Source organism: Salvelinus sp. IW2-2015, linkage group LG8 (assembly GCF_002910315.2).
Source record: "Salvelinus sp. IW2-2015 linkage group LG8, ASM291031v2, whole genome shotgun sequence".
NCBI classification, from domain to species: Eukaryota; Metazoa; Chordata; class Actinopteri; order Salmoniformes; family Salmonidae; genus Salvelinus; species Salvelinus sp. IW2-2015.
In genome coordinates, this window is record NC_036848.1 from 45,159,212 (window position 1) to 45,227,139 (window position 67,928).

The following is a 67,928-nucleotide window of genomic DNA, read 5'->3' on the forward strand; positions in this document are numbered from 1 at the left end:
TTGTAGCAGGTTAGGAGAACTTACGCAGCAGGTTAGGATAATTAACTTAACAGGTTAGGAAACTTAGGTTATGGTTAGGAAAAGGGTTAGGGTTAGCGAAAATAAAATAAAAAAAGGCCATTTTTACCATCAATTTGACAAAAGCTGTATCCCATCTAGACATGACCTGTCCACTGGCACTGAAGCCCTCATACCAAGATAGTAGACTACAACAGCAACCACAATTAGTAAAGTGTGATGGAGGGGCTTGAAAGCACACAGGGCTCTTTTATATCTCCGGTGAGAACAAACTCTCATTCCCATTTATGTTGGATATTTGTCAGGGTACTTTTATGGTGCAATGCTATTTTTCTTGTTGACCTAAATATGAGAAAATATCATTACTTTTTCTATAAAAATATCACTCATATTATTTAATTTGTGTTAAAAGTCTGCATCCATTTTATGATAAGATTGTTTAAGGTAATGTTGGAGCTTTAATATGTTCTATAATAATTAGCTGGTGATACAAAATGCCTATTCCTATTGCAATTTAATATCCAAATGATTACAAACAAAAGATAAAAATAAATAAAAAAACATTCTGTTAAAGATGGGAATACTTCATATTTTGTTAGAGCCAAACAATTGTTAATTTCGGTTCAGAGAAATATTGTATACATTCCATATGCAAACACATGTTTTAGTTTCAGATGCTTGAGCAACAACTAGCTGGTGCTTAGATTGACATAAGTATCAAACCAATGGTGTAAGCAGGAATTGTAAAAACATGGGTAAGAATGAAATTAGCAATTGTATTTCAGACTACATTAAGGTGTGCCAAGGAGAATCCCCAAAAATTTAATAACCAACAAATTACAGCAAATATGTGACATTAGAATTAAAGCCTATGCAGCGTTTACAAAGACACTGGGAAACTTACAGTAAATGTTTCAATATTACTTCTCCATCTTTGAAAAATCAATGTAAGCAACTCACTTTCCCGCACCCTGCCTGGCCAGCGTTGAGCTGACAGTGACAGCAGCACGCATGCGCAGTATATCAACTGTTTCGGTGTCGGTGCTGAAGTTGGGCGGATGGAAGAAAAACACCGCTGATGGAGATTATACGGCAGGATGTATCTTTACTGTGCGATCTAACAAGCATCAACATAAAACACATATAAAGTAACCACTATAGACGACTGACAACCAGAATTAAAAGGGTAAGATGATGGATATTCTTATGTTAAATGTCCCACGAGCTAGCACTAGCCATGCTAGTCTCAGTAGCTAGCTGCCGCCTCTTCGCAGCACAGAACATGAGAACGGTCTGACCGTGGCTAGCTAGTTATACAGAAAGTGGGTGTTATTCGTAGTTTTGTTGATGCGACAATAAGGCACTATCGTATCTTTGTAGTGGTTTTGCATTATCATTTGGTGTTTTGCCATGCGGAATCAGGTTGTCTTTGCAGCTGACGTTACCTGCAATGATTTAGCTAGCTAGCTAGTTCAGATTCTTCGAATCACAGCTGCAATACAGTGAGAGACCATGCAAAACACCCAAGGATGAGCAGCAGGCAACGACCGCTATGTTGCGAATGCTTTAGGAAGTTATGACAAGCATGCATATGCTTTAACATGTATTTAGTTCTAAAATGTACGATTGTACTACAGTTCATTAGCTAACTATTATTTCTTCATGCATTTAATTAAGCAGCGAGTCAGTTTATTTGTTATTAACGAACATGGGGTTGTCACAAGTTACCATAGCCACAAAGTCCACATTTGCTCCTGGTTTATCGTAAAAATTCATTGAAACAAATATTTAATTTTTGTCTTAATTTAAGGTTAGGGATAAGGTTAGAAGTGTGGTTAAGGTTAAAGGGATACTTCGGGATTTTGGCAATGATGCCCTTGTCTACTTCCCCAGAGTCAGATGAAATCGTGGATACAATTTTTGTCTGTGTCCAGTATGAAGGAAGTTAAGAGGTCGTTATGCTAGCAGATAGCCATAGATTTCATCATGCGCTGATTCTTGTTAGTAATTGCGCTAGTACTAGTTAGCAGCTTCATTCAAATCGCATGCAGAGACATAAAAATGGTATCCACAAGTTCTTCTCACTAGGGAGGTAGGTAAGTGCATCATTGGTTAGGGTTGAACCAGAATCTGTACTTACAGGAGGCGAAATTTCGTTCCATAGGAAGTGGGGGCAATTTCACAATGGTGTGTGATTGCAGCCGTAGTTCGGGGCGTTCCTGTATCTGCAGGAACATCCCATTGGTGCACGTGATCTTCATGCTTGTGTTACACTTGATATTATGGATTTCCCCTGATTGTCTCTGCAATTCAAATGTGGTCAAAAGGGAAATATAAATATTTTCTGTGCTTTTCATAGGCGAAAGACATTGTCTACCGGTGTCCTAGCTAGCTACCTACCTGTGTCGCCCCCGCCTCCAGCCTGGTGTGTACCGGAGTCCTAGCTAGCTAACTAGCTACCTGCTCTCACAGTCGTTAACAGAACTGCGGGGGAAAAGTGCCGGACAGGCGGTGGGCGAAGTACATTGTCTACCGGTGTGCTAGCTAGCTACCTATCCTGCCTCCCACCTACTGTGTACTGGAGTCCTCCTAGCTAGCTAGCAAACAAGTTGCACACTGTCCTACGCTCCCACCTTCCAAACACCTGCCCTCGCCATCGTTAACAGAACTGCGGGAAAGCAGTGCCTGACAGGCAAGGGCAAAGGACACTGTCTACCGTTGGTCTAGCTATCGTTAGCTAGCTAGCTACCTATCCCGCCTGCTGTGTACTGGAGTCCTACCTGCCCATGCCGTCGTTCACAGAACTGTGGGAAAACAGTGCCTGACAGGTGGGGGCGAAGTACTCTTGTCTACCGGTGGCCTAGCTAGCTACCGTTGTCGCCCCCTACTCCAGGCTGTATCACATCCGGCAATGATTGGGAGTCCAATTGGCGCACAATTGGCCCAGCGTTGTCCGGGTTTGTCTGGGGTAGGTCATCGTTGTATACAATAATTTGTTCATAACTGACTTGCCTAGTTAAATAAAGGTTAAATAAAAATAAATAAAATCAACATTTTGTCTCATCTGATATTTTAGTTAAAAGACTCAGGTAAAAAAATGAAATGAAATTTAGCAATATATCACATTACATCTTACTAATACATTTTAAGTAATTATGGCAAAAATATTTTGTCTGCTGGTAGATTTTTGTCATCTACCTACCACAGGTAGGACCAAAAAGTTAATTTTAGGCCCTGCTCTGAGCCCTTACCAAAATACAAAACATGGCGGACAATTTCTCTTGCCTCGGATCTGAAACCAATAGTAACCCCCAACTTCAATGACAGTTAACATAAAACAAAAATACGAATTTGACATTCCCGCGCCCCAATGACATTGGCGCAGAGGAGGGCTTGCTAGCTAGCTACAGTCGCTTCGGTTTGATTCATATCAGCCGTTTTCTTATAAAACAGCTCAGCTAGCGAACTACAAATTCGCAACGCTAGCTAGCTATTGTTAGCTAGACTCGGGAGCTCATGGGGCCATAGACATAGGCTTCAGGAGCCAGTGGGTTATATATGATTCCACCATGGGCAACAACAACTGGCTACTAGTTTTCAGCCAAATGTTCAACTCCTAGCTAGTTTATCCAGTAACCACCGCATTTAGAAGGATAGCTACAGACTGAAATGTAGCTGGCTAGCTAGCATGCTGGCTTACACTGGCCATGCAGTAGCCAAATAGCTAGCTAATCGTAGATGCCAAAAGACACAGATATCTAGCCTTGGGAGCTCATGGGCACACAGGCTACATTAGCCAACTGGTTAGACATGATTACACCACGGGCAACAATAACTGGCGACTGGTTTGTTTTCAGATAAATATTTTCAACTCTTCCAACATAGTTTATCCAAAGACCACCGCATTTAGGAGGATAGCTAATTACTGAAATGTAGCTTGCTAGATTTTTACATTTACATTTTTTGTAAGTTACTTGACTTCCAAGAGCAATTAGGGTTAAGTTCCTTGCTCATGGGCAAAGGAAGATGTTTCACCTAGTCTGCTTGGGGATTTGATCCAGGCAATAGCCACTAACTAATCGTATACGCATAACCCAAATGTATCAAAGAATAGTTAAACTTGCTCATATCAAGTGACACATACCAGACCATTTGTGTTAAGGTAAAAAATAATAATTAGTGGGCTCGTTTTTCAGACAATGAAACTAAAATAGATTGGTAGCTAGCTGGTGAGGCTTTCATTTATTTCCCAATTAATCTGGTGATCAAGCTGAAGCTGGGTTTCCCAAGTCGTTCGGTCAGTGCTAACTGCTCATGCCGGGGCACGAGCTAGCTAAACCGACGGCTCTGTAAAGCATCTTTGTGATGTCACACACTCAAGAGGGCTCAACCAATCACCCAATGGGTTATATCTCGAGACTCAAGAAATTGGAGAAGGGTGTAATTGCGGCCCACAATTCAGGGCGTTCCTGCATGTGGGCATTCCTGCATCTGCAGGAACCCTTCTTTATAATTCTATTGGTCAATTTTTAAGCTAAGACTCCAGTACACAGGCGGGAGGCAGGGACACTCCAGTACAGTGGGTGGCAGTAATGCACCATAATGTTGGGTGCCAACCTCCGATAAACCCCACAGAATAATAATAATAATTTTTTATTTAACCTTTATTTAAATAGGCAAGCCAGTTAAGAACAAATTCTTATTTACAATGACGGCCTACCAGAAGGCAAAATACCTCCTGCGGGGACGGGGTAGGCCGTCATTTTAAATAAGAACTTGTTCTTAACTGACTTGACTAGTTAAATAAAGGTTATATATAAAAATAAAAACCCGGTCAAACCCTAACCCGGATGACACTGGGCCAATTGTGTGCCGCCCTATGGGACTCTCAATCACGGCCGGTTGTTATACAGCCTGGTATCGAACCAGGGTCTGTAGTGGCGCCTCTAGCACTGAGATGAAGCGCCTTAGACCGCTGTGCTACTCGGGAGCCCAAAAACAGCTGCCACTTTAAGGACGGGAAGTTACCCTGGTAACGGAGCTACTCAATTCCTGTCATGTGTGTCTGTGTGTGTGAGATTTTGGATCTGAGTAGTAGTAGACAGCATCTCTTCGCTATCATTTGAAGCAGCAAACTCAAACGAACAACAGACCTTGTGAACAAAACAAACCAAGAAACACGAGGACAAAGTCTCACTTTGTAGACTTTTGAGTAAATGTGACTAATTTCAGGAAAATAGGCGTATGTCGCGCGTCACTACTTTACAGAAGAGGCATTTGAACGTAAACAAGTATTTTAAACCTATTGTTTTTGTGTTTATACTTTTTCATAACGACAACGACAAGTTTGATGTCGGACAACAATAGAATGTTCATGATGTCACTGCAACAGCTGTCTACAAACATGTCGGTAGACGTACTATAAACCAGCCTTTAGTCTTGAGATCTGTTGTTGTTTAGGACACTCCTGTACTCAGTCTGTATAGCACATGGCCTCACATGTGAAGAAATGGGTGGGGCTAAGGCTTAAGAGGGTGTGAATGATGCTGAATGGGTGTAGACAAAGAAGAGCTCTCCAGTAGGTGTACCAAAAATATTCAAGAGAAGTGGGGTTACAAGTTTATCAACTTTCAAAGCAGAATTGCTTTCCCATTGTTTGTCAACTGTAGTGTATGATAAACCATCTCTACTTTTATCCAATGTAAAAAAACACAATTTCAAATTTTGCTACAAAAGACCGAATCAGTTACAAATGAGTCAAACCTTTATGCCTGTGCGCAGCACCTCCAAAAATGACTATCAGCACAATGCACAAAGCTCCCTAGTCAGGCAGTTGTTCCTGTGTAAGGTGGGTGGGTTATAGATTCAAATTTCTTTGTGCGATTAGCAGCTATGAAACAAAACAGCAGAAATACTTTGAAAACAGCTAGTGCAGCATTGCTCTGCTATAAATCACAACTTGCACAATGTGCTCATACTTGACTTTTTACTCTATTTTTATTTGTAAATGTGGCTGTAATACTTGCACTGTAGAACCCTGCAAATTGACCACCCGCCTACGTGGCTGGTGAAATAGACATTCTTACCTGCCAATACCTAAATCTACCTGCATTTGGTGGGTGGCGGATGTTCATTTTATGCCCTGGCTCAGAGTGACAAATCACCCAACTGATATTAATGACTGCCTCCGTGTATCCTACAAAAGGAAATTTCACTTACAGGAGACGCTGATATGGCGAATCCCCTTAAGCCATTCTTATTGGGACAGGCAATGTAACATCCATAACGTTTTTATTTTTTAAACATGCCCCTTACATAGGATTGTCAAATTTGACATTACTGTTGATGTTATTTGTTTTGAGGCTGTTCTGCTCAGTGCTCCAGATCGTACAAGTTTGGAAAATGGACAATGAGAGGTTGTTGGCGAAGTCTAGAGATCTGTGATGATGAAAGATCTATAGATTTATGATGTTGTATGATACCGTTGTAATCATTGACCATCAAAACATAGCCTAGATGTAGACATCACCTTTTCCGTTGATATCATGTTTGTTTCAGCAGATAGTAAGGAAAATTAATTGTCTGTTTATGGTGGAATAGAAAAATGTCCAGCAGAAGTTTTTTGCGATGGCTCCATAGCTGAAAATGTTTGGGCCCCAAACTTTGCAATTATTCCAAGTTTCATGCTTTTATAAAAACGTTTTTCACACATCGCCTGGACTAGTAGGCCTAACTGCCAGCCTATCACTCATATGGTAATGTTAGCTCTAATTCAAACTGTGATTTTGACTTTTAGATGTTGCTAGTCATTTGTTTCAATAAAGAATTGCAGAGCACCCCAAAACCTCAGCTCTTGATCTACTCAGAATACATTGCTGAATCGGGATGGGGCAGAGGTAAACATTGTGCTTCTTTGTCATATTTTCAGAGTCTGTCTGAACAAAGCGTTAGGGTTGCGTTGCGTGACCATTAACTCTGAGGTTATACAGAAAATGTTAGATCATTGAAACTCCTACGTCCTCCCCGAAACGTATTCCCGCCCTTGGGCCCGTGTGAATACAGCCTATTTGAAAGAAAATTGGTGACACCATGTTAGCCAAGAGCTAGAGACTGTCCATGGGTTTCTCAAATTAGTAAAAGTCTCAGTGTCCCTCCAGGCTAATAACTGAGGGCCTAATTAGTGGAACTTTAAAACTGTTCTGTATGTGGCTGTGCTTTAATTTAAGCATTAAATGTACTTGTGGGTCGTTCTATATTAATTCAATCACTTTTTGACCACACCCCTTGAGGAGTACCTGAGGAGGTAGTGTAGCATCAGCCAGTTGAAAACCAGCTAATCAATTCCTGTTACTTATGTCACCCCTGAAAACGCCCTACAGTCAGTCATACTTCATGTTGCATGCGCTTTGGTTGTTTGGCCACTTAGGGTACATTTAGGTGAGCCTCGGTTTCAAGGTGAAGCGTTCATCAATTCTTGGCTTAAAGGGATAGTTCGGGGTTCTGGCAATGAGTCAGATGAAATTGTGGATACCATTTTTATGTATCTGCTTCCAGTATGAAGGAAGTTAAAAAGTAGTTTCACGAGCCAATGCTAACTAGCGTTAGCGCAGTGACTGGAAGTTGCGCTAACGCTAGATAGCGACTTCTTTCAAACTGCACGCAGAGACATAAAAATCCACAAGTTCATCTAACTCTGGGGAAGTAGATAAAGGGCRTCATTGTCAAAATCCCAAACTATCCCTTTAGGTGGATGTGTACAGGAATAGCTATTTGAACGTTAAGCCTGTAGGCTAGGCCTAGTAGGCTATATTTTAATTTGGCCATTCTATGGGATGTGCTCTCCATTTTCCAGATTTTAATCAATGTTCATAGTAGCCTAACTAAAGACTGACTTACAGTAACTTTGAATTATTTATGGGTTAGCATATTATTGACATTAGTAAATCATACCAGATGTGAAAAAAAATGTCTGTCCATATTTCTAGATTGAGTTCTTAAGGGTGTGAGGGGTCGCCCCTCTTTAAGCAATGAGCACACCTTCACCATTGGCTAAGCTAAATGGTTGAACTGGCTAACTAAGCGGACCCACACAATGAATGGTTGGAAATGTGGTTGAACACTCAATTAGGCTAGCCACCACAACTTTAAAAAGTTGCTGCTACATCTCACTTATGGAAGATTCTCGTTGTTTAACACTGACTGACTAAGCTACCGTAAATCATTCAATTACAATGGAAGAAGGAGACGTAAGGAGACATTTAGTGATTTGACCATTGGCGACTGGTTTGAATGCTCAAACTTCGCAATAACAAATTGGAAGATCGAAGCTGTCGCTAGCCATAGATAGACCACCACCAACTCGCTGTATAGAAAGGAATGATGTGAATCCTCTGTTGGGGCTGTGGAGAGTTCCTGGGGATGTGAATCCTCTGTTGGGACTGCGGAGAGGTCGTGGGGATGTGAATCCTCTGTTGGGACTGCGGAGAGGTCCTGGGGATGTGAATCCTCTGTTGGGACTGCGGAGAGGTCGTGGGGACGTGAATCTCCTGGTTGGGACTGCGGAGAGGTCGTGGGGATGTGAATCCTCTGTTGGACTGCGGAGTAGTCCTGGGGATTGTAATCGTCTGTTGGGACTGCGGAGAGGTCGTGGGGATGTGAATCCTCTGTTGGGACTGCGGAGGGTCGTGGGGATGTGAATTGTCTGTTGGGACTGCGGAGAGTTCCTGGGGATGTGAATCCTCGTTGGGACTGCGGCGGAGGTCGTGGGGATGTGAATCTTCTGTTGGGATTGCGGAGAGGTCTGGGGATGTGAATCCTCTGGGACTGCGGAGAGGTCTGGGGATGTGAATCCTCTGTTGGGACTGCGGAGAGGTCCTGGGGATATGAATCCTCTGTTGGGACTGCGGAGAGGTCGTGGGGATGTGAATCGTCTGTTGGGACTGCGGAGAGTCGGGGGGATGTGAATCCTCTGTTGGGACTGAGCGGAAGGTCCTGTGGATGTGAATCCTCTGTTGGGACTGCGGAGAGGTCGTGGGATGTGAATCCTCTGTTGGGACTGCGGCTCCAGAGGTCCTGGGGATGTGAATCCTCTGTTGGGACTGGGAGAGGTCCTGGGGATGTGAATCCTCTGTTGGGACTGGCGGAGAGGTCCTGGGGATGTGATCCTCTGTTGGGACTGCGGAGAGGTCCTGGGGATGTGAATCGTCTGTTGGGACGTCGGAGAGGTCGGGGGGATGTGAATCCTCTGTTGGGACTGCGGAGAGTTCCTGGGGATGTGAAATCCTCTGTTGGGACTGCGGAGAGGTCGTGGGGATGTGAATCTTCTGTTGGGATTGCGGAGAGGTCCTGGGGATGTGAATCCTCTGGGACTGCGGAGAGGTCCTGGGGATGTGAATCCTCTGTTGGGACTGCGGAGAGGTCCTGGGGATATGAATCCTCTGTTGGGACTCGGGAGAGGTCGGGGGATGTGAATCGTCTGTTGGGACTGCGGAGAGGTCGGGGGGATGTGAAATCCTCTGTTGGGACTGCGGAGAGGTCCTGGGGATGTGAATCCTCTGTTGGGACTGCGGAGAGGTCGTGGAGATGAATCCTCTGTTGGGACTGCGGTTCAGAGGTCCTGGGATGTGAATCCTCTGTTGGACTGCGGAGAGGTCCTGGGGATGTGAATCCTCTGTTGGGACTGCGGAGAGGTCCTGGGGATGTGAATCCTCTGTTGGGACTGCGGGAGGTCCTGGGGATGTGACTCGTCTGTTGGGACTGCGGAGAGGTCGGGGGGATGTGAATCCTCTGTTGGGACTGCGGAGAGGTCCTGGGGATGTGAATCCTCTGTTGGGACTGCATAGAGGTCGTGGAGATGTGAATCCTCTGTTGGGACTGCGGTCTCAGAGGTCCTGGGGATGTGAATCCTCTGTTGGGACTGCGGAGAGGTCCTGGGGATGTGAATCCCTGTTGGGACTGCGGAGAGGTCGTGGGGATGTGAATTGTCTGTTGGGACGGCGAGAGTTCCTGGGGATGTGAATCCTCTGTTGGGACTGCGGAGAGGTCGTGGGATGTGAATCTTCTGTTGGGATTCGCGAAGAGGTCCTGGGGATGTGAATCCTCTGGGACTGGGAGAGGTCCTGGGTGTGAATCCTCTGTTGGAACTGCGGAGAGGTCCTGGGGATATGAATCCTCTGTTGGGACTGCGGAGAGGTCGTGGGATGTGAATCGTCTGTTGGGACTGCGGAGAGGTCGGGGGGATGTGAATCCTCTGTTGGGACTGCGGAGAGGTCCTTGGGATGTGAATCCCTGTTGGGACTGCGGAGAGGTCGCGGAGATGTGAATCCTCTGTTGGGACTGCGGCTCTCAGAGGTCCTGGGGATGTGAATCTTCGTTGGACTGCGGAGAGGTCCTGGGATGTGAATCCTCTGTTGGGACTGCGGAGAGGTCCTGGGATGTGAATCCTCTGTTGGACTGCGGAGAGGTCTGGGGATGTGATGTCTGTTGGACTGCGGAGAGGTCGGTGGGGATGTGAATCCTTGTTGGGACTGCGGAGAGGTCTGGGGATGTGAATCCTCTGTTGGACTGCGGAGAGGTCGTGGGAGATGTGAATCCTCTGTTGGGACTGCGGCTCTCAGAGGTCCTGGGGAGTTGAATCCTCTGTTGGGACTGCGGAGAGGTCCTGGGATGTGAATCCTCTGTTGGGACTGCGGAGAGGTCCTGGGATGTGAATCCTCTGTTGGGACTGCGGAGAGTTCCTGGGGATGTGAATCCTCTGTTGGGACTGCGGAGAGGTCGTGGGGATGTGAATCTTCTGTTGGCGATTGCGGAGAGGTCCTGGGGATGTGAATCCTCTGGGACTGCGGAGAGGTCTGGGGATGTGAATCCTCTGTTGGGACTGCGGAGAGGTCCTGGGGATATGAATCCTCTGTTGGGACTGGGAGAGGTCGTGGGGATGTGAATCGTCTGTTGGGACTGCGGAGAGGTCGGGGGATGTGAATCCTCTGTTGGGACGGGAGAGTCCTGGGGATGTGAATCCTCTGTTGGGACTGCGGAGAGGTCGTGGAGTTGTGAATCCTCGTTGGGACTGCGGTCTCAGAGGTCCTGGGATGTGAATCCTCTGTTGGGACTGCGGAGAGGTCCGGGGATGTGAATCCTCTGTGGGACTGCGGAGAGGTCCTGGGATGTGAATCCTCTGTTGGGCTGGCGGAGAGGTCCGGGGATGTGAATCGTCTGTTGGGACTGCGGAGAGGTCGGGGGGATGTGAATCCTCTGTTGGGACTGCGGAGAGGTGTGGGATGTGAATCCCTCTGTTGGGACTGCGGAGAGGTCGTGGAGATGTGAATCCTCTGTTGGGACTGCGGCTCTCAGAGGTCCTGGCGGATGTGAATCCTTGTTGGGACTCGCGGAGAGGTCCTGGGGATGTGAATCCTCTGTTGGGACTGCGGAGAGGTCCTGGGGATGTGAATCCTCTGTTGGGACTGCGGAGAGGTCCTGAGGATGTGCAGCAGCTTGTTTCTGTATTGTCATTGTTAGCAGAGCCTTTACTTCGGCTACCATTTAGGGTTTTATCTTCCTTCTTTTTTTTCTTCCTTCTTTTTTTTTTTAAAGGAGTGGGGCAGTCCCACTCTTCACGTAGGTCTATTTTTTGTTTATTGAATATTAAAGAACTAGAGAGGAAGGATAGAGGAGAGGGTTGCTGAAATAGCCAGATTCTAAAGTTTTAAGTTCCTCGGCGTACACATCACAGACAAACTGAAATGGTCCACTCACACAGACAGTGTGGTGAAGACGCCTCTTCAACTGCAGGAGGCTGAAGAAATTTGGCTTGGCACCCAAATCCCTGACAAACTTTTACAGATGCACAATTGAGAGCATCCTGTTGGGTTGTATCACAGCCTGGTACGGCAACTGCATCGCCCTCAACCGCAAGTCTCTCCAGAGGGTGGTGCGGTCTGCACAACGCATCACCAGGGGCAAACTACCTGCCCTCCATGACACCTACAGCACCCGATGTCACAGGAATGACAAAAAAGATCATCAAGGACATCAACCACCTGAGCCACAGCCTGTTCACACCGCTACCATCCAGAAGGCGAGGTCAGTACAGGTGCATCAAAGCTGGGACCGAGAGACTGAAAAACAGCTTCTATCTCAAGGCCATCAGACTGCTAAACAGCAATCACTAACTCAGAGAGGCTGCTGCCTACTTTGAGATCCAATCACTGGCCACTTTAATAAATGGATCACTAGTCACTTCATACAATGCACTCTAAATAATGCCACTTTAATAATGTTTACATGTCTTACATTACTCATATCACGTGTATATACTCTATTTTATACCATGTACTGCACCTTGGCTATGCCGCTCGGCCATCACTCATCCATATACGTACATGTACATACTCTCATTCACCCCTTTTGATTTGTGTGTATTAGGTAGTTGTTGGGGAATTGTTAGATTACTTGTTAGATATTACTGCACTGTCGGAACTAGAAGCACAAGCATTTCGCTACAATCGCATTAACATCTGCTAACCATGTGTATGTGACAAGTAAGATTTGATTTGATTTTAAACCCATGCTGCTGTGGTATAGGCTATGTATTCTGGAGGCAGCGGCCCAGACCACTAAACTTCCCTAGGCTACTAGGCCCTGTTTCCTGACCAAGCTAATTTTGACTTGTGAGTATATGTAATAATGTCTTTATTGTGGACCTCCTGAGCCTCTGACACAGATCTCGGCTAGGCAGGGTAGTGTACAGTGGCCCTCCCCAGGCCATGTTAGAAACCAGATGAGGAAGTGTCTCTGTTTGTAGTTGTCAAGGAGATGACAATCTAGACCTCTGCCGTCATGTGCTTGCAGTAGTTTTGCAGATGTACATACTGTAGGCCCATGCTATAGCTAGTTTAAAAGCCTAAAACTGTAGAACACAAACTCACGTGATATACTGTCCATAACAGTCACTTTTGAAAACTGTTGGGATATATCCTACATTATGCACAGTGGTAAGAAACAGACTTAGATTTTTGGTGGACTTTACTATTTTGTTTTATATAATAGGCTACTCCAAATCACCAAAAAGAGGTGAAAAGTAAGCCTAATTTAGTGGTGTCAAACTACATTCCTGGAGGGCCGTGTGTCTGCTTGTTTTGTTGTTCCCTTTCAATTAGTTTCCAATTAAGACCTAAACAACCTGGTGAGGGAAGTTCCTAATTAATCAATGACCTTAATTATTCAAGTACAGGGGAGGAGCGAAAACCCGTAGACACACGGTCCTCCAGGATGTTTTTTTGACACCCCTGGCCTAATGCTTTAGTGGCACAAGATCAAAGGTTAATATAAACCCACTGTCTGTCTGTACAATATTACAATGCACTGTATTTCTCTTTTTTGTTTTTCAGATGGTATATTGTTGCTCCCCTTGCGATCAACACTGCAAATGATCCACCCACTGAGTCCCTGAACTCTGCTGAGACCCAGGCGGAAACCGTTGTCCTCCTTATCCCTCCTCACTTCCTGGCCCTCCGTCAGGGATGGTGAGAACAACAATACTACCCTGTAGACACACCCTAGTGCTTTACTTCTGAACCCACCCAAGTTCAACCAACCACTTACCTCAACGCCATGATTCACCTGCCTGGTCTGTCTGTGGAAGCAACTGACTAATATTTATGGTAGGTTACTTAGGACAGATTTCCAATACCTTATAGTAGTGAATGTGACTGTTAAGTTTCATAAAGTTTTATCCGTACATCATTGAAAGAAATTCAGTATGTTACGACCGTAAAACTTAAATTAATAGCCCAGGCGTTTATTTGCTTAAATCACTTAACACAGCAGGCGCTTGCTTATTAGAGACAGCCTTCTACAGTGCCTTCAGAAAGTATTCATACCCCTTGACTTACTCCACATTTCGTTGTGTTGCAGCCTGAATTCAAAATTGATTAAATATATTTTTTTTCTTACCCATCTATACACAATACCCCATAATGACAAAGTGAAAATATGTTTTTAGAAATTGTAACAAATTTATTGAATTTCAAAAACAGAAATATGTCATTTACATAAGTATTCACACCCCTGAGTCAATACTTTGTAGAAGCAGCGATTACAGATGTCTTTCTGGGTAAGTCTCAAAGAGCTTTCCATACCTGGATTTTGCAACATTTGCCCATTATTCTTTTAAAAATTCTTCAAGCTCTGTCAAATCATTGCTTGACAACCATTTTCAAAATCTTGCCATAGATTTTCAAGTAGAGTTAAGACAAAACTGTAACTCGGCAGCTCAGGAACATTAACTGGTAGTTAATTCAAAAATCATGTTAAACACTGTTATTGCACACAGAGTGAGTCCATGCAATTTATTATGCGACTTGTTAAGCACATTTTTACTCCTGAACTTATTTAGACTTGCCATATCAAAGGAGTTGAATACTTACTTGACTCAAGACATTTCAGCTTTTAATTTTTTAAATTAATTTGTAAGAATTTCGAAAAACATAATTCTACTTTGACATTATGGGGTGTTGTGTGTAGGCCAGTGACAAAGAAATCTACATTTAATCCATTTTAAATTCAGGCTGTAACACAACAAAATGTGGAAAACGTCTAGGGGTGTGAATACTTTCTGAAGGCACTGTATTTGAGCCAAGTGTCTCTTTCCTTAATGCACACAGCGTTTGCTAATTTGCATAGTTCATTGTTTCTAATTTGCGTAGTTCATTGTTTAATTCCAGCATTCACTTCCAGCATTTTAATACATTTCCTCATTTCCTGCACTCATGTGTTATCATTTACGCACGGTGTCATGTTTCTTTTGTCTTAGTATGTCTCTATAAAAAAATATAAGCAACTTCCTTGACAGAATAATTATTCACCACTTTGACTAGAGGTTGATTGGTAGGTTTCTAGGGGTCTACTCCCGAAGTTGTTAACTGGCAAGCAAAAAAACAGTCATCTAGCATTTCTCAGCTGTTAGCAGCCAATGGCTAGCAGTTTCTTACTGGCGATTAAAAACGGATGATTGCCATAATTCTGTCTAGTCGTTACTGAATTATTTAATGTAACAAATCAAACATTAAACCTTGTAAACAATTCATGGTAATACATGTGAACCTCGTAAACAATTCATTTAGACCATGCGTTTATTTGAAATGTGCGTTCATTTGCTGAAATGTGTACCGTTGCCAGGCTATTTATAGAGACAGGCGGCAATTTCAGACTAGGCGTTTAATACCTTTTTTGCACTATTGGTTAGAGCCTGTAAGTAAGCATTTCACTGTCAGGCACCTGATGTATTCGGCGCACGTGACAAATAAACTTTGATTTGATTGAAGTTTTACAGTATTTGAATTCTCTGAATTCTCTTCAGCTGTACGCATCAGACAGACGTAGACTAATTTATTCTGACAGTCACAGCATAAATGTAGTAGATCTAATTTAAGGGTTTTCTCTCTGGGTGGAGACTGGAGAGTGGCAGGCGGATGAGGATCCTCTTGTGCAGTGGGCCGTAACCCTTGCTCTGCATCACTGGCTGCTGCGTTAGAACGGCTAGGACCATGAGCTGTTAGTATTGAATAAATTAGCCTTACATTTAAAGAGAGTCATATTTGCCATTGAACAAAATGATGTGTGCCTCTGCTGTATTTTGTGCCACAGCAAGATCAAAGGACAGTACATTTCCCAAATGGCTAATATAATAGAATTTCTCCTCACTGTAGTTCGACAATAGAATTAAAATAAGAAATTAATTCTGGCCAAAATGATGGCGATGCAGAATGAAAATTAGGTTCTTTGGCTAAGCCTATATTTGTCTTTCCACATGAAGGGATCCTTTATTTGCATTTCTTTTCAGTGGCTTGGATGTGTCCCCAGCTAGAACAAAGGTGTTTGTCACTGTATTTTGCATCAATGTGCATGTTTTCCACCGGTGGAAGGTGAATAACCGATGGCTGCTCAAGTGGCCAACTCAGGATTTGCATGTTTGGTTTATTGGTCCATATATGATCCCTATCATGGATGTCAAAGTGAAGGCCACAGAGAGAGAGAGAGACAACATTCTCACTGTTCATTGTTAGTGTCCATAAATACGGAGCAAAAGTTGAATGATGACTTTGCAGGTAAGACAATCCTTTATTTAATAGCTTTGGGATTCAAGAGCAAAGTTTAAAAGTAGTGAAATGAAGTAGAATCACAGGAGAGATCAAATGAGAGCAGAGAAGACATTTATTTTTTAAGGTTAGCCAACATGTACCATCTACAGTCCTTGGGGCCCGTGTTCCACACCCAGATTGTGCAGAATGTTCTTTATTAACCTGTCATAATTATTATAATTATATTAATAATTATCTGTTCTTTGGGATTGATTGAAACAAGCATTATTGTACCATTCATTACCAGGATGTTAATAATCGTGGTGATAGTAACCATTCTCTGAAATAAGTACCAGAAAGAATCCAATGTTAGCACATATTTTCAAAATTGCGCCTCTTATTTCCTAGGGATGTTCCCAATAGGCAATTTTTTTGTTTTTTCGGGGGTAGATAGATTGTAGCTCACATCAATGTAATTGTCCTCATCATTTCCAATCCCCCAAATATTTTTGGGTAAAAGAAAAATATATACTGTACCAGTCAAAAGTTTGGACACACCTACTCATTCAAGGGTTTTTCTTTATCTTTACTATTTTCTACATTGTAGAGTAATGGTGAACACATCAAAACAATGAAATAATGCAATCCTGTAGTAACCAACCAAATGTTAAACAAATCAAAATATATTTTAGATTTTAGATTCTTCAAAGTAGCCACCCTTTGCCTTGATGACAGCTTTGCACACTCTTGGCATTCTCTCAACCAGCTTCACCTGGATTGCTTTTCCTCACTCTCCAGTCCAACTCATCCCAAACCATCTCAATTGGGTTGAGGTTAGGTGATTGAGGAGTCCAGGTCATCTGATGCAGCACTCCATCACTGTCCTTCTTGGTCAGATAGCCCTTACACAGCCTGGAGGTGTGTTTTGGATCATTGTCCTTTTGAAAAACAAATGATAGTCCCACTAAGCGCAAACCAGGTGGTATGGCGTATCGCTGCAGAATGCTGTGGTTGCCATGCTGGTTAAGTGTGCCTTAAATTCTAAATAAATCACTGACGGTGTCACCAGCAAAGCACCATCACACACCCTCCTCCATGCTTCACGGTGGGAACCACACATGTGGAGATCATCCGTTCACCTACTCTGCGTATCACAAAGACACGGCGGTTGGAACCAAAAATCTCAAATTCGGACTCATCAGACCAAAGAACAGATTTCCACCGGTTTAATGTCCATTGCTTGTGTTTCTTGGCCCAAGCAAGTCTCTTCTTGTTATTGGTGTCCTTTAGTAGTGGTTTCTTTGCAGCAATTCGACCATGAAGGCCTGATTGACGCAGTCTCTGAACAGTTGATGTTGAGATGTGTCTGTTACTTGAACTCTGTGAAGCATTTATTTGGGCTGCAATTTATGAGTCTGGTAACTCTAATGAACTTATCCTCTGCAGCAAAGGTAACTCTGGGTCTTCCTTTCCTGTGTCGGTTCTCATGAGAGCCAGTTTCATCATAGCGCTTGATGGTTTTTGCGACTGCACTTGAAGAAACTTTAAAAGTTCTTGAAATTTTCCGCATTGACTGACCTTCATGCTTTAAAGTAACGATGGATTGCTGTTTTTTTTGCTTATTTGATATTTTCTTGCCATAGTATGGACTTGGTATTTTACCAAATAGGGCTATCTTCTATATACCACCCCTACCTTGTCACTACACAACTGATTGGCTCAAACACGTTAAGAAGGAAATACATTTCACAAACTAATTTTTAACAAGGTACACCTGTTAATTGAAATGCATTCCAGGTGCCTACCTCATTAAGCTGGTTGAGAGAATGCTAAGAGAGTGCAAAGCTGTCATCAAGGCAACGGGTGGCTACTTTAAAGAATCTCAAATATAAAATACATTTTGCTTTGTTTAACACTTTTTTTGGTTACTACATCTTTATTTTTGTATTTATTTGACCTTTATTTAACTAGGCAAATCAGTTAAGAACAAATTCATATTTTCATTGACGGCCTAGGAACAGTGGGTTAACTGCCTTGTTCAGGGGCAGAACGACAGATTTTTACCTTGTCAGCTCGAGGATTTGATCTTGCAACCTTTCAGATACTAGTCCAACGCTCTAACCACTAAGCTACCTGCCGCCCCGATGATTCCATATGTTATTTCATAGTTTTGATGTCTTCACTATTATTCTACAATGTAGAAAATAGTAAAAAATAAAGAAAAACCCTTGAATGAGTGTCCAAACTTTTGACTGCTACTGTACATACATATACATACGTATATTATATATACACTACTGTTCAAAAGTTTGGGGTCACTTAGAAATTTCCTAGCTTTTGAAAGAAAAGCACATTTTTTGTCCATTAAAATAACATAAAATTGGTCAGAAATACAGTATAGACATTGTTAATGTTGTAAATGACTATTAGCTGGAAACGGCTGATTTTATTTATAATTGAATATCTACATAGGCGTACAGAGGCCCATTATCAGCAACCATCACTCCTTTGTTCCAATGGCACGTTGTGTTAGCTAATCCAAGTTTATTGTTTTAAAAGGCTAATTGATCATTAGAAAACCCTTTTGCAATTATGTTAGCACAGCTGAAAACTGTTGTTCTGATTAAAGAAGTAATAAAACTGGCCTTCTTTGGACTAGTTGAGTATCTGGAGCATCAGCATTTGTGGGTTCGATTACAGGCTCAAAATTGCCAGAAACAAGGAACTTTCTTCTGAAACTCGTCAGTCTATTCTTGTTCTGAGAAATAGCCAAGAACGTGAAGATCTGGTACAATGCTGGGTACTACTCCCTTCACAGAACAGTGCAAACTGTCTCTAACCAGAATAGAAAGAGGAGTGGGAGGCCCCGGTGCACAACTGAGCAAGAGAACAAGTACATTAGAGTGTCTAGTTTGAGAAACGTACACCTTACAAGTCCTCAACTGGCAGCTTCATTAAATAGTACCCGCAAAATACCAGTCTCAACGTCAACAGTGAAGAGGCGACTCCGGGATGCTGGCCTTCTTGGCAGAGTTGCAAAGAAAACCCATATCTCAGACTGGCCAATAAAAAGAAAAGATTAAGATGGGCAAAAGAACACAGACACTGGACAGAGGAACTCTGCCTAGAAGGCCAGCATCTCGAATGCCAGCATCTCGGATGCCAGCACCCCAGCATCTGTACTGTTTCCTTTGTTAAAATGGACTCTCTTGACCTAAATTGCTTTTGTTTTAGAGATGAGTCCTGAATTGCATGGCCTCTAAAGGCACATTTAAAAGTGTCCCGTACAGGAAGGGGATCTGCTGTACCTATGTTATGTTGGGAAAAGTCAGTTATAAATTATTCTGTCCTAGTTAAAAACAAGTTATCATCCAAAAGGCTTTGATTAAATTTCCAATATCCTCGCCCACGTGGAAATGCTGTAAGAGTAATGTATATGCCAATTATCTGATTGTCCGACCGCATTCTGTCCCTTATCAACACTTTTTAAACTTTTGGTGCCAGAGAGAATGACATAAGAAAGTAGTCAAGACGACTAGTTTGATTGAGCCTCCACCATGTATATCTCACTAGGTCAGGATATTTAAGCCTTCATATGTCCACTAGTTCCAATATATCCATGACATTCGGGTATTCCTTAAGTGGATTAAGGTGATATCCTTTACGGTCCATAGAGGTATTTAAAACTGTATTATAATCTCCCACCATAATAATAGTTTTGTATTGCTTGTAGGGTTGGTCAATTGGGGCGGCAGGGTAGCCTAGTGGTTAGAGCGTTGGACTAGTAAGGACTAGTTGCAAGTTCAAATCCCCGAACTGACAAGGTACAAATCTGCCATTCTGCCCCTGAACAGGCAGTTAACCCACTGTTCCTAGGCCGTCATTGAAAATAAGAATTTGTTCTTAACTGACTTGCCTAGTTAAATAAAGGTAAAAAATATATATATATATTATATATATTTTCAAAGAAGCGTGGATCATCATTATTTGAACCGTATAGGTTAATGAGCCATATCTGTTTATGGTCCAATAACATATTTAAAATCTACCTTGTTTGGACAATTTGCACATTCTGATCAAAATTACTGTTAATTAATATCCTCACCCCTTTTTGAATTTCTTTGCACATAGGAGAAATATATTTTGCCCCCCCCCAGTCCTTTTTCCACACAACTTCATCTAAAATTGTTGAATGAGTTTCCTGTAAACAATACATTTACATTTACATTTAAGTCATTTAGCAGACGCTCTTATCCAGAGCGACTTACAAATTGGTGCATTCACCTTATGATATCCAGTGGAACAACCACTTTACAATAGTGCATCTAACTCATTTAAGGGGGAGGGGGGGGTAGGAGGAATACTTTATCCTATCCTTGGTATTCCTTAAAGAGGTGGGGTTTCAGGTGTCTCCGGAAGGTGGTGATTGACTCCGCTGACCTGGCGTGTGGGGAGTTATGTTTCCACATTGGGGGTGCCAGAGCAGCGAACAGTTTTGACTGGGCTGAGCGGGAACTGTACTTCCTCAGAGGTAGGGAGGCGAGCAGGCCAGAGGTGGATGAACGCAGTGCCCTTGTTTGGGTGTAGGGCCTGATCAGAGCCTGAAGGTACGGAGTGCCGTTCCCTCACAGCTCCGTAGGCAAGCACCATGGTCTTGTAGCGGATGCGAGCTTCAACTGGAAGCCAGTGGAGAGAGCGGAGGAGCGGGGTGACGTGAGAGAACTTGGGAAGGTTGAAACACGACGGGCTGCGGCGTTCTGGATGAGTTGTAGGGGTTTAATGGCACAGGCAGGGAGCCCAGCCAACAGCGAGTTGCAGTAATCCAGACGGGAGATGACAAGTGCCTGGATTAGGACCTGCGCCGCTTCCTGTGTGAGGCAGGGTCGTACTCTGCGAATGTTGTAGAGCATGAACCTACAGGAACGGGTCACCGCCTTGATGTGAGTTGAGAACGACAGGGTGTTGTCCAGGATCACGCCAAGGTTCTTAGCGCTCTGGGAGGAGGCACAATGGAGTTGTCAACCGTGATGGCGAGATCATGGAACGGGCAGTCCTTCCCCGGGGGAAGAGCAGGCTCCGTCTTGCCGAGGTTCAGCTTGAGGTGGTGATCCGTCATCCACACTGATATGTCTGCCGACATGCAGAGATGCGATTCGCCACCTGGTTATCAGAGGGGGGAAAGGAGAAGATTAATTGTGTGTCTCGTCTGCATAGCAATGATAGGAGAGGCCATGTGAGGATATGACAGAGCCAAGTGACTTGGTGTATAGGAGAATAGGAGAGGGCCTAGAACAGAGCCCTGGGGGACACCAGTGGTGAAGAGCACGTGGTGCGGAGAACAGATTCTCGCCACGCCACCTGGTAGGAGCGACCTGTCAGGTAGGACGCAATCCAAGCGTGGGCCGCGCCGGAGATGCCCAACTCGGAGAGGGTGGAGAGGAGGATCTGATGGTTCAGTATCGAAGGCAGCCGATAGGTCTAGAAGGATGGAGCAGAGGAGAGAGAGTTAGTTTAGCAGTGCGGAGCGCTCCGTGACACAGAGAGAGAAGTATCTCAGTTGAATGACTAGTCTTGAACCTGACTGATTGGATCAAGAAGGTCATTCTGAGAGAGATAGCAGGAGAGCTGGCCAAGGACGGCACGTTCAAGAGTTTTGGAGAGAAAAGAAAGAAGGGATACTGGTCTGTAGTTGTTGACATCGGAGGGATCGAGTGTAGGTTTTTTCAGAGTGGTGCAACTCTCGTCTCTTGAAGACGGAAGGGACGTAGCCAGCGGTCAGGATGAGTTGATGAGCGAGGTGAGGTAAGGGAGAAGGTCTCCGGAAATGGTCTGGAGAAGAGAGGAGGGATAGGGTCAAGCGGGCAGGTGTTGGGCGGCCGCCGTCACAAGACACGAGATTTCATTGGAGAGAAGGGGAGAAAGGGTCAAAGCACAGGGTAGGGCAGTGTGAGCAGACCAGGGTGTCGTTTGACTTAGCAACGAGGATCGGATGTCGTCGACCTTCTTTTCAAAATGGTTGACGAAGTCATCCGCAGAGAGGGAGGAGGGGGGGGAGGATTCAGGGGGAGGAGAAGGTGGCAAAGAGCTTCCTAGGGTTAAGAGGCAGATGCTTGGAATTTAGAGTGTAGAAAGTGGCTTTAGCAGCAGAGACAGAGAGGAGAAAGTAGAGAGGAGGAGTGAAAGGATGCCAGGTCCGCGGGGAGGCGAGTTTTCCTCCATTTCCGCTCGGCTGCCCGGAGCCCTGTTCCGGGCAGATATTGTATTCCTTCTCTTTTAGCCAGGTAAATGCTGATCGTCTTTTCTCATTATCTGCTAAGCCATTACAATTTTAACTGGCTATCATATTTTTATTGATTGATTGAATGTGCTTGATTGTCTAAGGCTTGATTGTACTGGAGTGTTCATTCACTCAATAAAGATTTGCCATATGTCAGTGTCCACTGCCTAAAGTAGGTTAATGCCTTTGTATCCTACATTTATTGGGTTTCACAATGGTGGTATTGCACACAGCTATTGCACTGCAACCTTTAGGCTAGCTTATGTCCACTTGTTTACTCCCCTTCACACATATAGGCCTAGTAGGCTATAGACAGGCCCTTGGTTTGTGCTCCTTGTCATAGGGGACCAACATAATATGTTTCTTTGCTCGGTCACATGCCTTTGCACCTGGATGTAGTTACAATGATATTCAGTTGAAGTCATTAAAACTCGTTTTTCATCCACTACACAAATGTCATGTTAACAAACTATAGTTTTGGCAAGTCGATTAGGACATCTACTTTGTGCATGACACAAGTAATTTTTCCAACAATTTTTTTCAGACAGATTATTTAACTTCCAAAGTTGTAGCAAAATGGCTTAAGGACAACAAAGTCAAGGTATTGGAGTGGCCATCACAAAGCCCTGACCTCAATCCTATATCACAATTCCAGTGGGTCAGAAGTTTACGTACGCTAAGTTGACTGTGCCTTTAAACAGCTTGGAAAAGTCCAGAAAATGATGTCATGGCTTTAGAAGCTTCTGATAGGCTAATTGACATCATTTGAGTCAATCGGAGGTGTACCTGTTGATGTATTTCAAGGCTTACCTTCAAACTCATTGCCTCTTTACTTGACATCATGGGAAAATGAAAAGAAATCAGCCAAGACCTCAGAAAAAGAATTGTAGACCTCCACAAGTCTGGTTCATCATTGGGAGCAATTTCCAAACACCTGAAGGTACCACGTTCATCTGTGCAAAGAATAGTACGCAAGTATAAACACCATGGGACCACGCAGCCGTCATACCGCTCAGGAAGGAGACGCGTTCTGTCTCCTAGAGATGAACGTACTTTGATGCGAAAAGTGCAAATCAATCCCAGAATAACAGCAAAGGGCCTTGTGAAGATGCTGGAGGAAACGGTTATTAAAGTTTCCACAGTAAAACGAGTCCTATATCGACATAACCTGAAAGGCCGCTCAGCAAGGAAGAAGCCACTGCTCCAAAACCGCCATAAAAAAGCCAGACTACGGTTTGCAACTGCACATGGGGACAAAGATCGTACTTTTTGGAGAAATGTCCTCTGGTCTGATTAAACAAAAATAGAATTGTTTGGCCATAATGACCATTGTTATGTTTGGAGGAAAAAGATGGAGGCTTGCAAGCCGAAGGACACCATCCCAACCGTGAAGCACGGGGTGGCAGTATCATTATGTGGGGGTGCTTTTCTGCAGGAGGGACTGGTGCACTTCACAAAATAGATGGCATCATGAGGAGGAAAATGATGTGGATATATTGAAGCAACATCTCAAGACATCAGTCAGGAAGTTAAAGCTTGGTCACAAATGGGTCTTCCAAATGGACAATGACCCCAAGCATACTTCCAAAGTTGTTGCAAAATGGCTTAAGGACAACAAAGTCAAGGTATTGGAGTGGCCATCACAAAGCCCTGACCTCAATCCTATAGACAATTTGTGGGCAGAACTGAAAAAGTGTGTGGCACTCACAGCAGACCCTTAATGTAGCACAGACTGAGCATCTTCTGCTCATGTGTAAGGACATGTGAGACCTCACACATCTTCCTCCCTCAGTGTTTACTATGTGTGTGTGTGTGTGTGTGTGTGTGTGTGTGTGTGTGTGTGTGTGTGTGTGTGTGTGTGTGTGTGTGTACCAATCTCTTGCTCACACAGCAGAGCAGATTTGTCAAGGTGCCAAACAAGGCCATCTCCAGGAGGGAATCCTCTGTCTCATTCTTTCACCACCTCTTTCTATCATTCTATCTATTTTTCTCTCTCCATCCTCGTCCTCTATCTTTCTCTTTGGGCTTGTGCAACTGAAAATGTTCTATGTTAGCCTCTGAGTTTGAATATCAATATTGTTGAATTTAATTCATTTTGGGTAACAGACATATACAACAAAATGTACAATGTGGACCCAGAGGATATCACTTGAAAGTATTAATTAAATGTATTGTTTCCAAAGTGGTCCTTGATGGTTGTTGACATGGTTTGACTGTGATTGCCACACACACAATACCTTGTTTTAAAATGTTATTTTGTTGAAGTTATAAAAAGTTGACCGCAAGAATGAGTGGCAAAGATAAAAGGGGCAAATTTAGAAAACAACCAGTAAAATAAATACCTTTTCACATCTCTATTGATTTCTGTATGAAATTCACCTGGTTCATGTTCTCTCAATGTTGTGATATTCATACATCTATGAGGAAGATGGCATAGTCCTTAACCAATGTGTTTGGATTTCGTCCACAGCCCCGAAGTTTAAGCGGAGTTGATATGAGAAAACGGCAGCAGCCACACATTGAAGGACCTCCCCAGGCGCCTGGCCATCCAAGACCCAACAACTGCTGTATGTGCTGGTGTGGTTGTTGTAAATGCCTCTGGTACGTCAATCCTCGCTTTCTGTTTACTTACCCCATGTCTCCCCATATTCAAAGGGCTATGGCTGTCTAAATGCCCTTTAAAATTATGAGAAATTATGTTTAGATTTTCCTGAAATATAGACAGAAAAAAGCACCTGGTCGTATTACCTTCAAGACCACATCCCTTTCAATGTTTTTATATTAGTGGGGGAAAGTATTATAGACTGTAGTTATCAGCACTTTAGGCCAAAATAACCAATACTCGTACATTTGTAATTATTGTCGTTATTCACCCAATGTTTAGGCCGATCACATTGTTTAGAGATTAAAGTAATGAATGCTGAAAGACTGTAGGTCTGCAGGTAAAACATGACTCGATGCTTGAAGTCTTTTTCCCCTCATAGTTTTCAGTTCTATGGGTGCATAAACATTGTTTATCAGACCAATTATCTGATGCCTGGGAAAAGGGTGAGTTTAGGAAAAGAGACTCCCATATACAACTATATGATTACTACTTTTCACGTTTCCGTGGAGAAAACGGCAATGGCGCATTAGCTTTTAATAATCAGCATTTTCACAATTCTGACCATCAAAAAAATCAGCATTTTAACCATTTCACCGGCATTTTATATTGAAAGTCAGTGTTTGTGCTTGTTTGCTTCAATAGAGTCATCAGGGGCGTGCAACTATAGTTTTTCTTCACACTAATTAAATTAATGCAACACATTTGGTAGAAAATAGCATGGTTTTCATCAGATGACTATAAAAGTGCAACACTATTTGGCTAGCAGCCACACATAAGTAAATTAGCTTACAATGAAAAAGTATGGTATTTTTTGCAGTTCAACGTCTAGTTTTGATTTATATTTCGTTGAGTTGTCAACTAACATCAATCCAATGTGAAATCAAGAAAGAAATGCAGCATGTCATTGGATTTTGGTTAAAAGTTGGTAAATAAAGGCGAAATGCCCTTACATGTTGACCACACCACTCGCGTGCGTCGCAGGCGCATGTTATTCAATCATTTCACCCACACTGGATGGTGTGTCAACGAGAGTCTGTGTAACCAGGCACTAAAATAGAACTTGTTCTATGTGTGATGCTTGATGCGCTGCCAGTCCCGTCTCTCCCATCTCCTCATTGGTTTTAAGGAGCATATACCCACGTGGGTGATTGAAAGATGAGGTCACACACTCCAGTCCAGTTGGTAGTGGTAATGCAGGCTTAAAGTTGGTTGCCAATCGCCATGTAAAGTCCAAAGAAGAAGAAGCCTGAAGGAGGAGAGATTACTAGAAACAAACTTTTATCTGTGGATTAATTTTTGGAGTAGAGGACCTTGTACATTTCAGGTAAAATAACAACACAATGTTTATATCCCAGGACAAATTAGCTAGCAACAGCAAGCTAGCTAGCTAAATTGCCATACATTTGTTATGCTTTTCGACCTGTTCCCAAGTTAATATAGTTGGTTCAGAGTTTGTTTTGATATTTCAACCTGCGTGTTCTGATCGCGTCTGGTGTGGGTGGACAAAATCAACATGCACGGTCTGGTCCGCATGTTACATTGATGACTTTTTGCAAATCCAATCAGTCCACCAGTGCTCTGATGTYCTTTCTTCCGTGTAGTTTTTCTCCGGGAGAAAGTTAAAATGCAATATGAACTTGAAGTAAACCATTAGGAAATGTAGCTGGCTACATTATTTCTATGATAAACATGAGAAATCTGATGCCCCAGCCCCTGGACAAAAACTGGTTGAATCAATGATGTTTCCACATTTCATTGTGAGGATGTTGAATCTAAACTCAGCAAAAAAAGAAACGTCCCTTTTTCAGGACCCTGTCTTTCAAAGATAATTCCTTAAACTCCAAATAACTTCATTGTAATGATTTTAAACACTGTTTCCCATGCTTGTTCAATGAACCATAAACAATTAATGAACATGCACTTGTGGAATGGTCGTTAAGACACTAACAGCTTAGGCAATTAAGGTCACAGTTATGAAAACTTAGGACATTGAAGAGGCCTTTCTACTGACTCTGAAAAACACCAAAAGAAAGATGCCCAGGGTCCCTGCTCATCTGCGTGAATGTGCCTTAGGCATGCTGCAAGGAGGCATGAGGACTGCAGATGTAGCCAGGGCAATAAATTGCAATGTCCGTACTGTGAGACGCCTAAGACGGCGCTACAGGGAGACAGGACGGACAGCTGATCATTCTCGCAGTGGCAGAACACGTGTAACAACACCTGCACAGGATCGGTACATCCGAACATCACACCTGCGGGACAGGTACAGGATGGCAACAACAACTGCCCAAGTTACACCTGGAATGCACAATCCCTCCATCAATGCTCAGACTGTCCGCAATATGCTGAGAGAGGCTGGACTGAGGGCTTGTAGGCCTGTTGTAACGTAGGTCCTCACCAGACATCACCGGCAACAACGTCGCCTATGGGCACAAACCCACCGTCACTGGCCCAGACAGGACTGGCAAAAAGTGCTCTTCACTGACGAGCTGTGGTTTTGGAGGGCTGGAGCTGTTGGATCGGAGGGTGAGGGCTACGGCCATTCCCCCTAGAAATGTCCGGGAACTTGCAGGTACCTTGGTGGAAGAGTGGGGTAACATCTCACAGCAAGAACTGGCAAATKRGGTGCAGTCCACCAGATATTGACTGTTACTTTTGATTTTGACCCCCCTTTGTTCAGGAACACATTATTCAATTTCTGTTAGTCACATGTCTGTGGAACTTGTTCAGTTTATGTCTGTTGTTGAATATTGTTATGTTCATACAAATATTTACACATGTTAAGTTTGCTGAAAATAAACGCAGTTGACAGTGAGGACGTTTCTTTTTTTGCTGAGTTTACGTGGAAACAATGTTGATTCAACCAGTTTTTGCCCAGTGAGATTTGTCATGGTTGTCATAGAAAGAATGTACCCTGCTACATTTCCTAATATTTAGTAAGATATTTTTTTTGCTTACATTTTAACTTGCTACCAGAGAGAAACTATACCAGAGAAAGTAAAAAATAGTTAGGTCGTACTTTAAAGTATTTTTACATAAGTACTTTTGACCACTGACCAAATGTCTTCACACCAGTACATTAGCATACTTTCTATACTGTTACACATGCACATATCACATAGTATTCCATACATAAGTTAAGGCCATGCAATCTGAGTTGAAACCAGAGTGAGGTGCACATGTACAGTACATAAACAGATGCATGCGCCATATATTCATGTGGTGGACACTTGATACGGTCACATGGTATTGTTGTGGTATGTCACGAAATCATGTTACGACCACATATCAATATTCATTATATAAATCAATATTTTGCTATGTGGATGGTCTCTACAGAAGGTGTAAACGGTACAGCCAAATGGTTACTTGCATAGTAGCAATCAGTAATAGTGTCAAAATAGTATACAGTATGTACAAGAACAATATTAATAACGATATCAGTGATAGACGAGGTAGTTATATGCATACAATCAGGGGTAAAGTGGCTGAGCAGCAGGATAAAAAAATTATAGTAGCAGCAACTACTTGTAATGCATTCTCTAAACTTCAATAGCGCTTTTGAGTCCACACAGGTCTCTAGCCCACACAGGGTTTTTGCTTTAAATTCTTAACTAGTCCACATAGGTTGTAGTTTCCATCCGGTCCACTCAGGTTTGGATGTCAACTCCATTTTCATAACAAAAAAAACATTGTTTCCAAGAAATGTCAGTCTCATCCTATTTATCTGTCTCTGTTCGAAATGACATCCATTCCACTAACGCTCCCAGCCAGGCGGGGATCCGATCTGCTCCGTCTAGTGGAGTATGGCTTCCCCGGCTGTGTCTAATGCAACTCCCGTGCACGGTTAACCTGGATTTCCCAGGAACAATCAGCAAAATGATGATTTATCATCCCTTCCTTGCCGCCAAATATTGTGGTGGAAATTCTAACCAAGTGAGAGAGACTTTGTTATTTCTTCAAACAATCAATCTTTATTATGAGTAAGAATTGCAATAATGAAGCTGGTCAACAACCACCCATCTGGAATCCCAGAGCTGACAAGGTACAAATCTGTCGTTCTGCCCCTGAACAGGCAGTTAACCCACTGTTCCTAGTCCGTCATTGAAAATAAGAATTTGTTCTTAACTGACTTGCCTAGTTAGATAAAGGTAAAATAAAAATCGTTGAGAGCCCAATGAGCAGATTTGGGTTACATCTCTTTATAGCAAAGTACATCCTCCTGAATGTTCATGACAAACAACAGATGCCTGGAATGAGTCAAAAGGTTAGGATGTGTATGTGAGAAAGGAGTAACCCCCAGTCAGATAGCATTTGCTGTGAAGACTGTTCCAATTGTATAGAAATCAGCGTTTGGCACCTAAGACAAGGTTCCTCCCATCAGTCGTCCACACTAGAGACATCTCCTCCCTTGTACCTAATAATACACAAACACCAACTCATTCTATGGAATGAGGTTCTATCACCAAGCCATCATAATTCAATTGCCAGCGCCAAGCCCCAGAGGCCCAACTCAGTCCCACAGACACAGATGTGAGAGTACTAAGAAATGTTATTCGATGCATAAACAGTATTATAACTTCATCTTGTAAGTTTTCTACCATATTACTCCACAATACTAACCTAATTGACAGAGTGAAAAAAGGAAGCCTGTATAAATAAAAATATTCCAAAACACATATCCTTTTTGCAACAAGGCACTAAAGTAATACTGCAAAAAAATGTGTCAAAGCAATTCACCTTTTGTACTGAGTACAAAGTGTTATGTTTGGGGCAAATACAATAGAAAACATTGCTGAGTACCACTCTCCATCTTTTCAAGAATAGTGGTGGCTGCATCATGTTATGGGTATGCTTGTAATCATTAACAAACAAAACAAAAAAACGTATGGAGCTAAGCACAGGCAAAATCCTAAAGGAAAACCTGGTTCAGTCTGCTTTCCACCAGACATTGGGAGATTAATTCACCTTTCAGCAGGACAATAACCTAAAACACAAGGCCAATTTTACACTGGAGTTGGTTACCAAGGAGACAGTGAATGTTCCTGAGTGGCCGAGTTACAGTTTTGACTTAAATCTACTTGAAAATCTATAGCAATGATCAACAACCAATTTGACATAGCTTTTAGAATTTCTAAAAGAATAATGGGCAAATGTTGCACAATCCAGGTGTGGAAAACTCTTAGAGACTTACCCAGAAAGACTCACAGCCGTAATCACTGCCAAAGGTGAGTCTAACATGTTTTGATTCAGGGGGTTAAATACGTATCTAATCAAGATAAATTTGTGTTTTTTGTGGGGGGTTTTTAACCAATGTTAGAATTTTTCTTCCACTTTGACATTAGAGTATTTTGTGTAAATTGTTGACAATTTGTAAAATCCATTTTAATCCCACTTTGTAACACAACAAAATTAGGTAAAAGTCTAGGGCTATGAATTCTTTCTGAAGGCACTGTACATGGTATCGGTCTCTAAAACTACCATGTAAGTAAATAGTTTTAGCACCACAGCCAAGTCTGTCTTGGACAGTGAACCCACAATATAGGCCTACAAAACAATGGCTTGAAATAATGAAAACATTGAAGAAAGCATAATTGTAAGACCCGTTTCTAAAGTACGGCCTCCACAACCCTTCTCAATTATATAGTGACCTTATCTTCTCTATAAACAGCCAGCCTATTTCCATCTTCACATCACATGCAAAATAGCTGTGAAGAACATGTTTTATATTTAGAGTCATCTCAGGAGGTGTAGAGCCTGTGGCGAGCCAGCTCAATTATGTCAACACAAAGGATACTTTGATGAAGATACTAAGAGGAAGCTAATATTCACCACTGTGCGACTCCCAGTATATGACATATAATATATGTAGGAAGAGACATGCCATGTATGGGTACAGATGAAGATTAGGAGGGGTTTTCTGAATCCTTAGCGCTCATTCTGGAAGCTAGCGGCATGAAGGGCTCAATTCAATTGGAGTACTTTTTTGTGCGTTAGCAAAAATAAATAAAGGGGGAGCGGGATTCCTGTCGTAAACTCCGTCACAGGTAGATGCTTCCTGCTTTCAGAAAAATATAGGTCCACAAAGTACACAGGCGGTAGTTTGTAAACAAAGATACTACATATAGCCTAATTTTATTAGGTTTGATTGGATACGGTAGCCCCATGGCTTAAGAACACTCCCTCAAGTGCTTTTATAACCCAAAGACAAATAGAGCTTTGAGATAAAGAAGAGGACCTTATCATCTCAAGCTCTTCGAGAGACGCTGCTGTGTCAAGAGGCTGTGCCCCTAGGCAGAAGCACATTATAGCAGCACTTACTAGCACAACACTAGGAATCTGCTGTCAGAGATGCACAAGTAAATCCAATCTGGTTGTGGCGGTGCTCTGTGTCTGTAGCTAGGTTTTCCTTCCAATTGGCGACAGATTTCCATATGTGACTCGTTTTTAAATCAAAATAATTTTCTTTTGTTGGCAGAAATGCCTTCTGGAACGTGTGAAGTTTCATGTGCCTTAATAACAAACTTGTATGCCATCAGTAAATACAAATACAATTGTTAAATTATGAGTCTAGTTGGTTTAGCCACAGAAAAAGCCTGCAACCTTCCCGCTAGCCATGATTGGCTGGAATAATGATTGCACTGGACATGCCGAGAGATGAGTTCGGATTGGTCTGCCATGTAGCTAGCTTCTGTCTATTTTAGCTGGTCAGTATGTGTAGGTAATCCTGTTTTAATGCTGCTTTAAAAAATATATATTGCGTAGTAGAACTGCATAAGTGCTGATCTCCTCTTTCTGGAGGACTGAGATTTGAAATCAGTGGAATTAGAATATGATAGCTAACGAGATGTAGAAAACTCTTGTCTCTGGATTACATCTTCAAACTAAGGGCAACCATGGCATCTGTGTGACAGAGAGGGAGAAGCGTCAATGCATGTATACGGGTAAAATAGTCTAGCTAGCTACATTTTCAGATATTACACATTTCTAATTTAGTCAGTCATTTTAATTTCATGGCAGGCTCGCTAGATAACGTTACGTTTATGCTCTGTGTAGTAATATTCTTTGTATCTCAGAGCCATTTGCTTTACTAGTTATAGCCTAATGTTAGCCAGCTAACATTGAATCTGGTTGGTTAGCTACCTGCAAATTCATGCAGGGTAGTAACGTCATGAGTTGGGATTATGGTTCATTGTTTAGCTAGCTAGCTACATGTCTTAACAAAAGACTCCACTATGCAAGTAAGCTTTTCAATAGAATGTTAATGGTGTCACTGTGACAACTGTTGATAGACGTAGCTGGTAAATTTGATCTGGCTATCTACTCTGATTTCAGAGCACTCTCTTCTGAGTTTGCCAGAGCGCAGAATAACTGACGAATTTACGAACGCTCAACACCCGTCAGTAAACGTTGGCAAAAAAGCGTAAATTGTTGCCAGCATCACAGTTGCAGTCGCCAACGCTCTGGATAACAGACTGACCAGCTCTGCTAGGGCGTGTAAAATTGTCAGTGAGCTGTTCTCTCATTTGTGTTTGGATGTAGCTAGCAAGCTAGCCAACGTTAGCCAGTTAGCTTGGGTGCTTGACTGCTGCTGTTAGGACAGAATGCTCAGATCATCCTTAAAGAGATGGGTGGGGCTAAAGCTTATGAGGGTGTGAACGATGCTGGATGGGTGTAGACAAAGAAGAGCTCTGCAGTAGGTGTACCAAAATATTCAAAGGCCATTTTCTCAAAAGTGAGGTTCCAAGTTTATCATATTTCGAAGCAGAATTACTTTCCCATTGTTCCTCAACTGTAGTGTATGATATACAATTTTCTAGCTCGGAGTCTCTACTTTTTCCCAAAAATTACAATTTCAAATTTTGCTACATAAGACCGAATCGAGCCGGTCGGTCATATATTCTAAAGTCTGCTTATGTGAATTTTCCCACTAGAAGTGTTTTTTCCCCAGCTTTTCTTTTTAGCAGATAGAATGCTGTGCGTGATGACGTAGTGCACATAAAAGCACATTTGTTTTAGTTTTCAAGTACTGAATAATAAAACAGAAGTTTGTGTTTCCATTGCAATTTCAACTCTACGGATGGTTTTGTCACAAAAACTGTTGCCATAAATAGCATACTTGCCCAATTTGGTTTTGCCTCATGCTCTATTGACAACAGTTCGCTGATGAATTGGACAGTGTAGATTATAAAATGAGATATGCATAAAATGTTTTAATTGGCAGCCATGCACCGATCAAGCACCGATCATCATGTGACCATCATCATCCAAATGAAAGTTACAAGCTTGGCACACCTGTATTTGGGGAGTTTCTCCCATCCTTCTCTGCAGATCCTCTCAAGCTCTGTCAGGTTGGATGGGGAGCGTCGTTGCACAGCTATTTTCAGGTCTCTCCAGAGATGTTCGATCGAGTTCAAGTCCGGGCTCTGGCTCAAGGACATTTGAAGACTTCTCTTGGCTGTATGCTTGGCTTGGCTGTATGCTTAGGATCGTTGTCCTGAAGTTGAACCTTCGCCACAGTCTGAGGTCCTGAGTGCTCTAGTGCAGGTTTTCATCAAGGATCTCTCTGTACTTATCTCTCTGTACTTTGTGCCGTTCATCTTTCCCTTGATCCTGACTAGTCTCCCAGTCCCTGCTGCTGAAAAACATCCCCACAGCATGATGCTGCCACCACATGCTTCACCGTTAGGATGGTGCCAGGTTTCCTCCAGACGTGATGCTTGGCATTCAGGCCAAAGAGTTCAATCTTGGTTTCTTCAGACCAGAGATTCTTGTTTCTCATGGTTTGAGAGTCCTTTAGGTGCCTTTTGGGGAAACCCCAAGCGGGCTGTCATGTACCTTTTACTGAGGAGTGGCTTCCATCTGGCCACTCTATCATAAAGGCCTGATTGTTGGAGTGCTGCAGAGATGGTTGTATTTCTGGAAGGTTCTCCCATGTCTACAGAAAAACTGTGGACCTCTGTCAGAGTGACCATCGTGTTCTTAGTCAACTCCCTGACCAAGGCACTTCTCCACCGATTGCTCAGTTTGCCCGGGTGGCCAGCTCTAGGAAGAGTCTTTGTGGTTCCAAACTTCTTCCATTTAAGAATGATGGAGGACACTGTTCTCGGGGACCTTCAATGCTGCAGACATTTTTTGGTACCCTTCCCCAGATCTGTGCCATGACACAATCCTGTCTGTGAGCTCTACGGACAATTCCTTCGACCTCATGGCTTGTTTTTTTTTCTCTGACATGCACTGTCAACTGTGGGACCTTATATAGACAAAGGGAAGGGGTCTGAATACTTTCCGAATGCATTGTACATCCCCCAACAGCTTTGTTGGGGGAAAGCTAAATCCTAGTTGGTATGAAACCAACTGAGTGTTGTGATGGCTAAATGAGGCTAAACACTGAATGTTTAGATTTTTAGGCTACATTAGTATTGACTGTCGATGATGATTGACAACCATTATCGATGGTGATGACATTGTGATGTGACAAATGGTGGTTTAGCCTATTTGAACTTAACTGGCGCTGCGCAGTAAAGAACACACAAATGACATTCAGAGTGATTTGCCTATTCCTTTTTGCTTTAGCCTATTTCAATATATATATACAGAACGCAAGAGAGGAATGTAGGCTAGACAGAGTGGAGAATTCCACCAAAGCAGTCCAGTCAGAAAATATTGTTTCTCTCTCTCGGATGCATGGGCCTTATAGCCTAAACCTATTCATTTTTTCTATATAACGGACACTCCATAGTTCACTCAAATTACAAAATGACATATTGGTTTCATTACCCTGTAAGCAGTCTATGGACAAGGTAGAGCTGGGCGATATAAACAAAAATCCATATAACGATAACAAATGATGATAAAAACATTTTTGGGGGGAGGTGCTAGAGCTGGGCGTTATGAACAAAAAGTAATATTGCAATAAATTTTACTTTTTTTTTCTCGTTAAAACAATTAGAACGCTACATATTTTGTTTTTTTGAACAGTTACTTTACATTAGCTGCAGGGCTCTAGACACATTTTCCCAGTGCCAAGTAAGACAATTAAAATGGTAGCCTATGATTCAAAAAGTAAGCTGTTTCATCTAACATATCCAGGAAATGCATTATTGATATTTTAATAGGATCCAGAATGATCAGATTTATATTTTGATCCTCAGAGAATTTTCTCACAGCTTTGTGCATATTGGCCTAAAGGCTATATTATTGTTATTAGGAAGTGGGAACTCAAAACACTTAGCTAGATTGCTAACTCTGATATTGTTGCTATAATGCCATGTTGGCTAATAGATTAATCAATCAGTAAATCTAGGCTAATGTCCTAAAAGAAAATCCCGTGCTAGGCCTAGACTACTTGATGTAGACCTATTCACTGCAAATGGCGCGCTCCGGCTCAAATCCTCAGGCGCATCAAAACCATACTACACAGATTACTCTGGTTGTAAATTGGTGCCATGAACTCAATATTAAGAGGTAAGAAATATATTATATACTCACAGAAAGCTGTGAATCTCCTTTCTATCTAGAACAACAGTAGTTGCTTTGAAAACTGTATTTTTCCCCAGTAGCATTTTGAGCAATAGTCATATGCTTGTGCTTCTCAGAATGCATCTCTCCCTCCTCTGTGCGAACAGTGGGGAGAGGGAGTAAGAGTCAGCAGCTGACAGTGAAACAGGGACAGGCAAATACTTTCGTAGTAGGAATAAACATAATGCATATATTACTGTTGACCAAAGAATTGTTTTAGAAAAATCTACAGGTACGTTATGTAGCAAAATCACCTAGAATTACTGACAAGCAAAATGCTTCGATAAGAGGAAGGCAATGTCGGTGTCTAGTTTTTGGTTTATCGTCCCAGCTCTAGGACAAGGTATGACAGCAACCCATGCTTTGGTTTAGTTTCCGTGGTACTGTTTCCACATGCTAACGTTTTAGCATTTGCGGCACAAATCACATTCAAGTCATGGGACCGATATTAGCATTTTTCGCACATCGCGTTCAAATCATCTATATTGGACTTTGTTGAGCTTCACAATCAATTTGAGATACTTTCGGGTGATTTGGACATGATTGTATATGTAGGTGTTTAGTGTGAAAGTAATGATCGTATGACACAGGCTGAACCAATAGGCCTAAACTAGGCTACATCCAAACGCAATTCAGTCAAATCTGCATAGCAGTATTTACACAGTGGCATATAAACGTGCCGTTTCTCCAATACATCCCTACTTGAAATTTCACACAGAATTAACACATTCCGTTTGCATGGCAGTTGAAATTTCTTGATAACCTCTTTCCAATACATTTGTAATGTATTTAGGAACAAAACATGCACCTCAAACTAGCTTTTCAGGTGTTTGTGAAAGGACACAATGTTGGAATGTTGTATTGTTAAGGTGTTACAATTCAATTTGTGTTACAATATAATTTGTTATTGTGTAATTATTGTGTATACAACACGTGTTTAACATGTACATTTCCGGTATAGCGATTTTGTAAAGGTTTTGTGTACTGTAAATAGCAGGTCTCACTCCACTCACAGGTTGTTTCCACTTTTAGTTTTCACTGGTTTTCAGAAGAATACCTGTTCTCAGGCAGTAGTTCAACAAAGATACTACATGAACATCCAACCTTGAGACTGCCATATGAATAAGTATGTTTGAATATGGAATATGTTTGAAAACAATAATAATGTTTGATCTCCCTCTGCTTCTCCTTTTCCAGGAATGAGGACCGCATGGAGCGTTCCGAACGGGCATGCACTAAAATGGATAGTATTGAAGCCACAGAGGAGCAGTAAGTTGCCAGCTATGCCTTTTTCCATAGGTTTTCTCTGAGAAAATACCAAACTGTTTTGATATCATGTCACATTTTGGTAATTTAGCAGATGCTCTTATCCAGAGAAACTTACAGTAGATAAGATAACCACATATGACAGTCATAGTAAAACGTTCCTCAACAAAGCAGCTATTAGCGAAATCAGTCTTAGTAAGAAAAGACAAGTGCAAGTGTTAGTGCAAGAAAGGGAAGTACAACAGTGAGGTGTTATTTTTGTTTTCATGTTGTCAGATAAGCTGATGGCCTTTGGTCATGTCTGTTCATCCCTGTCTTTTGAAGGCATTATACAGTACATAAACATTATACAGTACATAGACATTATACAGTACATAGACATTATACATTAGGACTGTCTACCTCAAGAAAGGATGCCAGAAAATATGCCAGAAAATGTAATTATTGCATGCAAGAAATTAGCCAGAATGCATGCCAGAAATGTTGCAGTCTTAATTGTTTTGCCTGTTTTGTTTTACTGCTTTGTCCCATTCATTTTCTCTCCTTACATTGCTGCTGTGTCAATATCTATTCCTGTGTGTTGCTCACTCATTTGCTGTATTAGCCAATTAGAGCATGAGTTTTATTTTCTCTCCACCTCTCTCACAATTTCAGTTATTTGACTGAAACATATCTTAACTGAGGACACACAAGGACATAATTTTCATCTACCCCAAAGGAGCAGGTCCATTATAGAGTATAGGGCTCAGCTCTACGGTATATTGTGTGCTTATTATTTGCATGATATGTAATATTGACAGATTTCAGCTGCATTTACATGATGTAGCCTGTCTGGCTGCCCAAACAATTGTGAGCCTAATACTGTTCTCACATGGCTGTGGCCATGACACTGGGTTCAACCTGAGGCTCTACCTTGGAACACTCATTCTTCATGTTGTTGTTGTAATAAGTGAGATGGATTTTTCTCCTTATCACCCAGTCCTAATTGTAATAATGGTAACACTTTAGCATGTGACATGCTTAGCATGTTTTGTCGATTGAGACATGAAAATAGCAGGAAGGCCCGCACACTGAATGCTCCTAATTACCACCTTTTAATGACAACATTTCAATCAGCCCCTGTAGCCATGACTCTTAGGCCTCAGACACACCAATAGCGTTTACTGGCCGAGATTACTTAGCACCTGTGAACGAATCAAGTGGAAAATGTTGGCAGTCAGACGTTTACAGTGGGTGGTTCCTAAACACAGCGCGTTGAATGATCGGCAGATGAACGCTAGATCCACATTCGGTGCGATGTGTGCAAACCTTTAGGTCAAAAAGGCTCTTAGGGAGATGCTCTGGTTCAAAATGTTGTCATTGAATGTGGTGATTAGGATCATACCAAAGTGTTCCACTAGTATATGCACAAGTCAGCCAAATGGAATGGTTGGTTGGTTACATTTACATTTACATTTAAGTCATTTAGCAGACGCTCTTATCCAGAGCGACTTACAAATTACAGTGGCTAACCAAGGTATGGATTGCAGTCTCTTCATGTCTGCTTAGACTGCTTCGGGGTAAGCAGTCTACATTATAATGTGGGTCAACTATCGCTTTAAAAATAAGGCTTGAATAAAATAGTTTTCCATAAGGGCCACACCCCTGATCTATGTTTCCCAAGTGCTAGCTGTTTGAAAATGTTCATGCTATAACAATTACTTTCTCCAAATCACTCTACCTGGCTATAAATCTTCAGGTGGTTGAGGCTGACTACTTGCACAAATGTGTCATCATATAACAGTATATAGGCAAGATCTTTGTCGTTGAGTCCCCCTACCATATCTGCATATAGCAGCTTCTGCACAATACTGAAATGACATCTCTCTAAAATGACAAAACAGGATATTTGAGGTAAGGGGCATTTCAATATAACCTATTCTCGTTTTTATGACTTATAATCAACACTGTCCTTGACATAGTATCTATATGAATGCCTACAAAAATGCATAGCCTCATTTCATTTATTTTCAAAGACACAAGTAGGTAAATCAGATTTCAAATAAGTAATTACACTGACAAAATTGTGAAGAAGTTAAATAATAAAATAAGTATGGGGAATAATAGTAGTGTTCTGACAAGCACATTAATTACCTGCGTACCCTTTTCCCTTTCTTATTGTGCCATCTTCAACCAAATGTGTGCCTGTCAAGTTACCAGGTTGTTACCACCTAGTAATTACTAGGCTAGTTAGCGCCCCAGCGTCTATCAAATGTGTCCTACGATTTAAAAAAACTAAACAAACATATCTCCGGTAATATGAATCATAAATGGAACCGTGAGGCTTAGGGAACGCTGGCATACAGTGTGCAGGCCTTTGTTCTTTTCATGTTTATCATTAGCCCAGGACCTACGTTTTTCAAGGATGTGTGTATGACATATGACCGCTACTATTTCTATTGCTAATTGAAACAGCCTGTGGAAACCATGTTATTGCATCTCTAGAGAAAAAATAATGAATCTGTTTGTCTTGTGTATTGTGAGAGTCCAGACTGCTAACACTGGGTTCCTGGTATCCTGTGTTTAGGCAACCCACTCTAGACGAGGTGGTTGCCTGGGCCCGTAGCTTCGAGCTGGTGATGCGCTCCTCAGAAGGCAGGGAGATTTTCCGAGAATTTCTGCGCTCTGAGTACAGCGAAGAGAACCTGTTGTTCTGGCTGGCCTGTGAGGAGCTGAAGAAGGAGACGGACCCGACTGCGATCGATGAGAAAGCCAGGATCATCTACGAGGACTATGTCTCCATTCTATCGCCGAAAGAGGTAGGAGGCATCACGTTGGAAGCAGGAGTTTGACTGGCACCTAGTATCACTCGGCTGATATTTACTTTGCTTTCAGGACTATTCCATTGGTTCCATTGTGGAAAATTAAAGCACGTACAGCTGAAGTATTTGACAATGTTTGGAATACATGTATTTGACCCAGGTCTGATTCCAAGACATATTGAAACCCCAATCTCAAAGTGGTTGAAGAGGAGGAGGTGGGAGGTGACCTTATCTCCATTGATAACATGACCTCCCTCCATTTCCGCTGTGGCTCTGTGTGATAGCAATGTCACTGTTCTCTCCCGCTCCTCTGCCTCCAGGTGAGCCTGGATTCGCGGGTGAGGGAAGGCATCAACCTGAGCCTGACGGAGCCCAGCAACGTGATGTACGAGGAGGCCCAGCTGCAGATCTACACCCTGATGCACAGAGACTCCTACCCCCGTTTCCTCAACTCCTCCGTTTACAGAGACCTTCTGGACAGCAAGAGAAGCTCCTGCCTAGACACCTAAAGTAACCCCCACCCCCCCAAAAAACAAGAAGACAATAAGGTGCCAGAACTGGGTTTGATATTTTCCTTTTTTGAAAAAGAATCAAGAAAATAATGAATAGTTTAAGCAATTTCAAGTGTCTGCTCGCAGGCAGCCCTGAGGTTTAGTTCCTGGTTTAACTGCAGATAAGAGCTCCTCGGGCTACTGTGACAAAGCGAAACAAAAGGAAGGACAGACCCATTGTTTCTGTACTTTTGAGAGTTCTCCTCCTTTCGCTCCCTCTTTCTCTATCTTGCTCTGTATTTTTCTCTCTCAAATTCTGTCCCATGCCTCAGCCATTTTTACAGTCCAAAAACAATGTATTTTTTACGATGGCTGTAGAGCTTGACCGTGGTGAGCAGGCAAATCAGACTTGGCATGTAACAAGGTAATGGAATTTGCTTGGTATTTTAGCAGTGGACTGCAAAGGTTCTTGAATATGAGATGTATTTTCTTCTGTTCTAGGGATATACCCTGTCAAGCTCTTGATGTGTTATGTGAAGGGAATATTGATATTTGCCAATTAGCTTGCAGTTGTTGATTTTGAGAAGGTTGAAAGTTTTACAGCAGTGTTAATATCCAAGCACTTGCCTTCTTTACAACTCTAAAACTGGGAGAAGGGCTAGAATTGTGGTTGGGCAGCTAAATGTCTTATGAACATTACTTTCCACGGGAAATCACAATGCCTTTATGTGAAAAAGGCAGCACAAGAGCTGCTTGTTATGGCAACAACCACAGTTTAGTAAACACAGAGTCCTTTCTATCCTTCCCACACCATCCCACCCTGAGAGAAGCACAGGTTATGTCAGAGGTTGGAATCATTGTTGGAGAAAATAAGAAGTCAAACATTCAATTCAGTCGTTTCATAAAATAAATCATGAACACTTTACAGCTCTCGAGAATGAAAGAGAACCATTTACTTTTTAGTTTTTCTACTGCCTATAATATAAATAGTAGTAATCACGATGCCTTGGTTTGGAAGGTCAATTATAAGATAGTGGTATGTCTAATGCATCACCATGAGGTCTAAGAGTGGTATGCATTGCTGACACATGGAATTATGAAGTAGTCCTTTATGGCTTCTGGTTTTAAAGCTGTAGCTAGTCCGTGACTGAAGGGGGTCAGTACCAGCTAAGTAACAGCCCAGTCGGGGGCAGAAGAGGCTAGGTGGAATCAGACGTATTTATATATTGGTTGTTTGGAGGTTTGCAGTCCTGTTCACCAGATGTGCGTCTGTCTTTAAGACTGGTTAGTGAGGCTCCAGTAAGGTTCTTGGATCTCCGGTGAGCCCCATGCCTTTAACAGTCTCTCTGCTTTACAGAGTTGGGCAGGGGAGGTGAATAGATATTTTGGAGACGGGTCGTTGTTTTTTTCCCTAAAATTGCCAGCACGCATTATTGTGTGTACCTGCCGTCCAGATACATACTCATCAAAACATTTTAAAGAGTTAACGTCCCATGAACATATAGGCCTAAAATATATGTTCAATGATTTTTTGTTGTTGTTGCAAGTGTGACATTTAAACATGGAGAAATTATTGCAGGCCTTCGTCACCTGTTGATGTGTAGAGGTCAGTGCATGAGTAAAGTATATTGTGAGAGGGAGAGTTGTGTGTATTATCACCACTGGTGGGTAATGATATTCAAGTGTCATTGAAGCAGTGCCACTCTTCTGTTTGAACATACTACCTGAAGTTCATGTGCCAAGGCCAGTGATTATTTAATTCAATTAAGGGTTTTAATAAAGCCCATATACTGTAGGTTATTGAAGTGCAATTGGATCAGATGTAGTCTTTCCGTTTGTATTCATTCACAAAAAATGAACATATAGCATAGCCTAATGACATCAGCCATTTTGAACATCCAACAATATTCTAACGTTCCTTATATTTCGTTCACATTCAGCCACTTTTATAGATAGTTTCAGTCGCAATAGTGTTTGCATACTCTTTTTTAAATGAAGCGTGATACAGTAAAAGCGATACAGTATGCATGCACCACAGTGGTTAGGTAGAGGATACCTTTTTATGTAGCTCTATTAATGACAACTCGCATTGAATTAATGACTTGCTCATTTTAGATATTATTTCAGCTGTAACTTCTGAATGTTTGACCAACCAGAGAGTGAAATTATGGTTCAATCAAACCAAGTTTACATTCATGCGGTGAGCAATCATCCTGGAAACGCAAGAGAAGCCAATTGCAAAAAAAATGTAGGTAGGAAAATGGTTCTGAATGATTTACAATTAGCATTTTACACTGGGTGAAGAGTTGTATTGCAGGTTTGTACGACGTGTTCTCTGGTATCTCGGAGTAATTGATTATTTTCACTCCATGGAAAGAAATGGTTGTTCATTTTACTGAGATTTCAACAAGGATTTAGCAATTAATGACATGAGGTGGTATCATAGGCATAGTGTCATGTTCAAATGTTGACTTTCAATTCAGAATGAATGGCTTTGAAAGGTGGCAGAGGTTTGTTGGCAGAATAAGATTTTTATCTAAAGTGTCAGAATTGATGTGATTAGAGAAGCATTGGCCTTATCTACTGTGTTTCTCCTTTAACTTTCATTAGGGATTTCACTACCTCTCATATTGGTTAATTTATTTCACATCTAGTTGTCAATGTACACTTTGTTTTTAGATCTACTTGAAGCCTAACACTGTAAACAAAATGTGCACAGAAAATATATGTATTAAGCGTTAAAGGACGATTAGCCTAGTTAACTTTTTTTGTTTGTTTAATTGTGTTCAACTGGAAAAAGATTTTTAGATATATAAATAATTCAGGAAATACACTGTTTAAAGGGCTAATCTCATTTTGCCTATGCAAATATGTTACTGTTGAAATATGGGAAAGGATAGGTTAAGTTTGATGGAACATGGTTTACATTGCCCTTTGCTGATATTCATATCTTATTCAGCAAAAATGTACCCTTAGGTTTGTTTCTATATAAATATATAACAAGTAATATACAGAGAAAATAGTATATGCCTTCGTGATGAAAAAAAACCAACACTTGATAAATACAAATAAATATGTGTGTTGTCTGACCTGTGGCTGTGTTATGACATCTTGGTGAGATGACAGTTCACTGCAAAATACACCTGTTGACTGATCGACTAGTCCGAGACTCCTTCATCCATAGAGGCTTTATTATCCATTCACAGTGTTTTCTTTCAGGCCAATGACCATCTCTTTATCCAAGGAGCTATTCAATGTCATTATTGCTGTACGTAACCCATATTGTCATTTGCAATCCTACCATTTCGAATTTCAAAACATTTCTACTGTACAATCAAGGGACAGTCTCGTTTCTTGTTGTTTCCAAGGGTGCTTCGTAGTCACATTCACAAAGGTTGAAGGGCTATTTTAGTCACTTAAACAAAGATGTTAAATCCACAAGAACAGAAACATCTACCTCTTGGTTGCTTTCCCAATCCTCCAAACCTGTAGGCTACTTCGGTACTTGGCCTTTTTTGTCAGACCACCGGAATGTAATAAGACTGAAATAGCTGTACAAGAGCCAGGATGTCGTGGTAAAATTCTGTAGATATAAGGGTGCAGTTTTTCTTCGACTGCACACAACACATTAAAACCCATGAATAACACAATAACTCATTAATAACAATACATTGAGCTAATAACTAATACTACTACTGACTGGCTGAATTAACATTTTCAATAAGTACGTTCGCTAATAACAAGACAACTGAAATGTGATGTCAATGTTCCCTTTTAAGATTTAATGTGGTACTACATTATTATGTCCAAGCGGGGTATAATGGTCACTAGACCCATAAGTATTTTTCTGTATATCTAATCATACCCCTTGAGCTGTCTGTGTCTTCCTGACTGGTGGCTCTTTTTAAAATAAAATAAATATGCTTCTCTGCTAAAATCTGGGTAAAAGATTGAAAGGAATGAGAATCTTAATCAGTACATTTAGTTATTGCTTGCTTTTCTAAAGTCTACCAACCTTGCCAGCAGGCATGCCAGCTAAGATAGATAGACAAGCTAGCTACTATTGATAGCCTGAAATGGCTTCTTGGTAGCTAGTTATGAGGTTGGGAGATATGTTTCCAATCTGGGCAAGCTAAAGACAACTTCATAAAATTGCAAGGTGGCTAGTAGTATTACAGAGAAAATAATATATATATATATATATATATATATATATATATATATATATATATATATATATATATATATATATATATATATACTACCGTTCAAAAGTTTGGGGTCACTTAGAAATGTTCTTGATTTTGAAAGAAAAGCTCCTTTTTTTGTCCATTTAAAATGACATCAAATTGATCAGAAATATTGTGTAGACATTGTTAATGTTGTAAATGACTATTGTAGCTGGAAACGGCAGATTTATTTTTATTTTTATGGAATATCTAGATAGGAGTACAGAGGCCCATTAGCAGCAACATCACTCCTGTGTTCCAATGGCACGTTGTGTTAGCTAATCCAAGTTGATCATTTGAAAAGGCTAATTGTTCATTAGAAAACCCTTTTGCAATTATGTTACCACAGCTGAAAATTGTTGTTCTGATTAAAGAAGCAATAAAACTGGTCTTCTTTAGACTAGGTGAGTATCTGGAGCGTCAGCATTTGTGGGTCCGATTACAGGCTCAAATTGGCCAGAAACAAAGAACTTCCTCCCGAAACTCGTGTATTCTTGTTCTGAGAAATGAAGGCTATTCCATGCAAGAATTTGCCTAGAAACTTAAGATCTCGTACAACGCTGGGTACTACTCCCTTCACGGAACAGCGCAAACTGTCTCTAACCAGAATAGAAAGAGTAGTGAGTAACCAGAATAGAAAGAGTAGAGGCCCCGGTGCACAACTGAGCAAGAGGACAAGTACATTAGAGTGTCTAGTTTGAGAAACAGACGCCTCACAAGTCCTCAACTGGCAGCTTCATTAAATAGTACCCGCAAAACACCAGTCTCAACGTCAACAGTGAAGAGGCAACTCCGGGATGTTGGCCTTCTAGGCAGAGTTGCAAAGAAAAAGCCTTATCTCAGACTGGCCAATAAAAGTAAAAAATTAAGATGGGCAAAAGAACACAGACACTGGACAGAGGAACTCTGTCTAGAAGGCCAGCATCCCGGAGTGTGCTTTTCTTTCAAAAACAAGGACATTTGTAAGTGACCCCAAACTTTTGAATGGTAGTGTATATATTTTTTTTTACACAAGACAAATCTGAGGGGCCACGTGCCCCTTTGCCCTCTATGGGCATGCCGCCTCTGGTCCGATGTAAAAAAAAAAATTGTCCACTGGGTTAGCTTTATGTTCAGATACTGAGAGAGCTTGGGTACTTGCTTTCAAAGGGTCATGCCTATAAACACCTGTCTTATTCGTTTGTTCAATTGTTGTTGTTTTTTCTCTAAGCGCTAAACATGTTTTAATTATTCTCTTTCCTCTAACTCCATTAGAAACCATTTGTAATGTCCACGAAGGGACATTAGTGGTGACTCACTGTCACCCTGCCACACAAACATTGATTGAAATAATGCTATAATAATACATATTATGAGTGAACTTGTCTTGCTGGGTTTTGTCTAATAGTATACATTACATATATTTTTTGTAATATAAATTGTAGAATGATTTTGGGAATTGGCAATACCAGATCGTTTTCTGTCACAGGTACCTTTTTATATGCGTCCATATTTGAGAATGGGGAAGTATAGCTGTGCAAACAAAGATACTGGCTTTTCATGAAATTACATACAATTGACTTACTTCACCTTTGGGTTTCTAGAGAGACTGTCACCTACCATGCCTTCAGAAATGCTGCCTCCAATGCATTGTCCACAACAATTAAAAACAATTAAGAATTCTTATCTAAAACTATCACAAGACCAAAACATTACAGTGTAATCAAGTTGACAAAATGATATTGAAAGAATGTGGGGAACAGCATTAGATTCCACCTGTTTTGTCTGTTGACCAAACGGATTTTGTCCTCTAAGTGTCACCCATACCTTACTCCGATCTCATCTCTCAACTGATTTCCAATGTCCAGTCATCTACAAAGATACAGTACATTGATGAGGCTTTTCAGGAATTACCAAAGAAAGAAGGATATTTTCAACGACAAAATATTATTAGTCAATATTACCACCACAGGTGTCCGTCAGTGATTCAGGCCATGATCTCAAGAGCACTAACTGCTAGACTAGTTCCTCGGATATTGTACTATTCTGATTATTCACTGTCTGCTTAAAACTGAGCACCGTTTGTTTAACATGATCCTGTAGGCATAAATCTTGTTCCCGGTTACAAATGGCTATATACAGTCCTTTGGCTCCCATGAAAACTATTCTTTTGCGGCAGGGAATGTGTAACCAGTCCTGAAGCTCTGTCTAAATGTTAATAATCCCTACTTCTGATATGGTTTTGGAACTTTACTTTCATATCATCAATTTTTTTTCTTTTTATTTTATTTACAAATACCAAAGATACACTTACACTTTTTAACACAGTTGCAGCTGACAGTATATTTCAGTTAAACACTTCTGGCTTTCTTCTTCCGTTATAAAAAGGTTTTCGGAATGCTGGGTAGCTAATTAGAACAGGTCATCGCCTCTCATGTAAACAATCCATAGAATTTGTGTAACATGGGAACATAGCAGTGTGGGATTCATGTTAAAAATGTGTATAGTAAATTTACCTTATTTTTTTAAAATTTAGACAGAGCGTTGGAACTGGTTACCTATTCACCACAAGCTAAATAATAGTTTGGATTGGTTCCCAATGGCTGAATAATAACACTTTGTGACTGGGAGAAAGCCTCAATCATGAGATTAGATGCATGGGCTGTTGGGAGGCAGCATGTCTGTAAACTGTAAGTGGCAGGTTTTCTCCATAATTTAATGTTCTCCATAATGTTTTTTCCCTTTTGTCCTTGCTCTTCAACATAATGCATACGTCCCTTACCTCACTTTATGGAACTGGCTGTGACCAGACACAGAAACCCGCATTGATATAGAACGTTGGTGTAATGTTTATGTAAACCGGTCTCACTCCGGATAGCGATAGCAAAAGAGTAGGAAGGAGAATCCTGAAACACACATTTTACCTCGATCAGAGGCATTCATGACAATTGTGTCTTGCTTTGGGATGATAGGGATCACTTTGTACAGGTATTTCTCAAATTTCTTTTCAACGTACACAACTGGTGAGGCAATCAGAGCATGTTTATTGATTTAGAATGCCAGAACCTTCTTTTCGCAATGCCTTTGTAGATACCATCAATGATCTGGAATTAAAATAACAATTTTAAAGGTCACTCAAGTAATTGAAAGTTCTATTTTATATTCAGCATGCTTTTGCTAAATAAAATAATTATTCAGTTATTTACCATAAATAATACTGTATGAGTATGTATTAAAGTATTGCATTATGCAGACAGTTAGTAACGTTAGAACTCTTTTGAGAGATTATTTTACTTCTAGTATGTTTCACTAATATTGACAATATAAATATCTAAGTCTTTTTTTAGTATATTCTCGTCAATTGCCTGAATGACTTTAATCCTATTCATATGAATGAGATTAGATTATTGTAGTGTTACGAACCAGCTAGCTGGCCTACTGATATTGCTACACTCGCTAAGTCTAGGGGTCCTAGGCCTAGCTAAATGGTCTGTAACCTGATTTAATGTGTTTGTTAACCTGAGAAGTCAGAGTATGTGGACCATGTTGTATGCACTTGCCCCAGGAGACAGCACATTTTTTTCGGGGTCCAGGGATGGCTCTGTTTTGACTCTCTGGTCAGCCAGCCCAAACAGATGATTGTGTGTTCAGTTTATGTTGATGAAAATAAGTACATGCAAAAAGGCATGTCCAAAACTAAAGACATGACACAAAACACTGTCTGGCCGAGAATCTCATGTCCACCTCTCTCTGTCGATTCCTGATTGCCCCCACCTGTTTGCTTATCAAGGCTTGGCACAACATATGGCCCGATTGCTGCTGCCACCTGGGGATGGGGGTGGAAATGGTAGTGTGCTGTTTATCTATGTGCTAACAAAAAACTACACCCCATATCATAACAGTAGGTCACTTCAGATGATTTGACAGTATGCAGTTGCATGACTCAATAACTTTTATCTAAAGGCCATTTAACACGTGTTTGGGAACGCTCAATTGAACTCTCAAGGGTATCAAGAGGGATTGTTGTACGACAACCTTTGATGATTGTGAACGCTATAGCTATCTCTTGAGAGTGTTGCCAGGGCAAGTCAATAATGACTTTTACAAGTCACATTTGCTGTTCATTTCCATGTAACAATTTATTGAGCAGGCTGTTATGTGACTTTTTATTTTGTCTTGTTGAGCTGTTAAAAGATCTTGCTATGGAAATGTAATGAAAGCAAACATTTGAGATATGTAATGTAAATATTTAGGTGCTTCATATATTCAAGAAAGACAGTGACATTCAAGCTAGAAAGTGGCATATGAAAGTGACTCCAGTAATTTAGTGGACACCCTTTACTGACCCCTAAGTTTGACATTATCTGTGCTATTGTAGCTGCCCTCTTTCACAGTGACAAATATCTTCTTTGAAAGGGGCATAGCCTACTGTAATTGGAGGGGTTGTGTTTAGGAAGTCATGGATTGGTGAGCATTGAGACGTTCTACACGTCAAGTATCTTGTCAGTCACTATTTTCCTTTCTCAGCATGACAGTATTAATATGACAATCTATGACAAAATCACACCAGGCTATTGGTTTAAATAAGCACTGGGTTTCCTGATTCTAGGTGGTTGTTATAGGCTGTCATTCTACCTGATATAATTTGGTCATGTAAATCTCATTTTATCTACGGAGTGCATGTGAAGTTGCCAAACGTTCTCCTGTTGCTTATAGTTGCTTTCTCTGCTAGAATGTGCCAAAACATTTACCGAAGGCTGAAATGGTTCTCTCAGTCCATTTCTAGACATGTAGGGAAAGAATATCTTTGTTGGATTTTGATGGTGTTGTTTCTTGCGTTCTGTTTGTAACAAACACAGAATAGCCTGTCATAAACCCACCCTCTTCACTTCACTGTCGTAGGCCCATGTGAAAAATAATGAAAACGTATATAACTTTTCCTCCTCAAAATTCATTTTCACACAACCTTGACATTAGTCAACTCATTTGTCATTTGAGATAAAACATTCAAGTTATGCATTAAACATACAAGAACGTTTATATAATTAACAAGTACTGAACAATTATTGGGGCTTTGTTTGAATCTTTGTCAAGCAGGTCATCATTTTGTAATATTTCAGAGAACCTGTGCTCCCACCCTAAACATAATTGGAAAAATAGATTTTTTTAAAGACTGTGGTGTATATATCCGGTAATGATGAAATTGTAACGTTTTTGTTGAATAATGCCATTCACATTTGCTGTTTTATTGTTTTGTATTGTTTTATTTATTTTAACTGGTCTATATTTCATTTGTTTTCTAACTCAAAAGACAGTGTTTATTAATGTTTAACTTATTTTTTAACATATCGAACATCTTTGTTAGAAATTGTCAAATTGTGGTAAGCATATGATGTAAAGTTCAGTTTTTTTCTTTGTTTACAAAACAACACCTTGCAAAAGAAAAAAATGCCAATATTGTAACTGCCCCTGAATATCTGTGTCATTTAAATAGTGCTGCTAGAGAAATAAATACATTCTAAATGTAACATCTTACAATAAACACTTTTAGACTTTTTCCCATATGTGATGTTCTTTTGAACTAAGTTTTCCTCCCATTATGTATCACTTACTAGGACTGAGCACTAATATACTGTACATTGTATACTGTATGTGTTACATCCTAGTTAAATAATTAACAAAACTGAGTAAAGGTAACAAGTACTATACAGTAGGCATATTCTACAATTACTAAAAATGTGTACAGTATGTCGTCTGCTTTCCAGCCCGCTCTTCCCCTTGAAATGACACAGAGAAGGCGTCCCCCTCTACAAAGGCCCCATACCTCCCAAAATGCAGTGACTCTTCTGCATGCTCACATGTGGCCAACAAGTTCATTTTCATGGATTTGAGAGATACTTTTGTATATATAGTGTATATGGACATCCCTTTAAATGAATGGATTCAGATATTTCAGCCACACCCGTTGCTGACCAGTGTATTAAATTGAGCACACATCCATGCAACTTCCATAGACAAACATTGACAGTAGAATGGTCCTACTGAAGAGCTCAGTGACTTTCAATGTGGCACCGTCATAGGATGCCACCTTTCCAACAAGTCAGTTCGTTAAATTTCTGCCCTGAAAGAGCTGTCCCGATCAACTGTAAGTGCTGTTATTGTGAAATGGAAACGTCTAGGAGCAACAGTGACTTAGCCGTGAAGTGGTAGGCCACAAAAGCTCACAGAACGGGACCGGAGAGTGCTAAAGCGCGTAGAAATCGTCTGTCCTCGGTTGCAACACTCACTATCGAGTTCCAAACTGCCTCTGGAAGCGACATCAGCACAATAACTTTGTCGGGAGCTTCATGAAATGGGTTTCCATGGCTGAGCAGCCACGCACAAGCCTAAGATCACCATTTATTTTTCTTGGTCGCATACACATTTAAGAGATGTTTTTGCAGGTGTAGCGAAATGCTTGTTATCCTACCTCCAACAGTGCAGTAGTATCTAACAATTCACAACAATACACACATCTAAAAGTAAAAGAATGGAATTAAGAAACATATAAACATTACGACCAGCAATGTCGCAGTGGCATTGACTAGTGTTCCATTATTAAAGTGACCAGTGATTCCATGTCTATGTACATACGGCAGCCGGGTTGAGTAACTGGGGGGTAGCCGGCTAGTGACAGTGGCTAAGTTCAGGGCAGGGTACTGGGTGGAGGCCGGCTAGTGATAGCTATTTAACAGTTTGATGGCCTATTTTTCAGTCTCTTGGTCCCAGCTTTAATGCAGCTGTACTGTACTTTTTGGCCTTCCTGTGATATCAGGTGCTGTAGGTGTCCTGGAGGGGAGGCAGTGTTCCCCCAGTGATGCGTTGGGCAGACCGCACCACCTTCTGGAGAGCCCTGCGGTTGCGGGCAGAGCAGTTGCAGTACCAGGCGATGATACAGCACAGGATGCTCTCAATTATGCATCTGTAAAAGTTTGTGAGGGTCTTAGGGGCCAATACGAATTTCTTCAGCTTCCTGAGGTTGAAGAGGCGTTGTTGCGCCTTCTTCACCACACTGTGTGTGGACGATTTCAGATTGTCAGTGATGTGTACACTGAGGAACTTGAAGCTTTTCACCTTCTCCACTGCGGTCCTGTCGACGTGGATGGGGGCGTGCTCCCTCTGCTGTCTCCTGAAGTCCATGATCAGCTCCTTTGTTTTGTTGAGGGAAAGGATATCTTCCTGGCACCATTCCGCCAAGCGTCGGCTGGAGTGGTGTAAGCTTGCCGCCATTGGACTCTAGAGCAGTGGAAACGCGTTCTCTGGAGTGATGAATCACGCTTCACCATCTGGCAGTCCAATGGACAAATCTGGGTTTGGCGGATGCCAGGAGAACGCTACCTGCCTGAATGCATACTGTCAACTGTAAAGTTTGGTGGAGGAGGAATAATGGTCTGGGGKTGTTTTTCATGGTTCGGGCTAGGCCACTTAGTTCCAGTGAAGGGAAATCTTAACGCTACAGCATACTTTGTGGCAACAGTTTAGGGAAGGCCCTTTCCTGGTCCAGCATGACAATGCCCCTGTGCACAAAGCGAGGTCCAGAAACCTCACTTTTGTGGCTGAATGGAAGCAATTCCCCGCCTCAATGTTCCAACATCTAGTGGAAAGCCTTCCCAGAAGAGAAGAGGCTGTTATAGCAGCAAAAGGGGGACCAACTCCACATTAATGCCCATGACTTTGGAATGAGATTTTGGATGAGCAGGTGTCCACATACTTTTGGTCATGTAGTGTATATGACATATTTAAAAAATGCTATTTAACTGTGGACTGGAGTAGTCCAATGGTCTAAGTCACTGCCTCTGTGTACACTGCAAGCATGGGTTGAAATCCGACCCACTGCTCTAGCACTATCTCTCCTCCTATCATGTTGTCTCTGTTCAATAATCACAAAAACTACGAAAGGAGTGGTGCGGAGCCAGCCCTTGCCACCAAGCGACCGCTTAGGGCTCAGCGGCTGCTAGGGGGCCCCTGACCCAAATTTTGTTTGATTTGTTATACATTTTTTAGGAACTCAGTTGGGGTCTCAACTTACTGTTGAGAGTAAGAACAGTAGAATACACAAATTTAAAATTGCACACAGAATAAGTAAGATAATTTAGTTGCTAATGGGAGCCTGTAGTACCCCGGTCGACCTTCAACTTGAGTTACTCAATGAGAGGGGGCAGCATTGATTGAGCAATGTCGGAGTGGCATAGACGAAAATACAGTAGAATAGAATACAGTATATACATATGAGATGGGTAAAGCAAAAATATGTAAACATTATTAAAGTGACTAGTGTTCCATTATTAAAGTGGCCAGTGATTTCAAGTCTGTATATAGAGCAGCAGCCTCTAAGGTGCAGGATTATGTAACTGGGTGGAAGCCGCTTTGTGATGGCTATTTAACAGTCTGATGGCCTTGAGATAGAAGCTGTCTCTCTGTTTCTCCATTGGAGCACTGTGATTAGTTGCCCAAAATTCTGGTGTGGGGCTTAGTGAAATGTCAATTCAAGAACGATCCAACTAGCTAAAATACGAGTGTTGTCTGCATCAGATTTTCTTACACCCTTGTCCTTCCCTTGATGGCATCCCAATCTCTTCTGCCCAATGAAAGTGAACGTTAGAGCAGTAGGTATTGCTTCTTTTCAACCTTGGTGGTTTGTGGACAGACACTCTTATCCAGAGCGACTTACTTAGTGAGTGCATACATTTTCATACTGGTCCCCCATGGGAATTGAACCCATAACCCTGGTGTTGCAAGCACCATGCTCTACCAACTGAGCTACAAGGGACAACCTTGGTAGGATGTGGGCAGAGCACATTACTCCTCTCCCTTCCTCTCTCCTGCCCCTTTTTCCCTCCCTCCCTCCTCGCTCCCTCCATCTCTCTCCCTCCATTTTCCTCTCTCTCTCCCTCCATTCTTTCCTCATCTCTCTCTCTCCCTCTTCCTCTCTCCCTCCCATTTCTCTCTATCCCTCCCTCTCTCCCTCCCATTTCTCTCTATCCCTCCCTCTTTCCCCCCTCCCCTTTCTCGTGCTCCCTCCCTCTATCTCTCTCACAAGTTAGAGCAGTAGACATCCCTTCTTTTCAACCTTGGTAGGCTGTGGGCGGTGCACGTTCCTCCTTCTCTCCCTCTCCCTTCCTCTTTTCCTCCTCCCTGTAATTGCTGTCAACTGAGTAAATTATGTGGTTAGTTACTGGTGTCCCCTTCAAGTAGTTTTAGCCTACTTGGATTTACTATTTTTCACTCTCCTTCAGCCCGGTGTAGCATTTGCCTCCCTTTCGGCTTCCACCGGCCTGTACTGGAAACTACATTACTGAGGATAATAGACGATATTGACACTCCTATTTGCCATATCTTCAATTTAAGCCTACTAGAAAGTGTGTGCCCTCAGGCCTGGAGCAAAGCAAAAGTCATTCCCCACCTAAGATTAGTAAAGCCCCCTTTACTGGCTCAAATAGCCAACCAATCAGCCTGTTACCAACCCTTAGTAAACTTCTGGAAAAGTTGTATTTGACCAGATGCAATGCTATTTCACAGTAAACAAATTGACAACAGACTTTCAGCATGCTTATAGGGAAGGACACTCAACAAGCACAGCACTTACACAAATGACTGATGATTGGCTGAGAGAAATCTATGATTAAAAGATTGGGGGGGCTGTTTTATTAGACTTAAGTGCAGCTTTTGACATTATCGATCATAGTCTGCTGCTGGAAAAATGTATGTGTTCTGGCTTTACACACCCTACTGTATTGTGGATAAAGAGTTACCTATATAACAGAACACAGAGGGTGTTCTTTAATGGAAGCCTATCAAACATAATCCAGGTAGAATAAGGAATTCCCCAGGGCAGCTGTCTAGGCCCCTTACTTGTTTCAATCTTTACTTTGAGTAAAGCCAGTGTGTCTATGTATGCGAATGACTCAACACTATACATGTCAGCTACTACAGTGACTGAAATGACTGCAACACAACCTCTACGGACCCCCCATCCCGGATCCGGGATCATCCTCATCAAAAAAGCTGACTAGCATAGCCTAGCCTAGCGCCACAGGGATATCATATAATATAATTTCATGAAATCACAAGCCCAATACAGCAAATGAAAGATAAACATCTTGTGAATCCAGCCATCATTTCCGATTTTTAAAATGTTTTACAGCGAAAACACAATATATATTTATATTAGCTCACCACAATAGCCAAACACACAACGTCATTTATTCACCGCCAACATAGCTTTCACAAAACCCACAAATAGAGATAAAATTAATCACTAACCTTTGAACAACTTCATCAGATGACAGTCTTATAACATCATGTTATACAATACATTTATGTTTTGTTCGAAAATGTGCATATTTAMAGCTACAAATCGTGGTTTTACATTGTGAATACGTAGCCATAATGCACCAAATTGTCCGGAGAAATTTTGGACAGTCACGTAATCTAACCAAAAAACTCATCATAAACTTACTAAAAAATACATGTTGTACAGCAAATGAAAGATACACTGGTTCTTAATGCAACCGCTGTGTTAGATTTAAAAAAAAAAAAAAAAACTTTAGTACAAAGTACAGCATGCAATATTGTGAGACAGCGCCCACCAATTCTCCGCCTTGTTGGAGCCAACATAAACCACAAAAATACGAAATAACATCATAAATATTCTCTTACCTTTGATGATCTTCCATCAGAATGTAGTGCAAGGAGTCCTAGTTCCAGAATAAATCGTTGTTTTGTTTTAGAATGTCCATTTCTTCTGTCGAATTAGCAACTTTGGCTAGCATTGTGGAGCGCACATGTCCAAGAACTCTTGGCGCATGGAAAGAAAAATTCCAAAATTCACAATAAACGTCGAATAAACTGGTCAAACTCGGTTGAAAATGCATCTTTATGATGTTTTTCTCATATGTATCCAATAAAGTCCGAGCCGGAGCATTTCGTCGTGTATACCTAACGCATTTCAGAAGACAATGTGGGGTTCCCTGGTGCGCAGTTGAATACTGCCAATAGGGCGGACCTGTCACTCCAAAAGCTCTCATTCGGTCTCACATCAAGCTAGACACCCCATTCAACATTCTACTGCCTGTTGACATCTAGTGGAAGGCGTATGAAGTGCATACAGATCCATAAATATAAGGCAATTGAATAGGCAGGCCCTGACACAGAGCCCCACTTTCAGAATTTTCACTTCCTGTTTGGAAGTTTGCTGCCAAATGAGTTCTGTTTTACTCACAGATATAATTCAAACAGTTTTAGAAACTTCAGAGTGTTTTCTATCCAATAGTAATAATAATATGCATATTGTATGATCTAGAACAGAGTACGAGGCCGTTTAATTTGGGCACGATTTTTCCCAAAGTGAAAACAGCGCCCCCTATTAAGAATAAGTTTTGCAGTTAGTTTCAGAATGGGTAGCAAAGAATAAATCAGTCCTAAATATTTCAAAAAGCTTTGTATTTGAGACAAATCATTCAATAAACCTCAACTAAATCTTATAATGAATAATGTGGAAATTCAGCAAGTTGAGGTGACTAAACTGCTTGGAGTAACCCTTGCAAACTGTCATGGTCAAAACATGTTGATACAACAGTAGCAAAGATGGGGAGAAGTCTGTCCATAATAAAGCGCTGTTCTGCCTTCTTAACAGCACTATCAACAAGCCAGGTCCTACAGGCCCTAGTTTTGTCGCACCTGGACTACTGTTCAGTCGTGTGGTCAGATGCCACAAAGAGGGACTTTGCAGGAAAATTGCAGTTGCATCAGAACAGGGCAGCATGGCTGGTCCTTAGATATACACAGAGAGCTAACATTAATAATATGCATTGACTTCATCACTATTTGTGAGATATTGACATGTTGATTGCACCGAGCTGTCTGTTTGAACTACTGACACACAGCTCAGACACCCATGCATACCCCACAAGACATGCCACCAGAGGTCTCTTCACAGCCTCCAAGTCCAGAATAGACTATGGGAGGCACACAGTACAACATAGAGCCATGACTACATGGAACTCTATTCCACAACAAGTAACTCATGCAAGCAGTAAAATCTGATTTAAAAAAACATAAAAATAGACCTTATGGAACAGAGGGGACTGTGAAGCATCACAAACATAGGCACAGACACATGCATACAAACACACAATAATATACGCACTATACACACACGTATACATGGATTTTGTGTTGTGTTGTAGATTTGTGGTAGTAGAGTAGGGGCCTGAGCACACACACTTAATATTTTGTGAAATCTGTTGTGAATGTATTGTAATGCTTTTCAAATTGTATAATTGCATTCATTTTGCTGGACACAAGGAAGAGTAATGGGGATCCATAATAAATACAGATATAAAATACACCCCCTCCAAGGTGCTTCTCTCCTGGCTATCATACTGGTAAAATGGCCTCCGTTGCGTTGCTGTTTTGATGGGCCCCAGCATTTAATCACATGCTGTTGTTATGCTGTCGAGTTTTGTGCCTTGGTTGTGTTTATTGTGGGTCCTAGTGCTGGCTGGTTTCTAGTCTGTGGTTGGGTTCTGGCTTGCTGCCTATAACTGTGGTGATCCTACAAACTGTGTGATTCAATCTAACTAACTATCACACTGTGTGGATTGATTGACTTTTAGCTGATTCCTCGCAAACCTATTTTATTTGTGTGGATTTTAACAACAACAAAAAATCATAATTGCGTCCACCACTTTCCGCCATACAAGGAGACTTACTTTTCCAGATTGGCGGTTACACCTTCAGAGACTAAGGTGAGCATTTCATCCAATGTCAAATCAAATCAAATGTTATTTGTAACATACGCCGAATACAACAGGTGTAGACCTTACAGTGAAATGCTTACGTACAAGCTCTAACCAACAATGCAGTTGAAAAAAATTACAAGTAAAAAATACCAAAAAAAAAAAAAGAATAAGAAATAAAAGTTACAAATAATTAAAGAGCAGCAGTAAAATAACAATAGCGAGGCTATATACCGGGGGTACCGGTACAGAGTCAATGTGCGGGGGCACCGGTTAGTCAAGGTAATTGAGGTAATATGTCCATGTAGGTAGAGTTATTAAAGTGACTATGCATAGAAAATAACAGAGTAGCAGCAGTGTGGGGGGGGGGGGGGGGAATGGGAATGGGGGCGTGCTCTGCCCTCCTTTTCCTGTAGTCCGCAATCATCTCCTTTGTCTTGATCATGTTGAGGGAGAGGTTGTTGTCCTGGAACCACACGGCCAGGTTTCTGACCTCCTCCCTATAGGCTGTATCGTCGGTGTTGTGTCATCTGCAAACTTAATGATGGTGTTGGAGTCGTGCCTGGCCGTGCAGTCATGAGTGAACAGGGAGTACAGGAGGGGACTGAGCACGCACCCCTGAGGGCCCCCGTGTTGAGGATCAGTGTGGCGGATGTGTTGTTACCTACCCTTACCACCTGGGGGCAGCCCGTCAGAAAGTCCAGGATCCAGTTGCAGAGGGAGGTGTTTAGTCCCAGGGTCCCAGTGGTAGGGTAGGTAGGAGCTGCACCTATTTTGTACAGTTCCAGGATAATATTACCGGCCAAATGTACAATTTGGAAACAGTCAACTTATGGCGGACTGAACACAAGATGGCGGACTGAACACAGCTATGTAGACCACCTCAAGATAAAAACGTAATATTAATATCGGTAAGTTAGACTAAATACAGTTGAAGTCGGAAGTTTACATACACTTAGGTTGGAGTCATTAAAACTCGTTTTCAACCACTCACAAATTTCTTGTTAACAAACTACAGCTTTGGCAAGTCGGGTTAGGACATTTACTTTGTGCATGACACAAGAATTTTTCCAACAATTGTTTACAGACAGAAATTTCACTTATAATTCACTGTATCACAATTCCAGTGGGTTAGAAGTTTACATACACACTAAGTTGACTGTGCCTTAAACAGCTTGGAAAATTCCAGAAGAGTCATGGCTTTAGAAGCTTCTGATAGGCTAATTGACATCATTTGAGTCAATTGGAGGTGTACCTGTGGATGTTATTCAAGGCCTCCTTCAAACTCAGTGCCTCTTGCTTGACACATGGAAAATCTAAAGAAATCATCCAAGACCTCAGAAAAAAGAATTGTAGACCTTAACAAGTCTAGTTCATCCTTGGGAGCAATTTCCAAATGCCTGAAGGTACCATGTTCATCTGTACAACAATAGTACGCAAGTATAAACACCATGGGACCACACAGCCGTCATACCGCTCAGGGAAGGAAGACACGTTCTGTCTCCTAGAGATGAACGTACTTTGGTGCAAAAAGTGCAAATCAATCCCAGAACAACAGCAAAGGACCTTGTAAAGATGCTGGAGGAAAACAGTACAAAAGTATCTACATCCACAGTAAAACGAGTCCTATATCGACATAACCTGAAAGGCTGCTCAGCAAGGAAGCTCCTAAACTGCCATAAAAAGCCAGACTACGGTTTGCAACTGCACATGGGGACAAAGATCGTACTTTTTGGAGAAATGTCCTCCGGTCTGATGAAACAAAAATAGAACGTGTTTGGCAATAATGACCATCGTTATGTTTGGAGGAAAAGGGGATGCTTGCAAGCCGAAGAACACCATCCCAACCGTGAAGCACGGGGGTGGCAGCATCATGTGTGGGGGTGTTTTGCTGCAGGAGGGACTGGTGCACTTCACAAAATAGATGGCATCATGAGCAGGGAAAATTATGTGGATATATTGAAGCAACATCTCAAGACATCAGTCAGGAAGTTAAAGTTTGGTCGCAAATGGGTCTTCAAATGGACAATGACCCCAATCATTCTTCCAAAGTTGTTGGCAAATGGCTTAAGGACAAACAAAGTCCAGGTATTGGAGTGGCCATCACAAAGCTCTGACCTTCAATCCCATAGAACATTTGTGGGCAGAACTGAAAAGCGTGTGCAGCAAGAGGAGGCCTGCAAAACCTGACTCAGTTACACCAGCTCTGTCAGGAGGAATGGGCCCAAAATTCACCCAACTTATTGTGGGGAGCTTGTGGAAGGCTACCTCGAAACATTTGACCCAAGTTTAAACAATTTATAGGCAATGCAACCAAATATCAAAGGCAAATCAAATGTTATTTGTCACATACACATGGTTAGCAGATGTTAATGCGAGTGTAGCAAATGCTTGTGCTTCTAGTTCCGACAATGCCAGTAATAACCAACGAGTAATCTAACCTAACAATTCCCAACTACTACCTTATACACACAAGTGTAAAGGGATAAATAATATTACATAAAGATATATGAATGAGTGATGGTACAGAATGGCATTGGCAAGATGCAGTAGATGGTATCGAGTACAGTATATACATATGAGATGAGTAAATGTAGGGTATGTAAACATAAAAGTGCATAGTTTTAAAGTGGCTAGTGATACATGTATTACATAAAGATGGCAAGATGCAGTGGATGATATAGAGTACAGTATATACAGTATTACATTATATTAAGTGGCATTGTTTAACAGTGGCTAGTTGATACATTCTTGATCAATTTCATCAATTTCCATTATTAAAGTGAGCTGGATTGAGTCAGTATGTGGCAGAGGCCACTCGATGTTAGTGGTGGCTGTTTAAAAAGTCTGATGGCCTTGAGATAGAAGCTGTTTTCAGTCTCTCCGGTCCCTGCTTTGATGCACCTGTACTGACCTCGCCTTCTGAGTGATAGCGGGGTGAAGCAGGCAGTGGCTGGGTGGTTGTTGTCCTTTTGATGATCTTTATGGCCTCCTGTGACATCGGATGTGTAGGTGTCCTGGAGGGCAGGTAGTTTTGCCCCAGTGATGCGTTGTGCAGACCTACTACCTTATTGGAGAGCCTTACGGTTGTGGGGCGGAGCAGTTGCCGTTACCAGGCGGTATACAGCCTACAGGATGCCTCTCGATTGTGCATCTGTAGAAGTTTGTGAGTGCTTTTGGTGACAAGCCAAATTTCTTCGCGCCTCCTGAGGGCTGCTGCGCCTTCTTCACCAATGCTGTCTGTGTGGGTGACCAATTTCAGTTTGCCCGTGATGTGTACGCCCGAGGAACTAAAACTTACTACCCTCTTCCACTACTGTCCCGTCGATGTGGATAGGGGGTGCTCCCTCTGCTGTTTCCTGAAGTCCACATCATCTTCCTTTGTTTTGTTGACGTTGGTGTGCGGTTATTTTCCTGACACCACACTCCGAGGGCTCTCCACCTCCTCCCTGTAGGGCGTCTCGTCGTTATGTTGGTAATCAAGCCTACCACTGTAGTGTCGTCCGCAAACTTGATGATTGAGTTGGAGGCGTGCATGGCCACACAGTCGTGGGTGAAACAGGGAGTACAGGAGAGGGCTCAGAACGCACCCTTGTGGGGCCCCAGTGGTTGAGGATCAGCGGGGTGGAGATGTTGTTACCTACCCTCCACCACCTGGGGGCGGCCCGTCAGGAAGTGCAGTACCCAGTTGCAACAGGGCGGGGTCGAGACCCAGGGTCTCGAAGCTTGATGACGAGTTTGGAGGGTACTATGGTGTTAAATGCTGAGCTGGTAGTCGAGGAACAGCATTCTCACATAGGTATTCCTCTTGTCCAGATGGGTTTAGGGCAGTGTGCAGTGTGGTTGCAATTGCGTTGTCTGTGGACCTATTGTGGGCGGTAAGCAAATTGGAGTGGTCATAGAGTTGTCATGTAGGGTGGAGGTGAGTATGGTCCTTGACTAGTCTCTCAAGCATTCATGATTGACAGACGTGAGGCTACGGGGCGATAGTCGTTTAGGCTCAGTTAGCTTTCTTGGGAACAGAACACTGGGTGGCCCCTCTTGGGAAGCATGTGGGAACAGCAGACTGGGATAAGGATTGATTGAATATGTCCGTAAACACACCAGCCAGCTAGGTCTGCGCATGCTCTGACAGGACGCGGCTGGGATGCCGTCTGGGGCTGCATCGCCGTGAGAGGGTTAACATGTTTAAATGTTTTAACTCACGATCGCTGAACACGTGAAAGGCAGTGTCCTCAGGTTTTGGTACGCGGCCATCAGTTGGCACTGTATTGGTCCTCAAAGCGAGCAAAGAGTTATTTAGTCTGTCTGGGAGCAAGACATCCTGGTCCGCGACGGGGCTGGTTTTCTTTTTTTAATCCGTGATTGACTGTAGACCCTGCCACATACGCTCTTGTGTCTGAGACGTTGAATTGCAAAACTACTACTTTGTCTCTATACTGACGCTTATCCTTGTTGATTTGCCTTGCGGAGGGAAAAGCTTACACTGTTTGTATTTCGGTTCATGTTTCCGGTCACCTTGCCCTCTGGTTAAAAACGCTTCAGTTTCCGGCGCGAATGCTGCCATCAATCACGGTTTCTGGTTTTTGGGAATGTTTTAATAGTTTTGTGGGTACGACATCGCCGATCACTTTTTCTAATGAACTCGCTCACCGAATCAGCGTATTCGTCAAATGTTGTTGTGACGCAATGCGGAACATATCCCAACCACGTGATCGAAGCAGTCTTGAAGCGTGGAATCAGATTCGTCGGAACAGCGTTGAACAAACCTGAGCACGGGAGCTTCTTGTTTTAGTTTCCTGTCTGTAGGCTGGAAGCAACAAAATGGAAGTCCGTGGCTCAGCTTTTCTGAAAGTGGGGCGGGGAGGCCTTATATGCGTCGCGGAAGTAGAATAACAATGATCCAGCGGTTTTACCACCCTGGGTTGCAGCAATCGATAATGCTGATAGAATTTAGGGAGTCTTTTTTCAGATTAGGCCTTGTGTTAAATCCCCAGCTACAATGATGCAGCCTCAGGATATGTGGTTTCCAGTTTACATAGAGTCAAATAAAGTTCGTTCAAGGCCATCGATGTGTCTGCTTGGGGGAAATATATACGGCTGTGATTATAATCAAAGAGAATTTCCCTTGGTAGAATAATGCATTGATTGTGAGGGAATTCCTAAGTCAGGTGAACAAAGGACTTGAAGTTGCTGTAATGTTGTTATGAATCAACCACGTCTCGTTCATCATAAGGCATACCCCACCCCCGCCCCTCTTCTTACCAGAAAGAATGCTTGTTTTCTGTCGGCACGGATGCGTGAAGGAAACCAGCTGGCTGCACCGACTCCGTCTCTCGATTGAGCCATGTTTCCGTGAAGCAAGAACGTTACCCAGTCTCTGATGTCTCTCTGGAAGGCAACCCTTGCTCGGATTTCATCAACCTTGTTGTCAAGAGACTGGACATTGGCGAGTAGTATGCTAGGGAGTGGTGCGCGATGTGCCCGTCTCCGGAGCCTGACCAGAAGACTGCTTCGTTTGCCCCTTTTACGGCGACGTTGTTTAGGTTCGCCGACTGGGATCAGATCCATTGTCCTGGGTGGAAGGCAAAACACAGGATCCGCTTCGGGAAAGTCATATGCCTGGTCGTAATGATGGTGAGTTGACGTTGCTCTTATATTCAGTAGTTCCTCCCGACTGTATGTAATAAAACCTAAGATTACCTGGGGTACCAATGTAAGAAATAACACGTAAAAAAACAAAATACTGCATAGTTTCCTAGGAACGCGAAGCGAGGCGGCCATCTCTGTCGGCGCCGGAAGTAATTGAGAGTATGTAAACTTCTGACCCACTGGGAATGTGATGAAAGAAATAAAAGCTGAAATAAATCATTCTCTCTACTATTATTCTTACATTTCACATTCTTAAAATAACGTGGCAATCCTAACTGACCTAAGACAGGGAATTTTTACTAGGATTAAATGTCAGAAATTGTGAAAAACTGAGTTTAAATGTATATGGCTAAGGTGTATGTAAACTTCCGAATTCAACTGTATTAGCACTTCACAATCTGGTGGGTAATAACCTTCAATCTGGATAACAACACAAAACAAATCATAAGACTAGAGAAATGTATTGACATATATTACGAAAACAAGCAACACCCAAAGATGATGGAGAGTAAGACAACGGAACCATTTTTCAAAATAAAAACGTGACTCTTCTACAGACACAAACTATTTAATATTTTCCCCACCGGGAATGGAAAGGTCGAAACTGATCTGTTAAAATTAATAAATGACAAACTGGGTATACTTGAACTAGTCAGTAAGGATATAAAAGAGCTGAAGGCAAGCCTCGAGATGAGTGACGAAAAAGCTGCGACATTGGAGAAAGACACAAACAAGCTGAAAGGGACAGTCAATAAGATTGAAACCGAAGTTAATGAACTTAAAAAGGAGAATCTGTAGTTAGAGAGTTCCTCCTTACAGAGCTTCAGATCCCACGCGAAGCTATCGACAAAATCCAACTCGAACGTGTACACCACTTCAGACAAAGAGGGTATGAACGCCCAATGATTGCCAAATTTGCTCTCTTTAAAGATCAAATAATGGTTAAAAGCCTGGGTAAAACACTTGCTGGCACGAAAGTAGGCATGAATGACCAGTTCCCGAAGGAAATTGCAGAACGGCGCAAAGTTCTGTATCCAATTTTCAAGGAAAATAGATTGAAAGGTAAACGCGTAGCTCTCGTAGTCGATAAACTGTATATTGATAACCAATTGTTCAAAGACTACTCCATGGCTATTCTAAAAATTACAAAGTTCTCATAGAGGAGGCAAATAATGAAACACACAATTCTAGCCCTGTTATGGATTGTAATAATACAAAAAAATATATATAGCTTTTCTATCTAACTTAAAATATAACTAATTGGAACACAAAAGCACTAATTCAACATGGTGGAGATAAAAACACAGCAGACAGAGAAGGCACTGTATGTGGGTATGTGTGGATGGATGGTGTGGAGTGTGTTTTTTGGTGTTTGGGAAAGTGTGGCGTTAAGTGAGTGAGAAAGGAAATGGTTGCATATCCCAGAACCAATGTATGTCTGTGAGCAGGGGTTGTGAGAGCTTTACATTTTGTGCAGATGAGGGATATAGAGTGGGGCAAAAAAAGTATTTAGTCAGCCACCAATTGTGCAAGTTTTCCCACTTAAAAACTTCTTGTCAATAGGGGGGCGCTGTTTTCACTTTGGAAAAAATCGTGCCCAATTTAAACGGCCTCGTACTCTGTTCTAGATCATACAATATGCATATTATATGCATATTATTACTATTGGATAGAAAACACTCTCAAGTTTCTAAAACTATTTGAATTATATCTGTGAGTAAAACAGAACTCATTTGGCAGAAAACTTCCATACAGGAAGTGAAAAATCTGAAAACGAGGCTCTGTTTCAGGGCCTGCCTATTCAACTGGCTTTTATTTATCGATATGTATGCACTTCATACGCCTTCCACTAGATGTCAACAGGCAGTGGAAGGTGGAATGGGGTGTCTAGCTTGATCTGAGGCCGAACAAGAGCTTTTGGAGTGACAGGTCRGGTATTTTCTTTGTCTTCGACGGCGCGCGAGGGACCTTGACATTGTCTTCTGAAAAGCGTTCGGTATACACGGCGAATATCTCCGGCTCTGATTTTATTTGATACATATGATAACTACCATCATAAAGTAGGTTTTTTTCAACCGAGTTTTATCAGTTTATTCAACGTTTATTGGGACTTTTGGAGTTTTCCGTTCTTTTGCGCCAAGAGAGATGGGAATGTTAGCAACCTTGGCTAGCATTGTGGCGCGAATTCGACAGAAGAAATGGACATTCTAAACCAAACAACGATTTATTCTGGAAATAGGACTCCTTGTACAACATTCTGATGGAAGCTCAGCAAAAGTAAGACAACATTTATGTGTTATTTCGTATTTCTGTGTAATATGTTGATGCCTATTCTCCGCCGTGTTGGTGAGCGTTGTTCCCAATAACCCAAGCTGTATGTTGTGGTAAAGTTATTTTTAAAATCTATACACAGCGGTTGCATTAAGAACCAGTGTATCTTTCATTTGCATACAACAGTATTTTTATGTAAAGTTTATGATGCAGTTCTTTGGTCAGATTAGGTGAGTGTCCAAAATATCTCAGGACATTCTGGGGAATGTTGTTCTACGTATCCACAATGTATAACCACGATTGTCTGCCTAGTTGAAGTGTACTATGATGAAAATTACAGGCCTCCTCTCATATTTTTAAGCCAGTACATGTCCAGGCCCGTCTGAAGTTTGCGTAGAGAGCATTTGGATGATCCAAAAGATTGGGAGAATGTCATATGGTCAGATGGAAACCAAAATATAACTTTGTTGGTAAAAACTCAACTCGTACGTGTTGGAGGAACAAAGAATCTGAGTGCAGTCAAAGAAACATCCATATCCTACCTCAGTGAAGCGATGGGGGTGAGAAACATCATGCTTTGGGGCTGTTTTTTTCTGCAAACGGGACGCAGGGACGACTGATCCGTGTAAAGGAAAGAAATGAATGGGGCCATGTATCGTGAGATTATGGAGTGAAAACCTCTGCCTTTACATCAGCAAGGGCATTGAAGATGAAAACGTGGCTGGGTCTCTTTCAGCAGTGACAATGATCCCAAACACACGCGCTCCGGCAGAACGAAGGAGTGGCTTCGTAAGAAGCATTTCAAGGTCCTGGAGTGGCCTAGCCAGTCTCCAAGATCTCATCCCCTAAGAAAATCTGTTGGAGGGAGTGAAAAGTCTGTGCCTGCGCAACAGCCCCAAAACATCACTGCTCTAGGGAGGAGATCTGCAATGGAGGAATGGGCAAAATCACCAGTACAACAGGTGTTTGTGAAACCTTCGTGAAGTATCTCACAGAAAAAGTTTGGAGTCACTCACGTCATTGCCATCAAAAGGTATATAACAAAGGTATTGAGGATAAACTATTGTTATTGTTTTTCCACTAATTACTCTTATTTTCCAAACCCCCTGAATTTGCGCCAAATAAATTCATTAAAAATCCTACAATGTGATTTTCTGGATTTTTTTTTTCTCATTTTGTCTGTCATAGTTGAAGTGTACCTATGAAGAAAATTACAGGCCTCTCCCATCTTTTTAAGTTGGAGAACTTGCACAATTGGTGGCTGACTAAATACTTTTTTGCCCCACTGTACATTTTATAATGAATTATACATTTTATTTATTTATTGTCCTATCATGGTGGAACAGCATCTTAATAAAATAAATTATACATCTAATTTATTTATTGTCCTATCATGGGGAACTACATTTTTAAAATAAATTATACATATCATTTATTTATTTATGGTCCTATATTGATGGAACGATCCACAACCCTATATCCTAGACACCCAACTGAACGACCCAGATACTAAGGAGAAGTCCCTATCTGTTTCATGGTTCTGCTGTAAGCGGCCTGTATGCAGCCAAATGCGAGAAACCTTCTAGAGCAGCACCGCCCCCTCAAGATTCTGAGCCTGCCTGGGAGGGTTGGTCCTGCAAAGCCAGAGCCCCCTGATGGGAGAGCATAATATACAAGGAAATTCTCAAAGCTGCTAATGAGAACCATGACAACCTTGTACCTAGCCGGTGGGGATTCCGGTGGGGTGCCCCCACCCAGGCAGTGGCAGTGCTGGCAACACTAGCTGCAGTAACACATGGGGAGGGGGTCACACTCGGACATTCAGAGAGGGGCAAATTATTGTGGCCATGGTGGAACAAAATCAAAGGTCTGACTGCACGGAGATGCTTGGAAATAGGGTCACTACGGGGGACCATGTGGGGTGTTTCAGGGTAAGGGGGTATATCTGACCTCCATCATCTAGGACGTGACAATTGTTAATCAAATCTCCCCATTTCTGCCCATTTTTTTTGCTCAGTTTTGCAGGCCTTCTCATACAGCTGCAACTGTATGCAACTGTATGTATGTATGTATCCCACAATTTTTGCCAGGGAGTAAAAGACATTAGGGACAATATAGGATGAATCACAATAAATTGTTTCCTAAAATATTAATTGCTTGCCATAATGTAAATCACAACCTTTTTTGAGTTGGGCTCTGGGATGGTGCAACTGAATCCGAGTCTATGGTTGTTGTGGGGGAAAGGGGTTGAGTGTGTATGAGTGTGTGTGTGTGTGTGTGTATGTATCCCACAATTGTTGCGAGGGAGTAAAAGACGTTAGGGACAATATAGGATGAATCACAATTAATTGTTTGCTAAAATATGAATTGCTTGCCATAATGTAATTTTGGTCATGGTGAGACTGGTGAGAGGTAAAAATCATTTGCATAAACTGCCTACATTACTACAAATATGAATAGCTAATTATGGTAAATATGATAAACAGGATTTTAAAAATATATATTTTTATTGGCTATATATAATACACATCAAGGTGAGGGTGATGGAAATGCATTTGGTAGTTGATCTGCTTCTGTTCTGTGGGTGGCACTGTGTGCTCTTTTCGAAGGATGGGTTCCGGTCTCTCCGGGGCCATGGGATCCGGGGAGTCGAGAGTAGTCTGCCGGGCATTGGGATGACAATCCAACTTGGGATGAGGAGGTGTTTTAGCGGGTGGAATTGTGGGGACCCTTTTGGAGGTTTACTTAGTAGCAAAGCAGATATTGTATCATGGTACAGCTCAATCAACATGTTACTTTTTAATGGTATGTTTACAAACATATATTATCATAAATAGATTTGAAACTTTATGGTCTCATTATGGTAATTGGTGAAATAAGTATAGCCAGTTATAATTGTAATGGCTTAGCAGATAATAAGAAAAGACAATCAGTATTTACCTGGCTAAAAGAGAAGGAATATA

The 67,928-nt window shown here is 41.8% G+C and overlaps 1 protein-coding gene across 2 annotated transcripts; it reads left to right on the forward strand.

The window, feature by feature from the left end:
* Window positions 1–1,048: 1,048 nt before the first annotated feature.
* rgs17 (regulator of G protein signaling 17) lies at window positions 1,049–43,394 on the forward strand. Of its 2 annotated transcripts, none has more exons than XM_023993514.1 (6): window positions 1,049–1,204; window positions 13,404–13,676; window positions 24,842–24,972; window positions 36,695–36,766; window positions 39,330–39,561; window positions 39,885–43,394. In XM_023993514.1, the coding sequence occupies exons 2-6, from the start codon at window positions 13,674–13,676 to the stop codon at window positions 40,071–40,073; spliced, it is 627 nt and encodes a 208-aa protein (XP_023849282.1). In that variant the 5' UTR covers window positions 1,049–1,204; window positions 13,404–13,673; the 3' UTR covers window positions 40,074–43,394. The 2 variants fall into 2 exon arrangements, with proteins under 2 accessions (XP_023849282.1, XP_023849283.1); XM_023993515.1 differs by having other exon boundaries at window positions 13,404–13,538.
* Window positions 43,395–67,928: the final 24,534 nt, after the last annotated feature.

What these genes read in the sequence shown, in the direction of transcription:
- rgs17 (XM_023993514.1), top strand. An exon ending in GGTTGTTGTAAATGCCTCTG is followed by an intron (nt 24,973 to 36,694) that starts GTACGTCAATCC and finishes CTCCTTTTCCAG; the next exon opens with GAATGAGGACCGCATGGAGC. An exon ending in CCATTCTATCGCCGAAAGAG is followed by an intron (nt 39,562 to 39,884) that starts GTAGGAGGCATC and finishes CTCTGCCTCCAG; the next exon opens with GTGAGCCTGGATTCGCGGGT.